This window comes from Vitis vinifera, chromosome 19 (assembly GCF_030704535.1).
Source record: "Vitis vinifera cultivar Pinot Noir 40024 chromosome 19, ASM3070453v1".
Lineage (NCBI taxonomy): Eukaryota > Viridiplantae > Streptophyta > Magnoliopsida > Vitales > Vitaceae > Vitis > Vitis vinifera.
The window spans coordinates 26,441,253-26,502,200 of record NC_081823.1 but is presented as its reverse complement, the minus strand read 5'-3'; the positions used below and the strand labels follow the sequence as shown (position 1 = coordinate 26,502,200).

Sequence of the window (60,948 nt, the reverse complement as noted above, 5' to 3'; positions counted from 1 at the left end):
TATCCGGATTCAACGGGTCTTCAACTACATCCTTAGGTGACATTGTGTTGCCGGTCCAAGCAGGCTCAGTCACTCTCAACGTATAGTTTTCAGTAGTACGGGAGTTATCACCCTTCAATGTCATTTTGGGGCGCACATGGCTCCACTACATGAAAGCTATCCCCTCTACATACCATCAAATGGTGAGTTTTCTCACCAACAATGGCCAAATCGATCTATATGGCAGCCAATTAGCCGCTCGCCAGTGCTATCAGATAGCACGTGAAGCAGGGGCCAACCAGGAGGATGCATCTCCCCCTGAACCCAGCATTACACATGACCAATAGCAATTATTAGGTTCGGCAGACAAAGATCCCCCGGCAGCAGATCCCTTACAAACAATCCAAACTTCGGAGGAAAACACTCACCTCACGAACATCAGTTCTCTCATGACACAAGAAGAAACCCAGAGCATGCAAAATATTCTCAGACGAAACCATGACATCTTCGCATGGGCACATTCTGATATGAAGGGAATTCATCCCTCTATTGCGTCTCATAGGCTTAACGTCTTTTCAACTGCCAGACCCGTCCGGCATAAAATTAGGCGTTTTCACCCGGATAGACAAAAAGTCATCCGGAATGAGATTGACAAATTACTCGAAGCCGGATTCATCAGAGAAGTTTCTTATCCGGATTGGTTGGCAAACGTAGTAGTGGTACCCAAAAAAGAAGGAAAATGGCGAGTTTGTGTAGACTATACCAATCTCAACAATGCATGTCCAAAAGACAGTTTTCCCTTGCCACGAATAGATCAAATAGTGGATTCCACTTCCGGGCAAGGAATGCTCTCCTTCTTGGATGCCTTCTCCGGATATCACCAGATTCCCATGTCCCCGGATGACGAAGAAAAGACAACATTCATAACGCCACACGGCCTCTATTGCTACAAAGTCATGCCATTCGGACTCAAAAATGCCGGTGCCACTTATCAATGATTGATGACTAAAATCTTCGAACCTCTAATAGGCCACACGGTAGAGGTATATATTGATGATATCGTGGTTAAAAGCAAAACCCGAGAGCAGCATGTCCTTCACTTACAAGAAGTTTTTCACCTCTTACGAAAGTATGACATGAAGCTAAATCCTTCCAAATGCGCCTTTGGCGTGAGTGCTGGCAAATTTCTGGGATTTATGGTCAGCCAAAGGGGCATAGAAGTCAGCCCGGATCAAGTCAAAGCAGTTATGGAAACACCCCCTCCCAGGAACAAGAAGGAGCTACAACGCCTCACAGGTAAGCTCGTCGCACTAGGGCGTTTTACAGCCCGCTTCACTGATGAATTGCGACCCTTCTTCTTGGCAATACGAAAAGCTGGAGCACACGGATTGACGGACAGTTGCCAGAACGCTTTTGAAAAGATTAAGTATTGTCTTACGCAACCGCCCATCTTGAGCAGCCCCATTCCAAAGGAGAAATTGTATATGTATCTGGCGGTATCAGAATGGGCAATCAGCGCCGTTCTATTTCGCTGCCCCTCACCCAAGGAGCAGAAGCCTATCTACTACGTCAGCAGGGCATTAGCAGACGTAGAAACCAGATATTAAAAAATGGAGCTAACAGCCTTAGCCCTTCGAAGCGCTGCCCAGAAGCTCCGCCCTTATTTCCAAGCTTATCCAGTGATCGTACTAACTGACCAGCCCCTTCGCAACATTCTGCACAAGCCAGATTTAACTGGGAGAATGCTGCAATGGGCCATTGAGTTAAGCGAATTTGGAATTGAATTCCAACCCAGATTGGCCATGAAGGGCCAAGTAATGGCTGACTTCGTGCTAGAATATTCCCGAAAACCCAGCCAACATGACGAATCAAATAAGAAAGAATGGTGGACTCTGCAAGTTGACGGAGCCTCACGCTCATCAGGCTCGGGAGTCGGGCTCCTACTACAGTCCCCAACCGGGGAACATTTGGAGCAAGCAATCCGGCTGGGATTCTCTGCCTCTAACAATGAAGCAGAATATGAAGCCATCTTGTCCGGGTTGGACCTCGCCCTTGCTCTATCCGTCTCCAAACTCTGGATCTACAATGACTCACAACTCGTGGTAAAGCATGTCCAGGAGGAATATGAGGCTAAGGACCCACGCATGGCGCGATACTTAGCTAAAGTAAGAGACACCTTGCAGCAATTCACTGAATGGGCAATCGAAAAAATTAAGCGAGCTGACAATAGGCGCGCTGACGCCTTGGCCGGCATAGCTGCCTCCCTTCCCATCAAAGAAGCCATTCTATTGCCTATACATGTGCAACTCAACCCCTCTGTCGCAGAAATTTCCACCTGCAATACCATTAAAACAAACCAAGCGGATGGCCAAGAATGGACGTATGACATCACAGAATATATCCGAACCGGCACTCTACCCGGAGATCTCAAACAGGCACGCAAAGTCCGGGTGCAAGCTGCCCGTTTCACCCTAATTGGGGGGCACCTGTACAAGCAATCCTTCACAGGACCTTACCTTCGATGCCTAGGGCAGTCAGAGGCCCAGTATGTGTTAGCTGAGTTACACGAAGGAATATGCGGGAATCATTCAGGAGGACGATCCCTGACACATAGAGCTCATTCGCAAGGATACTATTGGCCAACAATGAAGAAAGACGCGACAGCATATGTTAAAAAATGTGATAAATGTCAACGGTATGCTCCCATTCCACATATTCCATCAGCAACATTGAAAACAGTCTCAGGCCCATGGCCTTTTGCACAATGGGGCATGGATATAGTGGGACCCCTCCCAGCCGCACCTGCCCAGAAGAAATTCCTCCTTGTTGCCACTGATTACTTTAGTAAGTGGGTAGAAGCTGAAGCATATGCTAGCATCAAAGACAAAGATGTCACCAAGTTCGTATGGAAAAACATTATTTGCCGTTTTGGGATTCCCCAAGCCATCATAGCTGACAATGGTCCACAATTTGATAGCATTGCTTTCAGGAATTTCTGTTCGGAGCTGAACATCCGGAATTCATACTCCACACCGCGATATCCTCAAAGTAATGGGCAAGCAGAAGCCACAAACAAAACCCAAACAAATCAGAAACCAAGACCAAAGAACCAACAAACGCAACAAAAGGAACAACAATAGCAAAAGTACACGTACCAAATGAAGCCCTGAAGGAGAAAGGTTGCTGTCTCGATACAAAATCACCAGCAGCAAACGAATGTCGCGACACAAAATCACCGGTATAAAAGAGCTTTCGAGTTTCTTTACTCAGAGAAGCAAAGGACACAACAGAAGCGAGAAGAAGAAAGGCTCTTAGGAGAAGGCAGTAGGAAAAAATGCAAAATGAAGGTACAGTGCGCTATTTATAGGGGGACAAGCCCTCGGAAAGCCAAACGTCCAAACAAACACTATCATTGAAACGACATGCTGCCTGGGAATACCCAGAGTCGGCGGCTCATCATAAATGCCTTTTTTGGCTTCCGCACCCCCACTCGCCACGTGGCCTAGTCAGATGAAGACACCTCTTCAGTTTTCAAAAAAGCCAGTTATTTTTTAACCCGCCCATTTTTTGGGCAAAATAGGCAAGTTAAAAAGGGGGGCAATGTAGGGACCCCTCCCTCTGGGAAACACGTGGCACGCATCTCACAGTGACACGTGTCACGTGTTATTAGCCGGACCATCATCATCCGGATTCCCCTAAGGATACGCATAATGCAGTTCTCCTATCCGAACCGCCTCAAGGAAAGGCAAATGACGTTTCAACTTCTCCTATCCAAGGAAGAGCAAACGACGCTGGCAGAGCATAGGCATCCGGACAACCTTCATAATACATCCGCTCCATAATCCATCCGGATAATCAGTATGTTCCATCCGGGTATAATCGTCCGGATCATAAACTAAAGTATAGCGAGTCTTACACGCTATCACAACAACCATCCATGGCCCACGTCCCATCACCTGCAGAGTGAAAGGACGAGTTGAGGTGACAACAAGTCACTTCCCATGATCATTCAACATGATCACCTCCCACGATCTCTGACAGCAGCGTCACCTACCACGGTTTCTGACAGCCGCCAGTAGGGTGGCGATGACCATGCTGCCTCCAAGTGTCATCATGACAAACATAAAATATCTCCTCACCATTAATGAGAGGAACAGTACTCCTGACACTATATATGAACCTTCGCACGAAGAGGACGGGATCCCCTGGTAATCTCCTGATACCTAGTAAAAGGCCAACTGATTTATATCTCTCTCTGACCATGGCTAACAAAACCATCGGAGGGTGCGTCCGGACACCCTGTCCGGATGCCTTCTTGTAGGTATAACGGCTGGATCAAGAACCTTTATGGGTTGAAATCACGTGTCCATCCATCTGGCAACTACGTGGATCATCAAAGACGCGGGGTATCAACAATAATGTCAAAAATACTCGATGAACATTTAAAATTATATAAAATGAATTTATATTGTGTGATTATACTGAATTATCTACATTGCACCTTATTTTTTTCTTTAGGCTTTTAATTGTCTAATGATTTATTTTTTTAAATGATAAAAATAAATAAATAAATTAAACCCAAGTAAAATCTTGATTTGAAAAGTTTATTTTAATATATAACTTTAAATTATTTTAAAATAATTTTAGCTTGATTTTTTATTTCATATAATAAAAATATATATTGTGTGAAAATTCTAAAATATAAACAACAACAAAAAAAAATCTTAAAAACATATATTGTTCTATTTCAAATATATGCAAATTATATTTTAAAAACGCTATTATTAATATTAAATTTTAAAGAATTTTTATTAATTGCTTTCAACAACATTACTAAAATGTTATATTATTAATAAAAAAATAAAATTAAAAATGAATTTAAATTATAGAGAATATTTGTTTTTACATAAAATTTAACTTGTTCAATTATAAAATATACAAATTAAATTAAATTAAAAATTAAAAATTTTAAAAAAATATAACTAAAAGTCTATTAATATGTCTATTGCATTTTCCTTTTTCAAACTTTTTTTAATAAAAGGATAAATGAAAAAATATTAAAATTTTTTTTAAAAAAAATTAAAAGGTGAAATAAATGTAACATATATAAAAGTCAATGAATTAGATGGATGAAACCATGAATATATTCACTTTTCCTTTTTTCCTTTTAAGGGCATTTTTGTCTTTTATATTTCATATTGTTATTGTCAATTATATTAAATATGTAAACTTTAAATTCATTTTCCGCTTTAACTAATGTAAGACTATGTTTGGTTGGTCGAATATGACATGAAATAAGATAAGAGTGGGGATAAGGATATTATATCCTATTTGTTCGATAATCAGATATGATAAATTATCTCATTATTTATTTTATTCTATATTCAACCAAACATAAGATATGATAAATTGTGAGATATATTATTCATCAACTTTTTTTTCATTCATTTCACATGTGAAGATATGGGATATACATATATCATGTATCAAAAATTCATTTTTTTAATCAATTTTTCGTTTTTTAATATACTAATTTTAAAAAATAAATTTTTATTTTTTTATTATAAATTAAATTTACAATTAAAAAAGAAAAACTAAAAGAATTTATAAAATAATATTAATATATGATATATAAATTATTTTTATAATTAAATAACATAATATAAAAAATTTATTTATAAAGTTTAAATATTTTAATCATGAATATTGTTCAACATAATAAATTTTTCATTTTTTAAAATAAAAAATATTTGAATATGATATAATTTTTATTTTAAACATTAAAAATAATTTATATTTCATATTATTTTTTATTAATTTCATAAATTAAATATAAATATAATATATTGGATATGCTTTAAAATATCATTACCATAGGATATATATATAAAAGAATATCATATCTTAGGATATGTATATTTTATTATAGATATAATATAATACGATATACATATCTTATCCTATCCTATCAACTAAACGTAACCTAGATTGTAATTGAAATTATGACCAAGAACTAGCCAATCTATGGCCATACAAAGCTTTCCCATTTTTGTAATAAAAAAATCAAGGGATTAATTATATAATACTAAAATCCAGAAATAAAAATTTATTACTTTTAATTTTTATTTATTAAAATAACATAAAATTTTCTTATCAGATTTTCCCTTTTTATAATTTAATCTACTTGTCCACTAAACCGACATAATTAAATGATGGGGTGAATATATGGTGTGTGGTATCTGTCATTTTCCCTCGGCCCCGGAGGACTGTGAAATCTTTCTCTCTGCTATTCTTTTCTGCACACTTGGTAAAACGACAGGTATCCACATTCTCCGATTCACGCCGATATGCTTTCAGAATCTTTCTGGAGTCCCTGGTTTTAGTGGGAAGTTATGGGAATTTGTTTTCTCTGTATGTTCTCAATTCGTAGGATGTGTTGTTTTCGGTGATGATCGCTTGGAATTCCGAAAGTTTGGGTGTGTGTGTGTTTCTGGTTCTCCGAAATATCGGTTGTACATACCGGGCACTGATATGTTGTTTTTTTGGCGATGATGATTGCCTGAAATTTCTAAATTTCATGGTGTGTGCTCCCGATTTTCTGGAATACATGGAGGGCGGCATTTCGGAGATTCGGCCACACACCAAAACCCATCTCTCTCTCCCACCAAAACCCGACACTTGCTTTTTCTTCTCTCTCACTTGCTTCTCTCTCTCTCACATACACACACTTGCTTTTCTCTTCCCGTCTCTCTCTCACTTGCTTTTCTCTTCCTCTCTCTCTCTCGCTTTACTCTCTTTCTCTCTCAGTATGTGATTCTCTGTGTGTGATGTCATGGACAGCTAACCATACAAAATGGGTTTTGGCGGTGCAGCAATGGCCCTCTACAGCTCCAACAGTCTTCTTCTTCTTCTTCACCACAAACCCAAGAGCAGCTGCGTCACTGCACCCATATCAGGTATCTCTCTCTCTCTCTCTCTCTCTCTCTCTCTCTCTTTTTGTCTTTTCTCATTTTATATGCACATTCATGTACCTGTTTTGCTTTGTTTTATCTTCTTATTATTACGTTCTGTTTCCGTTCATGTACCTGCCCTTTTTCCTTCCAATCACAAAACCCTTTAGGGGTCTTTCCACTTCTTTTTTTTTATACTTTTTGATAGGTAAATTCTTGCCCACAGGGACTTGAACCTGAACCTCCTACAAACCCTCCCCAACCCTTGACCACCTTGGTCTTCCCACTTTTTTTTTTTGTCTATTATCATATCTTTTACCTCCCAATTTAATACTCTTTTTCTAACATATATAAATAAATCTGTTGTTCTGTTTCTGAACCACATTCATGGTCTTGGGCTTTGATATTCAATATTTTATTGATGGGTGCTGTATAATATAAAGGTTCTGGAAATCAACTTATTGATTGAAACAAACTGGAATTTTTGTCTTTTAGGGTTCTAGTGATGTCATGAAAACTCTTCAGAATCATCTGTTACTGCAAACCAATTGAAATTCCCACAATTGGGCAGCCTGAAAATTTCTTTCTATGCATCTTGGTTCATTTTTTTTTGCCCCTATGTTGCTTTCAAACTAATTTCATTTGCATTCTCTTTTTCCTAAAAAAACCTAAAAATGAATATGTTAATAAGAAATATGATACCGGGAAGGATGAGAGATGCTTCCGAGAAAAGGGGCAGGAAAGAAAAACTGGAGGAGAGAAGCCATCTGAGGAATGAATATAGGGGGAGGTAAGGGTGTGGACCTTCTAAGTGTTGAATATAGGAAGGCAGTATCCAGTTTGATGCTCAAGGGTGAGTTGCATAATAACTAATTGGTGTTATATGATTTTTATTGATTTAATCTTTACTTTTTGGGTCATCTTTTTTCATAAATGTTAAATATGTTTACAGAAATGGAAGAAATAGCAGATAGTGAAGCAATCCCTTTTCCCTCTTTTTTGCGTTTTGCTGTTTCTGGGTTGGGATAGTAACATTTAGCAATTTTCTCCATACCTTTGAAAGTGTAGTTCCAAGTTTTTGTCTAATACTTTTGAGTTCAGTTTGTGTTAGTTTTCTGTCTTCCCTATACAATTTGGTGTTGAGTAAATTACATTTGGCTATCTGGTGTTCTGTTTCTGAGCAGCTTCTCTTAGTCCTGGACTAAAGACTTGGACAGAAGGCAATCATGTTGGTCTGGTAAGACTGATCTTTCCTTCATAGCTTTTTATATTTTCCTCGCTGTCTGTATATCCAAGATTAAGTAAACCAATACACTAAACTGTATTCAGGGCTTTGAAGGGACCAAGGAAAGAATCAAGAAGATGTTTGACAAGGTTGAGCTTTCGGTATCTTCATATGACACAGCTTGGGTTGCTATGGTCCCTTCTCCATATTCCTCACAGGCCCCATACTTCCCGGAGTGTGTGAATTGGTTATTGGAAAATCAGTCTCATGATGGCTCATGGGGTCTTCCTCATCCCCATCCCATGTTAGTCAAAGATGCTCTTTCATCTACTTTGGCATCTGTCCTTGCACTCAAGCGATGGGGTGTTGGTGAAGAGCAAAGGAACAAGGGTATATATATGCTGTTCTTGATTGTTTAATCTCTTGTATTAGCTCTTTTGGCGCTTTTAATATATTCTCTTTATTTGCCTATTAAAAAAAATTGTTCAATCTCCGGTACTATCATTCAGTATGTAGATATTATCTTTTTGCAGGGCTCTGGTTTATTGCATCCAATTTTGCTTCAGTTAGCGATGAGAAACAACATTCTCCAATTGGATTCGATATAATATTTCCTGGTATGATTGAGTATGCCAAAGAATTAGATTTGAACCTCCCTTTGGGGCAAAGAGATGTAGATGCTATGCTTCAGAAGAGGGATTTGGAGCTCAAAGGGTATATTTCTGTTTCATAGTATCTTTCTGAAGTATATTGGAAAATTTTCCATGAAAGTTCCATGAATCTAATAGAATTTTTTACCTCAAACTAGGCATTCAAATCAAGTGATTTTTGAGTTAACTGGGATACCATTAGAAGACACATTTGTCTGAGAGGGGAAACACTAGTTTTGTATCTGTATTTGTTTTGACATGTTCTGTTTGTTTTCAGTTTTAGAACTAAAAAAATGTACCAGTATCTTTTCTGAGGATTCTCTGATGAATGCATGTGTATGATGCATAGAGTGAGTCATTCCTTGTACACACTTGCACTTGAACTGTGGATGGTACTTAATGCTACATAGTTAAGAACCTATGTTAGAAAAGTGGGGTGTGTGTGAGTGCCTGGCAAGAAACAGTGGAATTTGTACTAAATACACTCTTGAGGGGTTTTAGGTTGATCTATTGAGGACCAAATGAGCAAAATCTTGAGATGGTTCCAACTTTTTCCATGAAGATCAATGAACACCCTGGTGTGGAAGAGTGACTATTGAAACTGAAACTAGGGCAAAATCACAAAAGGGGTTAAAATGAACATGGGTTGGGGTGGTAGAGATATGATTCTCGAAGACTTGATGGAGGACATTGGCAGAAACAGAGTCAAATGGCAAAATTGGATTCATGCAGTCCAGCAGTTGGGGTTAAGGCTTTTTTCATTTTTTTTCATTTTTTTTTCTGTTTTAGATCGAGTATTACTTTAGGAAAATAGGGTTATTACTTGGTATCATAAAAATGATCATGTATACATCTTATAAGATCACTAGGAAATGAGCTGAGAAACAAAATATTTTCATTTCTGATGCAGTGTTAGACAAAATGAAATGGTGTAAGACCAGTAACTTATCCAGCTTTATTCCAATGTTCTTTATTTAGAAGCTTGGGAAGCAACACTAAGAGCAGAGAAGCCTACTTAGCATATATTTCGGAAGGAATGGGAAGGTTACAAGACTGGGAAATGGTTATGAAATATCAGATGAAGAATGGGTCTCTGCTCAATTCACCTTCTGCCACAGCAGCTGCTCTTTCTCACCTTCAAAATGCGGGTTGTCTGAATTACCTTCGATCTCTTTTAGAGAAGTTTGGGAATGCAGGTACCGACCTCCCTCCACATTCTTCTGTAGCATGCTGTGTATTTAAATTTCATCCTCTAACCTGTATCGGTTTTCTTCTATTGATCTCTCCAGTCCCAACAGTGTATCCTCTAGATTTATATGCTCGTTTATGTTTGGTTGACAATCTTGAAAGGTTGGGAATTGATCGGTATTTTAGGATGGAGATCAGAAGTGTATTGGATGAAACATACAGGTATGTTCCTTTAGCAGTATATGCAGTAGCCATGGTGTGAAAATATATTTCAACCTACAAAAAGGAGAAGAGTATAGCCTTATAATGTTCTCATCCGTTGGAAAACATGACATTAACCATCAAACAGATGCTGGCTGCAGAGGGAGGAAGAGATATTTGCAGACAGAGCCACCTGTGCAATCGCATTTCGGATACTACGTTTAAATGGATATGACATCTCTTCAGGTAATTTGTTGATTTAAGAGACTTGATGCAAAATCAATTCAGGGTTTTATTCCATTGATTGAAGTTTAATCAGTTCTGATCGTGGTGCAGTTCCATTAGCTCAATTTGCTGAAGACGATCAGTATTTCAAGTTTGGACAAGATTTTAAGGACTTGGGGGCTGCCCTTGAATTATTTAGGGCTTCAGAGATGATTATACACCCAGATGAAGTGGTTCTGGAGAAACAAAACTCATGGTCAAGTCATTTTCTAAGACAGGGACTATCGAACAGTTCAATTCATGCAGATAGACTCAATAAGTACATTGCCCAAGAGGTGGTTTCTTGTCAAATGTTTGGAGTTGTTTAGCCTGTCTTGACATATTTAGCATGGTTCTTCTGAAAAACATGTCTTCCATCATTTCAGGTGGAGGATGCTCTTAGGTTTCCCTACTACGCAAATTTGGATCGCATAGCAAACAGAAGAAGTATTGAGCATTATAATGTAGATGATACAAGGATATTAAAAACTGCATATCGGTATGCCACTGGGAGGTTATTTTGTTACTGAATTATTTATCAATAGCATTGTTTCTTCATTTCTTTTTGTTTCTTTTGCTAGCTCTTCACATGTCTGCAACAAAGATTTCCTAAAACTAGCAGTTGAAGACTTCAATTTCTGTCAATCAATACACCAAAACGAACTCAAACAACTTGAGAGGTGCATATCTTTCTCTACTTTCAGGGATTTAGGTTAATTGGTAACTTGTTTGTTGAAGTTTATAAATGTTTTTGATGTAAAATTCATTGTTACCTGGAGTCTTGGTCTGCCTGGCCTCCTTTTACCATTGTTGCAAGTTGACTTTGTTCTTATAGAAAACCCGTACCCAAGTAATGGAGATAGATTCCTGCATTAAGTTCTATGGAAACATTGAATACCAATAAAATAAATTTAGAGTAATGTTTCCTCCCATGTGAGCAGGTGGATTATAGAGAACAGATTAGACAAGCTAAAGTTTGCGAGGCAGAAGCTGGCCTACTGTTACTTCTCTGCTGCAGCAACCATATTCTCTCCTGAACAATCTGATGCCCGCCTTTCGTGGGCCAAAAACAGTGTTCTCACAACTGTGGTTGATGACTTCTTTGACATTGGAGGCTCTGAAGAGGAGCTCCTAAACCTTATTCAACTGGTTGAGAAGTATGCTGCCCTCTTCCCCCTTCCTTTTTATCTTTTGTTGCTCCAAGATTTCTGCAGATCATCTTAATCTTCCTGCACAAAAGTGAAAGTGTGAGGAAAAATGAACTGCAGGTGGGATATAGATGTAGCCGTGGATTGTTGTTCTGAACAAGTTGAGATCGTTTTTTCAGCACTCCACAGCACAATATCTGAGATTGGAGTCAAAGCATCAGCATGGCAAGCCCGTAACGTGACCAGCCATATAATTGATATCGTGAGATGCGATCTTAACCTTACTCATCATATGATTTTAACTTGGTCAGATAAATGTCACCTCTACAAGCACTATGAATCTTCCTGTTGTCCTTACAGGATCGGAATCTTCATTTTCCTCAAAATCGCTCTAGGATTAATTCATTTCGAGACCCTCTAAACCCTAATTTACATACTAACCTTAGATTTCATATTCATTTTTTCTGGTGTTAGACTTTAATCGTTTTGTTTCCACTAAAGATGATAGCGAGCTTGTTTGCGTGGCAGTGGCTGAAGTTGCTAAGATCTATGTTACAAGAAGCTCAGTGGGTGAGTAATAAATCAGCTCCAACAATGGATGAATACATGACAAATGCATATGTATCCTTTGCTCTGGGACCAATTGTCCTCCCGGCGCTCTATTTTGTTGGTCCTAAGCTTTCAGAGGAGGTTGTTGAGGGACCTGAGTGCCATAAACTATATAAGCTTATGAGCACCTGTGGGCGTCTTTTGAATGATATCCACAGCTTTAAGGTAGGACCTTTCCTTTTCTTACTTACTAGTTCCTCGTCTGCCATGGCCGGGTTTATAACTTAAAAGCACTAATGTCTATGTCACAGAGGGAGTCCAAGGAAGGGAAAGCGAATGCTCTAGCACTACACATGATACATGGCAATGGTGTCACTACTGAAGAACAGGCCATCAGAGAGATGAAGGGTTTAGTTAAGAGTCAGAGGAGAGAACTTCAGAGATTAGTTCTACAGGAGAAGGGTAGCACAGTACCAAGAATTTGCAAGGATTTATTTTGGAAAATGAGCAAAGTGTTGCACACATTTTATGAGAAAGACGATGGATTCACTTCACATGACATGCTCCGTGCTGTGAAATCAGTCATTTATGAACCTGTTCTTCTTGCTGAATTCTAAGTATAAGAAGTGCAGTGCCCCTTAGCTTGTGTTGTGTTTCTTTCGGTTTTTGTTCTCTGTTTTTCAAATGTTATCTCTATCCATTGTAAGGTTTGCCAAATATTTAGACGACATATCTCTACATATATAAATTACATTGAGAGAAAAAAATTATATCTTTATTTTCGTGTCTTCTCACGGAATATACAAAGCATTTGCTATTAATATAAAAGAATTTAAAAAGGAAAAATTAAGCCTATTTGATAACTATTTTTTAAAAAAATTAAAAAATAAAAGTTTTTAAAAACTGTTCTTTAATTTTTATAAAACAAAAATCTGTTTGAAAACAATTTTCAGACAAACCTAAATTATCCTATGTACAATGCATTGAAGAACAATCCCTTAAATTCACGTACAATAATCCCTTATATTACTTTAAATTATACTAAAAATAATATAATTTATAAATAAATAAATAAATATTATACATTTTCATAATTTATTTTTATGAAAAAATGAATAGAAAATTAAACAATTTTATATTTAATATTATATAGAATCAAGACATCACCAAACCCAATCCCTGTTCTAAACCCGTTTATCTTTAACTCGAACCCTTCCTATTAGGACACATAATAGATATTTGAAAAAACTCACTACATTGTCATTCCTAAGCTTAGAGAGAATAGAGCAGAGGAAAGAGCATCCAAATAATTCCCACTGAAGAAGCGAGTAAAATTTCAAGGTAATAAATATATTATCAACAAGACGAAATCTCCAAAACATGTTAAAACTAAACAAAGTATCTCAAGAAGAATTCGGATAAATATTCCTGACCAGGACTCCATCGCCCTGTGGGGCAAGTTACTTTTCTTCCACATCAAATACAAGAATACATTAAAATGAAAACGAATTATACAAGGAAGCTCTCCAAAGTGAATGCCCCAGCTCTGGTTAACTTGATTGTTGCTCATGCTATATTATCATATTTCAACCCTGAATAGACTTCAAAGTTAATTTACCAGGAGAAAAGCAGCCGAAGTGTTGCTTGATAGTTTGAGAGATCAAAAATACTTCTTTTCATGAGAAACCAGCCCATGAACTCCACCTTCAACTTGCGCTGCTCCAGTACGGACCTGTACAAGCAGAAGGAAAAACAATAAATCTTCAGGCGGAGTACAAACCAAGGGAATAGAAAGGAAAAGAGTATTGGAGGATGATCACAAACAAGAGTCCAAGCTAGAAAATGGTGCAAACCATAAGTTCAAAGGGACCACATTTTGGGTGAAATGACAGCTACAAGGGGATCTACTCACTTTCTTAAACTGGTCATAAACACCTACCTATCCATCTATCTATCTATCTATATATAAATATATCTATATATATATAAAACAGTTGAATTCATCAGCACTCGTTTGGTTTTATAGAGCAATCAAGTGGACACCAAGATGAGAAGTGAGTGCACAGAACCATAGGTTCAAGACAAGGATTGTTTGCTATCTAGATCACTAGTTCTTTTGGAAAGCTTCATCTGGAGCTGTTGGTAGAGAGAACCAAACAAGTTTTCTGCTAGAAAAAGAAAGAGCTCAAAACAATTTTCTTTTGCCATAAAAGAACTAGATGGAGGTAGAAAAACCACTAATAATACAACCTTTGGCTATCTGCAAAGCATATAGCACAGAATGCTTTATTGATACATCATGTACTGCAGGAAGATCCAGCAGATAATCCATGTAAATAGAACAGAATGGTAATGAGAAATAGTTCTTCTCACCTCAAGCCTTAACTCTGATCTTAGCAGGTCATGAGCAGATTGCAGAGAAGACGCACCAAGATCTTGGAACCCTTGCTTAACTGCTTGCATTGTGTAAGGTATAAACTTTAAAACAGAACCTTTGTCTGCAACTGCTCCAACAACACCCTGGGCAATCTTCAGCTTAGCTGTATCACCCAAGTATCGAGCATCACTCCCTTTAGTCATGGCTTCTAGGGATCCCATGCCTCTATATTTCTTAATCTTGAGACCATTCTGGCACAGGAAAAAATGTTAGCATTCATAATAATAAAAATTCTGCTTCTCAATAGAGATTGAATGAGTGACAAAGCAGCCAAGAAAATGAAATATTTTGTCAGGGCAATCAAAATAGATAACTTTTCCATACTCTAGAAGAAGCAACTAATGTGGTCAAGCTAAATGGAACATCACTGATCACTCAATTAACGAAAAAGTTCAGAAAACCTAAACACAGGTGAGTGCACTTGTGTACCTATATGTGATACATTTAGGTATCTATATAGTTCAGAACAAACAAAAGTTTATGATTGGTTGAGGAATATATTTCAGATAATTATTACTGTGTTATCCGTAGGTAGTCAAATTTTTTGTTCCAAAAAGCAGAATATTCCCTTTTCGGATATGTTCGTCCATTCTTCATTAGGTTTAGATGGACTTTGAGAACTTGTAGGTTTGAAAGCACCAAATATTAAAGCATAAACAAATTAAATGACACACATCCTTGATATGTTGTCACAATAGATATCATTTTATGTTGATATGTTCAATTAATTTATTATAATTAATATCCCTAAAATGAGTTGTCTATAAAATTTAAATTTTAAAAACAAGTCTTTTGGTTCTCTCAAACATTTTACTTACTTGCACTACATACTAATAATTTTATGACTATTGATAAATATCTAAGCACAAGGTCATATATTCAATCATATACAGAAAATCCTCATTGCAAAGGGCTAAAAATAGCATCTAATAACATGCAAAAGAAAAAGGAAAAATGAAAATCATCAATATGTTATAAATTAATAGTATTTAGAGTTTCGGTTATAACCCAAGGAACCAAGTTGAATCTTCAAGGAAATATTAGAAATTTGGGGCAATTAACTCCTAGAAGAGGTATGCCAGTACAACTGAGAGAATGGGACAACAAAGACCCGTAATGGATTCCTCAAACCAATCAATAATTTGAAACGCACATTAAACAATTTGGATTGGGGCACAAGCTCTCGAGAAAGTTTAATTCTACAATCATGCCAACCAGGTCTAAAGTCTAGCTTGCCTAGGAGTTGGTCAAAGTAGGTGTTTTTATTTAACTTCTACAAGGAGTCAGCCAAAGCAAGCAAAAGTTCATAAAAATTCTGACCCATGTATGGTGCTTGGTAATCTCTTACATTTGATCCACAAAACCATATTGATAATCCAATTCACCAATAATCAGTTAAGTAACAAACCAATCTAGACTGTACATTTCTTTTGAAAGCAACAAAGACAACAACAAATCATATTAACTCCAAACACCACAAAAGAATATTCATATTGCTCTACTTTTAACAATAAAACAAAAGTGGATCACAGTACTGTCATACCTTATTCTCGTAGGCCCCAGGAGCTTCACTGCTTCCAGCCAAGAAGCTCCCCATCATCACCGTAGATGCTCCAAGAGTCAAAGCCTTGACGATATGCCCAGAGTTTGAAATGCCACCATCAGCAATGACTGGCACACCACTTCTCTCAGCAATAGAAGATACCTTGTAAACAGCAGTGGCCTGTAAAGTTTTAAGACAAGAAAATTCTATTATGGAAGAATCGCTGCCAACCATTACCAACAGCACCGACTACATTCTTTTAGATATGGTCAACTCTCAAATGGTGAGCCCAATTAAATGAAACATTTGTTTCCTATGACAAATAAACCTATTTAATGACCACTTGATGCAACCTTTTGAACATTTTCCCTTAAAGCATAAACACCTTTAAAGCAAAGTAATAGCTTTTGGCAATAGGCCTTCCCACTAGTTATTTTCTTATGATTTGGCATTTTCCCTTTCAGCAATTGAAGAGCAATATCTTGTAAATGATCGTCTCGTTTCAAAAAATATCACCCTAAACTACATGTCCATATCTCTCCTCGGCATCACCCAAAAAAGTCCAAAAAGTGTCCTTAACATAATTAGCAGTATGGGATATGGATAAAAATCTTTCTTTACTATGAAAACATCAAATCTATGGCTATCGACCTATAAATGGATTATGGATACCGCCTTAGCAACAAAAAGCAATCTTCTTCAAGTTGCTTAACCATCTTCAGACTAGATACATCACGAATAAAAGCCTAGTTCTAGCAATACCAATCAACACTATAGATAAGAAAAACAATGTTACCTGCCCTCTTCCCACTGCACAAACCTCCTGTGTGGTGCAAATGGAGCCAGACCCCATCCCAACTCTCAACCCATCCACCCCTGCCTGAATCAAGTTTTGAGCTTGTCTTATCGTAACCACATTCCCACCAATCACATCAACTTCCGGAAACATTTTCTTGGCATACTTGGTCATCTCAATTTGATAAATTGAATTCCCTTGTGAGCTATCCAATACAATAACATTGGCACCTGCCTTCACCAAATGCTCCAACCTTTCCTTATCCGACTCTCTCGTCCCTATCGCCGCTCCCACCAAGAACTCGCCTTTTGCATCCAACGACGGCATCCCCAGTTTCGGAAAACCACGAATTCTCTCCACATCCGCCGTGGTCACCACATCCACCACTTCATCATCCCTTACCAACGGCACAAAACTGAGCTTCTTTGCAGCCAAATACCCCGCCACTTGCTCAAAATCATAGCTAGCCGGAACCGACTCCGGAGAACTCACCATATACTCACAAACCTTCACTCCCTTATCGCTCAATTTCTCCCAATCAGACCTCAACACCACTCCCAACATCTTCGACTTTGCCGTTCCCGATTCCGTCACCAAAACGTACGGCGCAGAACCGAAATCCGAAACCGAATCCACCGAATCGAACGCGGACTTCACAACTGGATCCGACACGAAAGGAACACGCCGCGACTTGGCGGAACGGACCAACGCCGCCTGCTCCGCAGCGGAGTTGTTGGAGTGGATGATTCCGACGCCGCCAACAGTGGCCATGGCCACGGCCATGGCAGATTCGGTGACGGTGTCCATCGGCGACGCCACGCAGGGTATTGAGAGGTGGACGTTGCGGCTGAGTTTGGTGCCAAGCTGGACCGCGTCGGCGGGGAAGTCAATGTAACCAGGGTGGAAGATAACGTCATCGTAAGTGTAGGAGTAGCCTTGGTTAAAGAGCTTCACCGCCGGAAAACCGTCTTCGATGGGAGCTCCGTCCATGCCTCCGACAGCACCGGAAGTTGCAGAGGGAGGAGGAAGGCTAGGGTTTTTTATGAGCGAAATACAAAAACAGTCGAGAATATATAAATGGAGGGAAGAGTCCAAATCTGGACAGCGTGTTTTCGCGACCACGGTCTTACAGTGCACCCGCGCAGCAACACCGTACGATCTGTTGACATTTTCGCGTGAGATGAGATAAAAGTAGGTGACGAGGACAAACGACTTCGAGGAAAACGACATGACGTGGAAACATGGCGGCTCACGTGGCAGTTAGGTCCATCAATTTTTTGGCTGCACCCATTAACTTAAAAATAAATAAAATTAAACCCTAATGGGGAAATATTATTCTAAAATAATTAATTATCATAATTATATATTTATAATTAAAACCCTAAATTTTATATTTGGATTAGGCAAAATGCGTGTAAGAAAAAGAAATGGGAAAGTGTGGTGGGATGTGACAAGGAAGGCACATGAAGATCAATTTTTTTATATTGGAAGGAATATAGCTTAAAAGTTTGGGATGTGATCAGGGCTGGTTGACTCAGTTCCCACTAGTCAGATCTTTAAATCTAGCTCATTCATTCATCTTTGTAAGTGTAGGCCATTCAAAATACATCGAATATGATTAAGGTCCATAGTTTTAAGAGGTGCGCTTTAAGCATGTCAATGCTTTGTACGTCTTATTGAAAATGTGTCTTGTCAATTTTACTTTTCCTTTTTAAACCCTTTTATTTTTATTTTTGAAAATTTTAATGATATATTAAAATTTATATAATTTTATTACTTTTTTTAATTGAATATTTCTTTTAAATATTTTGAATTTTAAAGTTTTTATTAATCGAATTAGATTTTAAATCATATTTTACAAAATTGATGTATATCTTAAATTGTATTTCACTTCACTCAGGCGCGTTTTATATTTTAATTTATTTCTATTTTTTTAAAATTTAAATTTATTTATTAGAGTTAGTGTTAAAAAATGAAAATTTTGGTACAACTTTTGGATAATAGTCTCATAAAAAAAATTATATTATTTTTAAATGATTGGAAAATAAAACATGCTTGGAAAAAGATTATGGCCTCGCATGCAAAAGAAAACTTTCAATAAATTTGAGTTTTTTTTTATATATATAAAAAAAAAAGATAAATAAATAAAACAAATATTATGAGATGAATTTTAAAATAAAAATAAAAATTTAAAGCCCATTTTGGAGTGATTCCAAGACATTATTTGCATTGAATTTTGTATATATATTTTTTGAACTTAATAAGGGTTTTGATATTTGATTGGTTAATTTTATTGAAAAAGCTTACAAATTGAGGGGGGAAAATAGGGATAACCAATTAAAAGGGATAAAATTCCCTCAATATTGCAAAACTAACCCCCTCCTTTCCCCTCCTCCAACTTATTAAAAGGGACAAAAATCCCTCGATATTGTAAAACTAACCCCCCACTTTTAATAGCCTCCAAAATGACCCGATTTGGACAAAAATACCCCTCAGCTACTTCAACTCTTTTTCCCTCCCATTCTAATTTTATTTCCCTCCATTCACCTCTTTTTTTATTATTTCTTCCACTTTCTCATTTTTTTTTCATTTTCTCCTGTTATTCCATTTCTCTCTTTTCAGTTCATTTCTTCAAGTCTCACACAATTTCTCTTTGGATTTCTTCAACTTAAAGCGTTTTAAGTTGTGGTTGGATAAACAGTGTACGTTTATTTTTATTTTTCCATATTTTTTTCTTTCATGTTTTATTTATTGAATATTTTCAAACATTTAATGAGATGTAGTAAATATTTAAATAAGTTTGAAATTATTATAATTTTTTTGATATCTTTTACGGCCATGAAAAAAAGGATTAAAAGAAGGAAACAATCAACTTAAAAAGTGTAGTGTGGAGAAACATTGTCTATATGGAAAAATCAAATGATGGTAAGTAATAAAACTTATGGAATTTTATGATGGTTTTGGTATTGTTTGCATATTTGTTCTTTATATAGATGTAAATATGTGTGAATAAGGTTTTGATATAATATATAAAGTTATCTTTTTTAGTTATATATCAAAACCTTACGGATATTAAGTTGAACTTGACGTGTGTTAAGTTGAACTTGACGTAAGTTAAGATTGTATATAGTTATTTTATAGTAACATTATATTATTGTTATTTTATTTAATTATACTCAATTTGAGTTGAATCATTTGCAAATTACCCTTGACATTAAATGAATTACAACATAACCAATCTTTTAGTAAATAAATATATTTTTATTGTTTAAAATAGTTTATAGTTACAATGTTTGAATTTATTTAATAACTATATACATTGTATTTCTTTAGCATTATTGGTATTATTTAAGGTAGTAAAGATGATTAATAATGTTATTTATTTGTTGTTTATTAAAAAAATAAATATGTATAATGAAATAATATGTATTTAATAATGAATGAGTTTTTTAAAATTAATACCTACTTATTGGTGCTAATGCTATGATGTAACTAAAAAATATTCTAATATTGTTTGTTGATGCCACTAATTGAATTATTTTGTTATTTTAGTGGTTGATTAAGTAGGAATAATGCTTTTATATGAAGGAGAATGGGTACGAGATGGAAATGTTTTCTATTTCGAAGGAAGCAAAGGTAAAGGCATTGAGATCCCGAAAACTATATCATATAAAGAGTTATTAGGGGTTGTCCATCATATTCTGAAGCTAGATCCAACAAATTGTTTTCTTTCAATGAAGTATGTATTCAATGCCAACATACCCACAAGTCCTAGACAACTAACTGATGATGGGGATGTGAAATTCTTTATTGGTTTAAATTGTACAAATGGTAAGCTGTCTGTTCCATTGTGCATCATAGTTGAAAAGAGAATTGATAATCACAATCAGAAATCAATTTGCAATTCTTATTTTGAATGTCATATGCCTTCTGAGATTGATAAAGAATTGAATGGGGACTCAATGTTGATGCAAAAAAGTAGACACATTCATTGTGATTCAGTTGAAACTCTTACTGTTGATGGTGAAAATGGACCAAGATTTCAAAATGAGTCACTTGAAGGGTATAAAGTTCATGATTGGAACATGAATGAGACTGCAATTAATGAGGAGGATTATAGGATGAATACTAACCCTACTAGTGATAAGCAAGTGACCCAAATTGGCTCATTCAGAACTGGTTCAACTCAGAGTGCAGAAATCTTGACCATGATTGATACAAATGATGGTTTCATACATGAAAATCCCACTATAATCGAAAATGTAGCAAATGAAAGGCAAAACATGATGCAACAACCTATAGTTAGTGGAATTAGTGATGACCATCTAGAAGAGCACCAAATATGCTCAAATAAGAAAGAATTATAAAGGAAGTTGTATATGATGGCTCTGAAAAGGAAGTTTGAGTTCAAAAAAACTAAATCCACTACTAAGTTATTGCTTGTTGAATGTTTTGATAAAGAATGCAAGTGGTGAGTTTGTGCTACCAAGTTGGGGATTTCCAATATATTTCAAATAATGAAATTCTATTCAACACACACTTGTCGGTTAGATATGATGTCTCATGACAATCGACATGCAAGTAGTTGGTTGATTGGTGAGAGTATAAAAGAAACATATCAAGGGGTTGGTTGTGAATTTTGACCAAAAGACATTGTAGCAGACATTCGAAAGCAGTATGGTGTTCAAATCAGTTATGATAAGGCGTGGAGAGCCAAAGAACTTGCTCTAGGTTCTATTAGGGGATCACCTAAGGAGTCTTATAACACTTTACCATCCTATTGCTATGTTTTAGAGCAAAAAAATCCTGGTACCATTACTGATATAATTACTGATTGTGATAATCAATTCAAATACTTTTTTATGTCGATTGGTGCATCTCTTATTGGGTTTCACACATCAATAAGGCCTGTGATTGCAGTTGATGGGACATTTTTGAAAGCAAAGTACTTAGAGACTTTATTTATTGCAGCGTGTAAAGATGGCAACAATCAGATATACCCTTTAGCCTTTGGGATTGGTGATTCAGAAAATGATGCCTCATAGGAGTGGTTTTTACAAAAATTGCATGATGCACTTGGACACATTGATGATGTGTTTGTGATATCAGATCGACATGGTAGCATTGAGAAAACAGTACATAAAGTATTTCCCCATGCGAGGCATGGTGTCTGCACTTATCACGTTGGACAAATTTTGAAGACAAAGTTCAAGAATCCTGCAATTTATAAGTTGTTCCATGATGCTGCCCATGCTTATCGTGTTTCAGAGTTTAATTTTATATTTGGGCAACTAGAGATGATTGACCCAAGAGTAGCAAGATATTTGATGGATATAGGTGTTGATCGATGGGCACGTTCATATTCTACCAGAAAAAGATATAATATCATGACGTTAGGGATCGTTGAAAGCCTTAATGCTATGTTGAAAAATGCTAGAGATCTTTCGGTTTTGCAATTGGTTGAAGAATTGAGAAACTTATTTCAAAAATGGTTTGTGACTCGTCAACAACAAGCAATGTCAATGTCAACTGAACTTACCATGTAGGCTGATGGAGAACTTCATTCGAGGTATAATATGTCAGCAACATATCTAGTGGAACCTATCAACTCCAAGGAGTGTAATGTTAACTATGCTGGCATTAGTGCTCAAGTGAATTTAGACACTCGTTCATGCACATGTCGACAATTTGATCTTGATCATATTCCATGTGCACATGCTATTACTGCTTATAGATTTTACAACATTTCATGTTACACTTTGTGCTCCAAGCATTTTACTACTAAAGCATTGTTATCTTCATATTCAGAGTGTATTTATCCAACTGGAAATGAAATAGATTGGGTAGTACCTAATCATATTCGTGACAAAGTTGTGTTACCACCTAAAACGAGACGTCCAACAGGAAGACCAAGGAAAGTAAGAATTCCTTCTGGTGGAGAGGGCAAGCACACATCTCGTTGTAGTCGATGTGGTCAATATGGACATAATCGGAAAACATGCAAACGACCAATCCCTTGATATCATGATAGCTTTGGCACTCTATGAACTTACATGGAATGAAAATTGTAATAGTGAGCTTTTTTGTTTTTTTGGTACCCATGTGAACAGAAATGTAAGTTACTTTTTTGTATAAGGTTATAGGATAAGCACATAGATGAATATTGTAATAATGATCCCCTTTTTTTTCATACCCATAGAAATGGAGATATTTGTTACTTTTATACATATATGTTATGATGAGTTATGTATAAAGTATGAATGAAAATTACATGTTTATTATCAAACTATGGACTCAACTGTTCTCACGTTTATTGATAAGGAACTTGACAATAGTTAAGTTCAGGTTTTGTCTGAAGACTGTAGACTTAACTACCTTCAAGTTTGTACATAAAACAACTTGACAATGGTTAAGTTCAGGTTTTGTCTAAAGACCGTTGACTTAACTGCCTTCAAGTTGGTACATAAAACAACTTGACAATAGTTAAGTTCAGGTTTTGTCTAAAGACTATGGACTTAACTACCTTCAAGTTTATACATAAAATAACTTGACAATAGTTAAGTTCAAGTTTTGTTTAAAGACTGTGAACTTAACTACCTTCAAGTTTGTACATAAAACAACTTGACAATAGTTAAGTTCAGGTTTTGTCTGAAGACTGTGAACTTAACTACCTTCAAGTTTGTTCATAAAACAACTTGACAATAGTTAAGTTCAGGTTTTGTCTGAAGACTGTGGACTTAACTACATTCAAGTTTGTTCCTAAAATAACTTGACAATAGTTAAGTTCAAGTTAAAATGACAACTGTAGACACAACTTACTATGAGTCTATAGAAGATCAACTTGATACCTGTTAAGTCCATATTAAATATGTTATTCTGGAATAGATTTCGACTTAATATCTGTCAAGTTTGTTCACAGTTAACTTGATAGTAGTTAAGTTCAGGTGTTCTATTAAGACTGTGGACTTAACTACCTTCAAGTTTGTACACATAACAACTTGACAACATTCAAGTTTAGTTTAAAAGGCCAATTGTATACATAACTATCGAACAACATTCATCAAAATATCCAAGTAGATATATCAACCTATCCAACTACATTTATCAAAATGTCTAACTACATATATGAAGCTATCCAATTACATATAACAAACCATCCAACTACATTATCGAAATGTGAAACATCAACATGAATTCATTACATAGGCAAGTATTTCATATAAAATAACTCTGTTGCAATCTTTTCCCGAAACCAGTCCATTCGAGCACTTGTTAATGACTTCAATAGATGGTTGTGCATTAAGTATTCAACATATTTGATAACAAACATGCCACAATCACCATTGCATGGTACACAGATAATCAATGTTAGGGTTATTATTAAGGATTAAGTGTATAAGTTATGAAAGTAAATTTAAGATCACTTACTCATTTTCCTGTTAAGGAATATCTTACAACCGTTCAATTTCCCATTCCTGGTAGTTAACTTTTGTGTCACCATGAAACCTATAATATGCTATTGCATTCAATATATGCGGCAACAATTTGGCTAATGGTTTAATGACAACTTGCAATCTTGCATTATTATTGATGCCCATCAATGAGTCATATACATATATAATCCTTCGATGAAGGTGGACAACTCCTAATACCCATTTTGAAATTGCAACCTGTTGACAATGAACTTGATAGCAGTTAAGTTCAGTTTTTTCTTAACATATATATTTATCGATGAAGGTGGACAACTCCTAATACCCATTTTGAAATTGCAACCTGTTGACAATGAACTTGATAGTAGTTAAGTTCAGTTTTTTCTTAACATATATATTTAAATAAAAATTCTAAATATTTGGATAAAATAATTTCATAAAAAATATATTCAAATACATTATAAATTCATAACAAATAACTTCATTACACAAAATTTCAAAACCTTTTGATGGTAAACTTGATAGTAGTTAAGTTTAGTTTTTTCTAATCATTCAAATATTGCTTTAAACCTTGGACTATAACCTCACTGAGAAAATTTTCAACAATTAGATTATCAATTCATGAAAAATAAATTCATAAAAAAAGGATAATCGATTAAAAATGATAAAATTAAAAAAAAAATTAAAATCAAAATTTCAAGTAGAAAATTAATGCTTACTAAATTAGTTGATTTCTTCTCATTTTCTGATGACGATGACGAGGTTTCAAAACTTGGCTTTCTTTCACTTCTCTTTTTTCCCAAAATTTTATACCTCTTCTGTTTCGTATTTTTCATCACTGGATTTTTTTCTTCCTCCATTTTCATGAACTGAATCAACACACAATATCAGAAAGATGAAAAATAGGGTTTGATTGAAAAAAAAAAAAAGAATCAAAATAAGACACTTAGGGTTTCTTTTCATTTCATGGATGAAGATTCATATGTACAGTTCGAAAAACTAAAATCAAAGAATGAAACAGTGAAACTTACTTTCTATTTTTTCTTTGTGTTGTGTTGCCTTTTTGTTCTCTTGCAATAAACAGAAAAACCCTTCGTGATTTCTTTCTCGCAGGTTAACAAATGGAACAAATGGGTTTGCAAGGTAAGGAAGAGACACAACACAAGGGAAAATTGGAGTTGGAGGGAAAATGGGCTGAAAAGATAGCTGTTGTCCGAATTAGGTCATTTTTGAGACTTAAATAAGTGAGGGGTTAGTTCTGCAATATTGAGGGATTTTTGTCCCTTTTAATCGGTTATCCCCTTATTAAAGTCTAAAAAATGACCCAATTCAAACAAAAATACCTATCGACTATCTCTTTAACCCATTTTCCCTCAAACTCCAATTTTCCCCAGTGTTGCGTTCCTTCCTTACCATGCAAACTCATTTGTTCCATTTGTTAACCTGCAAGAAAGAAATCATGAAGCAATTTTCCGTTCATTGCAAGAGAACAAAAAGGCAACACAATACAAGGAAAAACAGAAAGTAAGTTTCACTGTTTCTTTCTTTGATTTTAGTTTTTTGAACTGTACATATGAACCTTCATCCATGAAATAAGAAGAAACCCTAAGTGTCTTATTTTAGTTCCTTTTATTTTATTTTATTTTTTAAATCAAACCCTATTTTTCATATTTCTGATATTGCGTGTTGATTCAGTTTATGAAAATGGCGGAAAAAGAAAATTCGCTGATGAAAAATACAAAACAAAAGAGGTATAAAATTTTGGGAAAAAATGGAAGTGAAACAAAACAAGGTTTCAAAAGCTCGTCATCGTCATCAAAAAATGAGAAGAAATCAACTGATTCAGTAAGCATTAATTTTCTACTTGAAATTTTGGTTTTTGATTTTTTTTAAAATTTTATTCCTTTTAATCGATTATCATTTTTTTTATGAATTTATTTTTCATGAATTGATAATATAATTGAATAAAACTTTTATGGAATTGAAGTTGAAAATTTTCTCAGTGAAGTTATAATCTAAGGTTTAAAGCAATATTTGAATGATTGGAAAAAATTAAACTTAATTACTATTAAGTTCACCATCAAAAGGTTTTGAAATTTTGTGTAATGAAGTTATTTGATATGAATTTATAACGTATTTGAATATAATTTTTATGAAATTATTTTATCCAAATATTTAGAATTTTGATTTAAATATATATGATAAGGAAAAACTAAACTTAACTGTTATCAAGTTCATTGTCAACAGGTTCCAATTTCAAAATGGTTTGGTTTTGTTTCAAATTTCAATAAACATTAGAATAATGTCTGCATTTTTTTTAGCTACAACTTAGTAAAATATAATAGCTTCAATTGCATTAGTAAAATAATATCTTTAGAATATTAGCATTTGACATGACATCCTTAAATAATATGAAAATAAAGTCTATGTTAAGAAGTAATACGAAATGATAGATTTAACATAGTTGGACAAGTTTGGTAATATAATTTTACTCAATTTATATTGATATTTTTACAATTTGTTATTATCTTGCATATTGATATTCCTCTTCCTCTTCTATTTTTTATATCTAAAATACCTAAAGAGGAGTATTTTCCTAGAAAAATTGTATGTTTGTTTCACTTGGTAGCCATTGAAAATATTAAGAAGAAATTGACTGAATCATAATTGGAGATGTTTAGAATTTTAGTTATCATTTTTAATTTTTTGTAATAATGAATCTTATGATCTTGATTATTTATTTATACATGTTAACTTTATTCTATGTAGCAAAATGCTTAAGCAAGATGTATTAAGCATGGCAAGAAATGGAACTAATTCAAATTATCAGAGAATGACATTCTTATTGATTATGTCATTGGTTCGCAACCTCTTTATTCTATCAAATGGCCTGATATTGACATTGTGTATATCCCCATCAATGTTCGGGCTAGTCACTGGGTATTAGGAGTTGTCCACCTTCATCGAAGGATTATATATGCATATGACTCATTGGCGGGCATCAATAATAATGCAAGATTGCAAGTTGCCATTAAACCATTAGCCAAATTGTTGCCGCATATATTAAATGCCATAACATATTATGGGTTTCATGGTGACACAAAAGTTAACTACCAAGAATGGGAAATTGAATGAATGCAAGATATTCCTTAACAAGAACATGAGTAAGTGATCTTAAATTTACTTTCATATTTTATACACTTAATCTTTAATAATAACTCTAACATTGATTATCTATATACTATGCAGTGGTGACTATGGCATGTTTGTTATCAAATATGTTGAATACTTAATGCACAACCATCCATTGAAGTCATTAACAAGTGCTCGAATGGATTGGTTTGGGGAAAAGATGGAAGTAGAGTTATTTTATATGAAATACTTGCCTATGTAATGAATTCATGTTGATATTTCACATTTTGATAATGTAGTTGGATGGTTTGTTATATGTAGTTGGATAGCTTGATATATATACTTGGATATTTTGATGAATGTAGTTCGATAGTTATGTATACAACTGACCTTTTAAACTAAACTTGACTATTGTCAAGTTGTTTTGTGTACAAACTTGAAGGTCGTTAAGTCCACAGTCTTAATTGAACACCTGAACGTAACTACTATCAAGTTAACTGTGAACAAACTTGAAAGATATTAAGTCGAAGTCTATTCCAGAATAACATATTTAATCTGGACTTAACATGTATCAAGTTGATCTTGTATAGACTCATAGGAAGTTGTGTCTACAATTGTCCTTTTAACCTGAACTTAATTATTGTCAAGTTGTTTTATGAACAAACTTGAAGGTATTTAAGTCCACAGTCTTCAGACAAAACCTGAACTTAACTATTGTCAAGTTGTTTTATGTACAAATTTGAAGGTAGTTAAGTCTATAGTCTTCAGACAAAACCTGAACTTAACTATTGTCAAGTTATTTTATATACAAACTTGAAGGTAGTTAAGTCTACAGTCTTCAAACAAAATTATTGTCAAGTTGTTTTATGTACAAACTTGAAGGTAGTTAAGTTCACAGTCTTCAGACAAAACTTGAACTTAACTATTGTCAAGTTGTTTTATGTACAGACTTGAAGGTAGTTAAGTCTACAATCTTCAAACAAAACCTGAACTTAACTATTGTCAAGTTGTTTTATGTACAAACTTGAAGGTAATTAAGTCAATAGTATTCAAACAAAACTTGAACTTAACTATTGTCTAGTTGTTTTACGTACACACTTGAAGGTAGTTAAGTCCACAATCTTCAGACAAAACCTAAACTTAACTATTGTCAAGTTCCTTATCAATAAACGTGAGGACAGTTGAGTCCATAGTTTGAGAATAAACATGCAATTTTCATTCATACTTTATACATAACTCATCATAATATATATGTACAAAAGTAATAAATATCTCCATTTCTATAGGTATGCAAAAAAAAAAAGGATCATTATTACAGTATTCATCTATGTGCTTATCCTATCACCTTATACAAAAAAGTAACTTATATTTTCGTTCACATGGGTACCAAAAAACAAAAAAGCTCACTATTACAATTTTCATTCCATGTAATTCATAGAGTACCAAAGCTATCATGATATCAAAGGATTGGTCGTTTGCATGTTTTCCGATTATACCCATATTGACCACATCGACTACAACGAGATGTGTGCTTACCCTCTCCACCAGAAGGAATTCTTACTTTCACGGGTCTTCTTATTAGGCGTCTCGTTTTAGGTGGTAACATAACTTTGTTATGAATGTGATCAGGTAATACTTAATCTATTTCATTTCCAATTGGATAAATACACTCTGAATATGAAGATAACAATGCTTTAGTAGTAAAATATTGGGAGCATAAAGTGTAATATGAAATGTAGTAAAATCTACAAGTAGCAATAGCATGTGCACATGGAATATGATTAAGATCAAATTGTCGACATGTGCATGAATGAGTGTCTAAATTCACTTGAGCACTAATGCCAACATATTTAACATTACACTCCTTGGAGTTGATAGGTTCCATTAGATATGTTGCTGACATATTATACCTTGAATAAAATTCTCCATCAGCCCACATGGTAAGTTCAGTTGACATTAACATTGCTTGTTATTTTATATATTTATATATTATTTTAATTAATTTAAAATATCTAAAAACTATTTACATTAAATAAACTTTTTTTTTTAAAATTACATTTTTTAATAATGAATATATATGTAACTTCCAAATGTAATTTAAATTATTTAAAAAGGTTTAAACTAATAAGGTAATAATTGAACTAGTAAATAAAAAAGTAAAAGTGTTTTTATATAAATAAAACAAGTTTCTTTTAATATGTTATATAATAATAATAATAATAATAATAAAATGATTAGGAATAATCGCTTGTTAAATGCTTCATAATTTTTAGAAGCATTTTCCTCATAAAAAATGACTTTTAGATCGAGTATATTTGATAATGTTTTTCTTTGAAGTTTTTTGATGGAAGCATTTCTTTTAAATGTCCTTTAAAAAAAAAAAAATTATCTACCAAATATTTCTCTAAAAAGCATTATAGGTGATTTTTCAAAATTTAAAAATGTTTTCAAATATATAAATTTTCTTTAAAAATATTTTTAAAATTCAAAGTGCTTTTTGAAAAAGACTCTTAAAGGAATTTTAAATGTCACTTTTAATATTATAAAATATGACTTAAAATAATTCCTCAACTAAGAGGTGTTTATTTTTTGGTTGAATAGTAAAAGTCTAATAGAAAATGTCGAAATATTTGAATTTTTTTATTTAGTTAAAAACAATATATTGATATTAATCAACATAACTAAACTGAACCTAATAATAATAAATTCACTTTAATTATATTAATTGATATCAAAAAGTTATTTATAACTTCGAAAAAAAGGTTAAATATTTTAATTTTTTTTATTCAATAAAGAAATACAAACACCAGACAAAAACTTCAATTGATAAAAACATTTTTACCATGATCACTCTACAAGCGCTTGACTTATCACATTAGATGGGCGGTTGGAATTGTATAATGAATTCAACTTTGGATAAGTTTAATATGAAATTATAATGTAGTATTGAAGGCCCCTGAGTAGAGAATATATACCTCCAAAACATTCCCATGTGCAGATTTTCACTAGATAATATAAAAAATAAAATAAAATAAAATAAAATAAAATTCATGCTTAAATAATATATGTGTACCCTAATCCAAGTTATTATTAATACATTTTGTTCAGAAATGCTGCCAAGCAGCTTATACATTTGATAACGGATCCCAAATGTAGAAGAAGAATCCCTCCAAAACCCTAGCACCTAAATCACATAATTGAAAAAAAATAATCTAAGTTTAGTTGCAAAATTTATGTTTATTTGTTTGTAACTTGAAAGGAAAATGAGAAAGGGTGGTGCCTCCCAAACAGGGTCTTGTCTTCAATCATCATAAATAGATGAAATGGCACCCATCATAACCTGAGAGAAAAAGACAGGAAAATAAATTACTTCTTGGATTTCAATTTTGCTTCAAATAAAATGGGGTTCATTATCAAAACCTACTTGGATCAACGCTGACTAGCATGGCGGTTCCTCCAAAATCGCATGTGCCACCAGCCACCTTAGTCCTTTGCCAATAGCTATTGAAAGCATACGAGGCATGAGCAAATAGTGTGTCGGGCTGAAAGCATGACCCACTGGACCCAATTGAAGCGCAATCCGCTCCCGACCCACACGCATAGTTCATAGCCTCTTCGATGATCGGGTCGGGCACCGTTGGCTTCGCGACGCACCACAAGGGGAAGTTTGGGCCCTTGTGTGGAGGTGGTGGGACGGTAGGCGGAGGAAACACCACCGGCGGTTGAAATGGTGGGGTTGGAACAAACCCACCAGGCCCACCGGGCCCTCTAGGCGTAGGAACATAATGAGGTGGGCTTGGAACAAATCCGCCAGGACCACCAGGTGAAGGCCTATAATTGGGTGGGCTGGGCTCATAGAAAGGTGGGTTGGGTGAAGGTGGAGCGGGTGTAAATTCCGGGGGCCCAGGAAAGACAACGATCGGGCTAGGAACAATCTGAGGTGGATTAGGATTCGGGCTAGGAACCGTCTCAGGTGGATTAGGGTTCGGAGCGGGAAAGATCACGGGTGGATTAGGGTTTGGACCGGGAAATGCCTCTGGAGGACTAGGGTTCGGAGTATACTCAGGCGAGCCCGGGATGACACCAACTGGGCTTGGAGGTGGACCTTGGATGGGAACGACGGGTGGAAAATAGAAGGGTGGTGTGATTCCAATAGGGGTAGGAACAATAGTAGAAGGTGGTTGTGGAGTAGAAGGTGGATATATACAAAACGGAGGAGCAGTATCCGGCAACGGAATAGGACCTAGAGAATCAAAGGGTGGCAAAGAGAATGGCGAACTCACACCATAAGGTTGCGTATTCGTCTTCCTTGAATCCAACATCGACACATCGCCATCCAAACGCTTCACATTCAACTTCTTGATCAAACTGCTATGCTTGGAACCTCTCAGTGTCCGCATTGCCCTCTTCGCATCTGCTCCACATAAAATATAAAACTCGTCATCTAAAACACAGCATTTTAATGAGTCACGTACCACAGTGACTCCAACATATAAATTAGTCACGTACCACAGTGATGAGATGAAGAAATGACCAAGAAAGAGACATAGAGAGCCAAAATGCAGAGTCTGATACTGCCACCTCTTCTCTCCATCTTCTGCTCCAAACTGCAGAAACACTCAAACCCCACAAGAGAAACCGATGTGGGATTACATATATAGATGAGGGGAAGGGGATAAGAGAGCAAAGGAGAAGTGCAATGGGCACAAGACAAGTAGTGGGTCGTGGCCATAAAGATGATTCTTTAGCAAACCCACTTTACACTGTCACATTAGTTGCAGATGTGTGAGTGAAGAAATGAAAAAGGTCTCATCTCTAAGAGGGAGAGATGGTGGATTGAAGAGGGAGATGTTGTTGATACTGTATAATTTATATATTTTTCTCTCTCTTTCTTGTTCCTCCATTTTTGGGCTGTTTCTTGTTGGCATATATGCTTGCTTCACACTGGCAAAAAATGAAAAGTTTAGTTTTTTTGGCCCTTTGTGTTTGCTTGCTTTCCACTCAAAGCTCTCTCTCCCCGTATAAATTATTTGTAATTGTAATAGTAAAGATTGTCTCTCACAACCATCTTCTATTGGCTTATTTAATATTATTTTTGATCAAATTCCCAAGGTTTATTTTGGGATGGAGTTAAAAACTTGAAGTGGGCGGTTATGATTTAAACAAATGAATTGAGAATGAAAAAAAATATTTAGGTTTTGGAAAGTGTTACTTAAAAGGGAAGCAAAAGGAAACACTTTGAAAAAAAAATAGAGAAAGTAAGAATGAAGAAACATGTGAAAGGCTTTAAACTTATTCAAATTTAACCCTTTTTTATTCTTTTCTCTACTATATAAATTTTTAAATAATTTTCATTATTTAAAAATATATAAAATTTTGAATAATTTCATTATACTGTTTTTAATCATTTTTTAACATAATCAAATAAAAGAATTTGAAAATGAAATTCTTATAATTTTTATCCTTTTTCTAATAATCTTGGTTATTTAGAGTCTATTTGCTAATTGTTTTAAAAAATGGTTTTGAAAAGCAATTTTTAAGAACAACTTTTGAAAATTGTTCTTTAATATTTTGTAGAATAAAAGTTAGTTTGAAAATCTAAAATGTTTTTAACATATTTTTAATATTTTTAAATATGTTTTAAAAATAATTTTAATGTGTAATGTTTTATTTTTAATCATTTTAAATGTTTGTATAATTATTTTTTAAAACAACCTTCAGAAAACAAGTAAAAACAACTAAAAGATGTAATATAAAAAACACTTTATTTTTTATTTTTAAGAATAGAAAACAAAAACAATTTTTGATTGCTAAATGAGTTTTTTAGGTTTTTTTATTTTGGAGAAAAGAAAATTGTTTTTAAAAACAGTTGTCACACGGGGCCTTAGGCTCTATGAGCTATTGAATATTTGAAACAAAGGAGAATGGAAAGAAAATAAAGAAAAAAAGAAAACAAGAAAAGGCTTATAAAAAAAAGTTATTTGATTAAATAGGTCATTGAAACCCCAATTTTGAAAATTTCACCTTTCATCATTTTTGGGTTTCACTTTGACAAAAATACCCTCATTTTTTTCTTGTAAAAATATACCTTTATTTTAAAACATACATGTAAATACTTGAAAAAGATAAGGGCATTTATGTCAAAAATGGATTTCACTTTAAATAAAAACATAGGAGAGGTTAAATTCACAAATATAAAGATTATTTCATCCCTTTTAACCAATTAATTAAAAAAAAAAATACAAGTTTTGGGTTTTATAATTTTCTTTATGGCTTCATCCAAATGCATTCTTCAAAGAATTTATACTTACGAAAATACAATGGTTTCTAATTATTTTTTAATTTTAAATTTTTATAAATTATATTAAAAATAAAATTAACAGTATATAAAAATGAGATCTCATGGGAGGATATTCTATTAGAAATGCTGTTATCAAGAAGCACTTTACTGATGGAGTGTGGCTTGGTTACACTTTTTGTTTTTGTTTTAAAAATAAATAAAAAATAGTAATTCATATATAAAATACAAGAAGTAGTAGCAACTTACCTTAAAATGATAATTATTGTTAATAACAATTTAAAAAATTGAATTAAAATTTACTATCTCAAATTTTATAAGTGAAATAATTTTTAGAACATAAAGTAAATTAATATTTTTTGTGTAGGAGTTTTATTTTTTTTTATTTAGAAGTTAATATTATTCTTTATTTTTAAAAATAAAAAATCTAAGCAACACTTTAGCACTAGAACATAAGCAAAAGAAAAAGGTTTTTTGGAGTAATTGTTTTAAGATGTACACATGAAAAATTAAATAATTTTTTAAAGAAGCTCCTACCAAGTGTTAATACAATAATTAGTCCAAGCGTTTAAAAATTCAAAACTTTTTAGTCAATACCACTTTTGTCATTAGTGTTAGGACACATTTGTGTATTGATAATTTTGTTTTATTTTTTCATTTTGGTATAGGAATTCAAGATCCGAGGTTAATCTTCATTTAGCTGAATTTTCATAGGTAAAATTCTTTTTACCTGAATATTTTATCTTTTAAGAAAATTCTTTTATTAATTAATTTGTTTAGAAGAATTGATCTATCAAGTTTTGGGTTGTTGGAAGATCCCTTCATAGACTAAAGTAAATCCACTAGAATATTGAAGTTGTTTCCTCGCAGACATCAATCAAGGTATAGGTAAAAAAGAGTAAATCTTTTGGGTAAAATTGTCAAGTAGATTTATATACTTTGATTTTATATAGTGGATTATTAAATTAAATGTCTTAGATCTCGTGCTATTTTATCTCCACAATTAATGTAAAAGTTTTCCATGTAAAGTTGATTGTCTTACATGCAATAATGATTTTATTGTTTATTCATATTTTTATATAGGATTCAATTGATTTAAAATGACTTAAATCCTTATCATAGGTTAAATTAAGTAAAGAACTTCAACTTCCATATTAAAATTTTTTATTTTCACCCATTCACCTCTTTTGAGTATTAATCGAGACAGACAAATCGGTTTTCAAATAGCATTTCTATTAAAAATGGTTTTAGATTCTAAATGGTTCTAGTAAAAAGTGGGAAGAAAAAAAATATTTGTAACAATTTTGCATGGCACTCTAATAAATGATAAAACGTTGATAGTGCATATGTTGAATTGTGATTTTTAAGAAATTGAAAATATGATGTAGTAATGTTGGACAACAAATGAATAAAGACTCATTTGGATGTCACGAAATGAAGCTTGTGTCACCATATAGTGGTCTTTTGATTTCTTCTTATAACTTATTATTAATAAGGGAATGTTTTGTACATTTTTGTCATCTATTCAAAGCTATATATAACGGTTGTGGAGGAAGACATTCAAATATCAATACCCTTAGAGCCTATGCTAAACCTTTTCTATCATTGAAAAGGAAAAAAATATTTGTCATTAGTACACGCTTATTAATTTAAAGAGGATGACACAAGATAGAAACAAATCAAAACTCAATTATAATCTCTATACACATAGGCGGCTGAATTGCAAGCCTATGACAATATCGTAAGTGCCCTTTATTCTAACAACTAAGGGTGCAACTTGGATGAGGTAGATCGAGTTAATAGTCAACCCCAAACTCTTTCTTATAGTAAATCATATCTACTTGAAACCCTGTTCAACCCGATTTGGTGATTTGTAACTTGAGTTATCCAATTTGAGCTTAACTTGAACTTTTTTTCTCAAATTTGAAGTAAGTCTAGGTTAGAAAAAATACATGTGGGTACATAGGATGTGCAAGTTATGTGGATTGGTGAAATGAAAACTTGGGATAGAATGGGTATTATCGAGTTGTGTGCAACCTATCATATACGACGCACTCTTTCTCATGATTAAAACCAATAACTATAAATCAATTTTAAGGGTAGATTTTTAAAAGGTATTTTAGGTATTCTACACTTGTATTGTCTACTCTAATTTTTACATTAGGTAAGAGATTATTAGGATGATCTCTTTAGATATGAAAAATAGAAGACATGCTATCATTGGGAGCCATGAGATCACATTATAATTTTTTTTTGGATATTAGTTTGATAATGAGAGTGAATTACTATAAATTCTATCTGTCTAATTTTTTTTTTCTTGGTTTGATATGGATGTCAAAAACAGGATTCTCTCCCAAGGGTTAGGTTACACTAAAAACAAGAAAATAATAATAAAATAAATAAAAAAATAAAAAATTGTATAACATGTTAGCAGACTAAAAGAAAGCTTATATTTCACTATGTACATTAACAAATCACATCTTTTAATCTCGTCAACATCATCAATCTAATGCAATAATTTGGTATAATATAAATTATTTAATTTTAAGAGATAAAAAGTTAATCTCTTTAAATTTATATAAGATATACTATTGAATTATTAACTAATATCTCAAAGTTAATTAAAGTTTAAATATGACTAATTAAATCATATAGTATAAAATTTAATTATTTATTATATATAATAAAAATATAATTATCTAATTAAAATTATTAAATACTTAAATCATGTTTGATTACTCAACATACTACTCCTACCCAAGCTTGCCTAAAATTGAGTTGGGTTTGAATTAGATGGGGTTTAAGGATTCAACTTGGACATGTGGACATGACCTAACCCAATATTTAGACAAACTTGGGCAATTATTTTTAATACTCGTGTTGTCCTTAGATTAAGCATATAATTATAGTATATAGTTTTTATTTTTCTTATGCAAATTTATTTTTATTTAAATTTTTGTTATTATCTACATATTTAATTTTTTTTTTAAAAACATTAAAGATGAATTTTAAATCTTATAGTCCTTAGTCTAATCTATCTAATTTGAACTTAACTCAAGTTTAAAAAGACGGGATTAGGCTGAGTTTAGGTGAAGTACTTTAAGTTAAAGTTTAGATTAAGTTAGACTAGTATTGATGGTCTCTTAATTTGGATTGAATTCAATTTGACTATCAACTCAACTTAACCTGTCCTAATTAGATGGTTACCCTCGAGATAAGTATAAACACATAGTCACAAACTTTCGTATTGCCCCATGTTATGCGGGTTTGCTTACTTGAGTGTGGATAAATACAAGGACATTTTCTTCTATGAATCCTCCTAAGATATAGTTTTTTTTTTTGGGTATAAAAGAAAATTAAAACGTTTTGAACATTAAATTATTTTGGTACAATGATCTAACTTTAATTATACACTTAAATAACTCATATTACAGTATAAGGTAAATAAATAAGATAAAAATAAAAAAGAATAAAATAAATATCAAGCAATAAGATCACGCATAGCATACACACCAATAAAATTTCAATAATTGAGGTATCACATCCATCATATCCATCACTTACTTTTCTCCCATCACCTCTTTAATTCATTTGTCCTTGTGTCCAATACAAATGTGAAAGTTGCCAACATTATTGACTCTCATCCTCAAATGTGTCGATTGTAAAGGCCAATTCAGCGTTCAATTATTAAATGTACGGTCCATAAAAGCCATTTCATAGTGGTCGCAATAGTTTAAACATTAATATGATGTTTGGTTGGTAGGAAAATATTAGTGGGGATATAATCGCATGTTTGACCAGTAATAGGATTCATAAAACATAGGGCATGATAAGACGTAGGATATCTTATTTATTTATTTTTATTTATTTTTTTATATTTATTTTGTAAAATAATTTTTTTATTATTAATTAGATTCATGGTTAAAAAAAAAACTAAAAATATTTATAAATTAATATTAATATATGGTATGTAAATTATTTTTATATATTAAATAATATAATATAAAAAATTATTTGTAAAGTTTAAATATTTTAATAATGAAGATTGTTAAATATAAAATAAATTTTATTTTTTAAATAGAAAATATTGAAATGTAATATAAATTTATTTTAAATATTAGAAAATAATATATATTTTAATTTATTTATTTATTTATTTTATATACTAAATATAAATATAACATAACTTATCTCATTGAATATATTACCTTAATATAACATATCCATTGAATTTAATTTAATATTTATGATATCATATTCCATTGAAAATTATATATTAAAATATACACATCATATCCTATCTTATTTTATCCAACTCACCAAATGTGGTCTAAAATAATTTTTGATTGGTTGGATATACTATGGAACACGATAAGAGATGGGATAATTTTGTTTTTTTAGTTTCCAAAAATAAAGAAAATGCATATTTGATAATAATTTTAATAAAAAATTAGTGATCCATTATTTCAATTTTTTATATTACATTTTCGTTGAATAAAAATTAATATATATATATATATATATATATATATATATATATATATATATATATATATATATATATATATATATATGAGTTAATTTCATCGATACCCTTTAGTGTAAATACATAAGTCATTAATGGTTTCAACTCGTCGATTAGCTACCCTATAAAGGTATTTCATATATAAATTTTATTTAAAAATAAATAAAATTTAATTTTTATAGAATTGTTATATACTCCTATCTAATTTACCTAAATTCTCTCTAAGAAATAAATTTTATAAACATAATAAATTTATAGGGATGTTAATTGACGAAATTTGGAATCAATGATAACGAGTATATTTAGACCAAACCTCGGGGTCTCAATGAAATTAATATATAATAATCAAGCCAATGAGCCACTTGTATTTTAAAAAATGATCAAATGTAAACATTAGTGGCAAATTTTTAGGGGTTAATTAATAATGTCTTAAAACAACTTTTTTTTTTTGCAACATTTTTCTAAGTTAATACTTTTCAATAAATATTTGCAATAATTTTTCTTCATAAATATTACTCAACGGATATAATTTTTTTTTTAAACTATTAATATAGATGAAAACAATTAGAATAAATTAAAAATATTTTTCAAAAGAGTTCTTTATTGTGAAGAATTAAGGCTATTATAAACCCATTTGCGGACACAACCCGGGAATTGAAAATTTTTCATTTTTGAAGTGGGGGGACCTCTTTCTGGAGGGGGCGAGCTGCATGGACGTGTGGCAACCACCACCAACTTGCCATGGTGGTGGTTGAGAGAGAGACATCTCTGAACGAGAGATGATGGATGAGACGGGAGTAGTTAAGGTAGAGATGAGTGGAACGAGAGGGCTTCGGAGGAAAATTTGAGGGGGCTTGAGAGGGAACCAGTGGGGAACCTTAGAAAGAAACTGAAGAAGAAGCAGAGGAGTGCTCATCAATTCGGTCCAGGTATGTTTTCAACATTCTATGGTATTTTCTCATTTCATACTTTTCTATCCTAGTTCTTGTTTTTTTTTTGTAGTTCATTTGCTGATTGGTGTGGATGTTATAGGCCACTCGTTTGTTTTGTGAGACTCTGGGTATGCTTGCTCTGTTTTTCGATTTATTTTGGGTGTTTTCAACTTCTCTTGAAGGTATCCGATGCTCTATTCCTTCCCATAACTTGATGTATCAAAACCATGCCCTTGTTTCCTTTGTATTCTACTCGCTCATAGCTCTTCGACAGTTCATGGCACAAAGCTAGGCTCATACTATGTTTTTATTACATTTTCATTCTTCCATGGTTTTTTTTCCTTGTTTCTTGTTGAGGGTGGATGACGCTCCTTCAGGTGGTGAGCTCTATCGAGCTAATGGACGTGGGGATGACATAAGGATGCATGCATTATGGAAACCGGTCTTGCAACTCCGTCTACCATTCCACATCCTTCAATCACCGCACCCATGTCTTCATTCTTCATATCCTAACATACCCATCCCCATTCATACCTTCATTTTTCTTTAACACCCAATACCCACTACACTCACCACCTTTCTCATCTTCACAAACCCAATGCGCACTGAACCCATTTTCTCCACATCACGTATCCTCCATGCTCGTCTTTGAACCCACTTCTCTCTCTAAACCTTCACATACCCATTTTCTCCATTTATCTCACCCATTGCAGTAGCTCCCTTTACCATCAAACCATCACCAAACCATCATTTAAACCACCACCTGCATCATCACCCAAACCACCAACCCCCACCAGCCACCCTCACTCTCAGAGTCACCTCAGCCAATCCCTCATCCTCTTCCTCTCGCACCCAAGGCAAGCACCAAATTTGGAGATGCGTGCGCGTTTAATATGCCGACATCAGAGAGGATCAACGGCAAGTTCGCCATGTTTGGCTTGTTACAACAATGGGTGTGGAAATATGGAGGGTGTGGGAGAAGTTTGAAGCAAATGGAAACTCCATGCACATGGTAGTGAGAATGGCTGCATGGTGGGTATGATAGAGATTTGCATGGAAAGTGAGTTTGAATGACATTATTGTAATATGGGAAGTAGTCTTGTGGCATTCTTTGGTATGCTGGCAGCATAGAGAATAGGTTGGTTGCCACTTTGAACACGTGGAGAAGTCTTGCAAATGAGGATCACCACAAGCCATTTTTTTTTTTTTACTATTTCTTCATATCTTGATATTAGAATAATTTTCTAACATTTCAATTTCCGAAATTTAGTTTTTTGAAATGCCATTCTTAAAATGATTTTCCAAGATTCCGATTTTCGAAATTTAAGCTTCCGAAATTCTATTCTCAAATTTACTTTTTTTTATAAAAAAAAATAAATAAATAAATTCTCAAAATCCCAATTTTCCAAGATTTTTTTATTTATATTTATTTATTTATTTACTATTATTATTATTATTTTATTTACTTATTTATTTTTAAATTCCATTTTCAAATAATTCTTCAAAATTCCATTTTCTTAAATTTAATTTTCAAACGTCCATTTTTAAATAATTCTTCGAAATTCTGATTCTCAAACTTAATATTTAAGAATTCTACTTTTTAATAATTCTTCAAAATTCCAATTTCCTAATTCAATTCTAATTTCAAAAGTTCCAATTTTTACATTCATTTATTTATTCTTTATTATTTCCATCATTATTATTATTTTATTTATTTATTTTCCAAATTCCTTTTTTAAACAATTTCTCAAAATTCCAATTTCCAAGTTTAATTTCCAATTTCCAAAATTCCTATCTTCTCATTTATCGATTTAATCATTAATATTTTCGTTATTATTTATTTATTCATTTATTTTTTAAATTCCATATTTAAACAATTTTTTTCAAAATAATAATAATAATTATTCTCTAATGAAAATAGGGCCCCACAAGTTCAATTCTCTCATAATGCAAATGGTTTGGCAGTTAGCATTTTGACTCATTTTCCAACTAAACCTACCATTTTGCACATGGGCTACACGTTTATTTATTTAATTATTATTATTCGTTATTATTATTATTATATTTATTCATTTATTTATTTATTTTAAAATTCCATCTTTAAACAATTTTTTAAAATTCCATCTTTAAACAAATTTTCAAAATTCCGACTTCCGAATTTAAATTTTCAATTTCAAAAATCCCAATATTCACGTTCATTTATTTAATTATTATTATCGTTTTTATTATTATTCTTTTTATTTATTTTAAAATTTCATCTTTAGACAATTTTTCAAAATTCCGACTTCCGAATTTAAATTTCTAATTTCCAAAATTTCAATTTTCACATTTGTTTATTATTATTATTATTTTATTTATTTATTCATCTATTTATTTTGAAATCTAATTTCCAAAACTCCAATTCATAATTTAATTCTTCAAAATTCAATTCTCAAAATAATTTTATAAGACTCTAATTTTGAATTTAATTTTCCAAAAAAATTCCAAAATTCTGAATTTAATTTTTAAGATCTCAATTCTTAAATTTAATTTTCAGAGTTCCAATTTCTTTCAAATAATTTTCAACTTTAATTTTCAAACAAATTTCCAAAATTCCAATTTTCAAACTTATTCTTTTAGAAATTTCAGTTCTCAAATAATTTTCCAAAATCCCAATTTTCGCATTTAATTTTTAAGAAATATCATTCCCAAATAATTTTTCCAAGTTTCAATTTACATGACTCCCAGTTTCAAATTATTTTTCTAGAATTCCAATTTTCCAATTTAGTTCTTAAAACTTCGATTTTCAATTTAGTTTCAAAACTTGATTTTCAATTTAGTTTCAAAACTTGATTTTCAAAAATTTGTCTTTCGTATGGTTTTAAATCTTTTAAATTCTTTATTTGATTTGTTTATTTGCCTAATTTAATTATTTTATTTATTCATCTTTCACATAATTATTCATTTATTTATTTTATTATTTTACTTATTTTTTTCGTTTATTTATTTATTTGTCATTATTATTATTATTGTTATTATTACCATTATTTTCTTCTTTCTTTATTTTCCTTTTCTTCGTCAGAATCCTAATTCACCAAAATCTAATTTTTTTTTAATGAACGTGCTACCATTTTTCATTCAGGCATGCATCTTGTGATTTTCTTCGATTTTTAAGTATTCTCCTCATTTTTCACCGTTTTTAATAAGCACGAAGACAATTTTCATAATTCCAAGACAATGGAATTTGTGAGATTAATTCATGCAAGATCAATTGGGTTTCGGTGGGACTCGACATATGTGGTTTTCTCATTGATTGATTGATTACTATGCTTGATTGGCTTACCTCACCCTATGACATGTATAAGATTATTCTGTATTTGTGCGCTAACCTTGTCTCTTATGATAGCGCTTAGCTTGTGACTAAGGTACGCTTTGTACTTGATTGTGTTTATCAATTTATTTGTTATCATGTGTGTCTTACTTTCACACATTTGATCACAGTTCAGTATTCATGTTTAATCAATCAATTGTCATACTTGTTTCATTTTATTAGTAGATACCCATCTTTTGGGACTTAGAGGGGTGCTATGGTATTTACTGTACCTTCCCGATAAGTAACCTAACCCCCGAACCCGATTTGGTTTTTCACGGACCACATTTTTCGAAATAAGGAGTCACACTTAGGGTTTTTTTTTTTTTTTGTTTACCATTTAAAAATAAAACAAAAATAAATGGCGATTCCAAGTCATTTCCTAATCAATAAATCATTTTTTCAAATAAAAAGTGAGCTCGCTATCGAGTGGGAACGCATTGAGCTGAAATACGGGGTCCACAGCTATGTTTGTTTCTTATAAAGTACTAAGAAAAGACAAAAAAAAAATGAAAAGGAAAATAATTTTCTCATATTTGGTTTCACTATGAACAATACTAAAGAAAATCAAATATAATTAAAATTAGTTAGAAATTTAAGCAATTTGAAATTATTTAATATTAATACAATAGAAAAAAAAGTTAAATGAATTTAAAAAAACATATAAAAATATCTTTTTATTTTTTAATTTATTTTTTTGCTTTACATTTTCTTTTATTCGGCTTTTTCATTATTTTCTTTCCCTCACATTTTTCCTTAAATTTTCTGGAACCAACCATAACCTAAATATTTATTTCTAAATTTTTCTTTTTATTATAAAATTTGTAAGGCTATGTTTGGTTCTAAAAAAAATTGTGACAAAATGCAAGAGAAAGAAAATATAAAAGAAAAATAAAAACAAAGAAAAAGTGAAGGAAAATAAAAATAAATTAAAAATTTATAAATTATTTTTATTTGCTATTTCAAACTTATTTTAACTCAATATAAAAATTAAATAATTTAAAAATATGTAAAATTTTAATTAATTCATTTTCCTTTTTTTCTTTTTCTTTTTTTCCTTTTTTTGCTTTCTTTAATATTTTTCACTAACCAACGTAACCTAAATATTCAAGTTACCTGATGATTTGATCCATAGACTATGTATGGAAGAGAAATCCATTTTATTTTCACTTACCATCTTATTATTTTATTTCGGTGAAAACATCATCAATAAATTGTTGCAGTACGACAAACGAAGATCCACCGTCCATCACAGCCTCTCGAAACGTGTCACTCATCTGTTTCACCTTCCTCCTCACCTCATTATCACCGTCCATCAACCTCTTCACTCCTATCTCCAGCTTTTCACTCTTTACCAGATCTCCACCGTTCGTGTAAATCATTAACAAATCTTGACCGTCAATGTAGTCCTCATTCTCTGTGACTCCCACACCCAATCCCAATTCTCTCACTATTTTACACGCATTGAGTTTTTGCTCTGCGTACATAGGCCACACCATAATCGGTACACCACACCACAAACTCTCCAGGATGGAGTTCCACCCACCGTGTGAAATGAACCCCCCCGATTGATATGGCTCAGGATCTTCAACTGTGGGGTCCATCCACAAACTAAGCCCTTCTCCGCCGTGCGATCTAGGAAGCCATCTGGCAAGACTTCGGCCGGATTCGTATAATCTGAGGGTAGAGCGTGTTTCACCCTCGACGGCCGGCATAATGACTAGAGGAAGTTGTATCCACTGCGCTCGAGTCCATGCGCTATCTCTTGCACTTGAGCCACACCCAATGCCCCTCTGCTATCGAAACAGAGGAACACCACCGCACCGATCGGCTTATCATTGAGCCACTTGATGATACGATCATCAGTCCGGTCAGACCGGTCTATCAACGGTCCAACTGGATAAACCGGGCGGATACTGCCTATTCTAAACTAGCCCCGCCACATCGGACTCTAACTCTATGAGTGTATTTACGATAATACCCTTAGCTTCTCGAAACCTTCGGCCTAGGTAGAGCATCGGATCGTACCCATTTTCGCCTTTTTCCAGCATGGCCGTCTGCAAAACCCGCCGAGGAACTGAGTGTTATTTCCACATTAAAAATTAAGTGGGTGGCCCACTAACCTAGTATTTAGCCAATTAAAAGAATACTCAATATCTTTAAACTGTTATAAAGATATTTACCCTTGATGGAGTGGGTAAATTATAATAATTATAATATTATTATTTGAAATAAAAAACAGTTATTCGAATAACACATTCAGAACGGTTTTTGAACGTGTATTCTTGGCCCTCTTCTCCTATCAATAAGATATATATACAGAAACGCCTTCATTGTGCGGTGAGTGATTTCTTCCATCAATTACAGAAAACAATTCTGTGTATTAAGGTTTGATAAGGAGAAGAAGAGATCAAGGATTTAAGATCTATAAACTGAAGGGAAATCTCTCATGGCTGTGTGTTCTTCAAACGGTATGTAATCTATTTATTAATTAATGTTTTTTTATTATCAGAGATGAGTTTGAATTCAATGATTTGGATTATTGTGTGTTAATTTCTGTATTAAATCTCAACAAGTGGTATCAGAGCAAGGTTGAATTTAAATATTCAGAATCATTGTTTTATAAAGATTAAATTTTTGAGATTTATCTTCAATTAATTCATCTCACTAAAATGAATAAAATAAAATAAAATAATAATAATTAAACAAACGACCAGCCTCAACGCGTAGAAGGAAGATTTTTTATTTTTCCTTATAACGCTGACTGGATCAATGCGCGTGCGGGGCGCTGGTTTGGCGGACTGGTTTGGCATCAGTCCGGTGGCCGTTTTTAGGCGCCATTTCCGGCGTCATCGCACTATTTTCAGGCACCAGTCCAGGCGCCATTGAAGGCACCATCTTGCCGGTTTCAGGCTCCAGTCAAGGCGCCATTGAAGGCGCCGTTTTCAGGCACCATCTGCTGGTTACAGGCGCCATTGCCGGCGCCATTGAAGGCGCCGTTTTCAGGCGCCATCTGCTGGTTACAGGCGCCATTGCCGGCGCCATTGAAGGCGCCGTTTTCAGGCTCCATCTGCTGGTTGCAGGCACCATTGCCGGCGCTATTGAAGGCGCCATTTTCAGGCGCCATCTCCTGGTTGCAGGCACCGTTTCTCAGGCGCCATTAGAGGCGCTAGTTGCAGGCGCCATTAGAGGCGCTATTTGCAGGCGCCATTAGAGGCGCTATTTGCAGGCGCCATTAGAGGCGCTATTTGCAGGCGCTATTTTCTTGCCGTTTGCAGTGCCGTTTTAGGTGCGCTTCAGGCATCCTTTTCAGGCTCTCCAAAAGTGCCATTTTAGGCGCTAATCCAAAGATCTTGATTGATTTTATTATTTTATTTGAACCTTTGTGAAATTATTATTATATATGATGAATGCAGATTTCTTTGATTTTATGATAATTGATCATTGAATCAGATGATTATTAAAGATACTATCTCCTTGATTTTTAACTCAAATAAAAGAATTAATTTCATCTTGTGAATATTTTATCTAAAGACAATTTATAAATGTAAGGTTAACTAATTTGGATAGTTGCCAAAGTAACCTAAATTAGGGAGCCTTGTATTTATTGAATTGCATAAAAGAATAAAGGGAGACTTGTAAAATTCTTAATAATTTTCTTTATAATTAGGAGAATGAGACTAACCCAAAGGAGAGTCAATTTCTGCTAATTATTAATTAATGTTTTTATTTTGTGTTGCTTAGAAAGGTAAAATGGATACCCAAAGGTAACATATAAATGACACAAAATAGTAAAGTGTTTTAAGCTCCCTCCAAGTGAACACTGGATATGTTAAAATTTACCCAAAGGAGAATTTTAATGATATCAATAGTTCATTGCTTTTTATTTTATACTTGAGGCCTTATTGTGAGCATTGTTCTATTTTGTACAGTTCCCACTTCATTACACTCTCTTGCATCTGGAATGACTGTTTTTGATGGGTCAAACTTTTCTGAATGGTATGAAAGGGTTCAATTCTCACTGGGTGTATTGGATCTTGATTTGGCTTTAATAACTGATAAACCTCTTGAAGCTACGGATGATAGTACTCCGAAGCAGGTGGAACAATCAAAAGCCTGGGCAAAATCAAACAGACTCAGTCTGATGTTTATGAGAATGACTATTGCCAATAATATCAAGACCTCTCTCCCTCAAACCGAGTTTGCCTCGGAATTTCTGAAATCTGTTGAGGAGCGCTCCAAACGCGCTGATAAGTCCCTTGCAGGCACATTGATGGCTGAATTGACCACCATGAAATATGATGGTCAGAAAGGTATTCAGCAACATATTTTAAACATGACTGAAAAGGCTGCAAAGCTTAAGGCACTAGGCATGGGTATGGATGAGTCCTTCTTAGTACAGTTTGTCCTTAACTCACTTCCATCACAGTTTGCTCCATTCAAAATCCACTATAATACTAACAGTGATCAGTGGAACTTGAATGAGCTCACCAATAAATGTATACAAGAGGAAGTGAGATTAAGACAAGAATGACATAATCTTGCTCTTGCTGTAACTCATGGAGTCACGAAGAAGAAAGGAAAATTCAAAAAGGGAAAGAACTTTCCACCTAAGAAAAATGGACCTGGGGAAGGTAGCCAGAGTCATGATGGAAAATTCACGGTAAGTTGCTACTTTTGTGGCAAGAAAGGGCATGTGAAGAAGGACTGTATCAAGCGCAAGGCTTGGTTCGAAAAGAGAGGTATAAATCTTTCTTTTGTATGTTATGAATCTAATCTTGCTGAAGTTCCTTCAAATACTTGGTGGATTGATTCTGGAGCCACAACTCATGTGACTAATTTAATGCAGGGATTCCTTACAACCAGGAAACCAAAGGAAAGTGAAAAGTTCCTCTATATGGGAAACCGTCTCAAGGTTGAAGTGGTAGCTGTTGGTACCTATTGCTTAATATTAGAGACGGGTCATCGGATGGATCTTTTAAACACTTTTTATGTACCTTCTATCTCTAGGAATTTAGTTTCCTTGTCCAAATTAGATGCTACTGGATATTCTATTTTATTCAGTTCTGGACAATTAAGTTTGATGTTGAATTCTGTTACAGTTGGTTCTGGTATTTTATGTGATGGTTTATATAAAATTTCCTTGAATCATGAATTTGCACAAGCTTTGATAACCCTGCATTCAAATGTTGGTTCAAAACGTGGCTTAATTAATGAAAATTCTTCAATCTTGTGGCACAGAAGACTAGGGCACATCTCTAGGGAAAGAATTGAAAGATTAGTGAAGGAAGGAATTTTACAAAATCTTGACTTCACTGATTTTCATGTATGCGTGGATTGCATAAAGGGAAAGCAAACTAAACATACAAAGAAAGGTGCTACAAGAAGTAATGAGCTCCTTGAGATAATTCATACAGATATTTGTGGACCACTCTCTGTTCCATGTTTCATAGGAGAGAAATATTTTATCACCTTTATAGATGATCTATCTCGTTATGGTTATGTTTATCTAATGCATGAAAAGTCTCAGGCCATTGACATCTTCGAGATGTTCATAACAGAGGTCGAGAGACAATTAGATAAAAAGATTAAAATTGTGAGATCAGATCGAGGCGGTGAATATTATGGCAGATATGATGAATCAGGACAAAATCCTGGTCCTTTTGCCAAATTCCTTGAAAAGCGTGACATTCGTGCTCAGTACACAATGCCTAGTACGCCATAGCAGAATGGTGTTGCTGAAAGGCGTAATCGCACATTAATGGAAATGGTTAGGAGTATGATGAGTTACTCTTCTGTACCTATTTCATTGTGGGGTGAAGCCTTAAAAACCGCAATGTATATCTTGAACAGAGTTCCTAGTAAGGCAGTTCCAAAAACTCCTTTCGAGTTATGGACTGGTAGGAAACCTAGCTTGAGACATATACATATATGGGGTTGTCCAGCGGAGGCAAGAATCTATAACCCACATGAGAAAAAGCTTGATTCAAGAACGATATCTGGATATTTCATTGGCTATCAGGATAAATCGAAAGGGTACAGATTTTATTGTCCTAACCACAGTGTGAGAATAGTTGAAACCGGTAATGCCAGATTCTTAGAGAATGGCGAAATCAGTGGGAGTAATGAACCAAGAAAGGTAGATATTGAGGAGATAAGAGTGGATATCCCACCACCTTTTTTACCTCAAGAAATTATTGTCCCTCAACCTGTTCAACAAGTTGAGGATAATGAGCAACATAATAGAGATGGTTCATTACCACTAGAAAATATTGCCATTGAAAATGCTGTAGAGCCACCACAACCGGCACCTTTGAGGAGATCTCAAAGAGAAAGGAGACCTGCCATTACAGATGATTATGTGGTGTACCTACAGGAATCTGATTTTGATATTAGGATAAGGAAGGATCCGGTTTCGTTTTCACAAGCCATGGAAAGTGATGATTCTAGTAAATGGATGGAAGCTATGAATGAAGAGTTGAAATCTATGGCCCATAACGGTGTCTGGGATCTCATCGAATTGCCTAATAATTGTAAACCCGTCGGCTGTAAATGGGTCTTTAAGACAAAGCGCGACGCTAAAGGCAATATCGAACGATTTAAGGCCAGATTTGTGGCCAAAGGTTTCACTCAAAAGGAAGGTATCGATTACAAAGATACCTTCTCTCCAGTTTCCAAGAAAGATTCGCTTAGAATCATCATGGCACTTGTAGCTCATTTTGATTTAGAGTTATATCAAATGGATGTGAAAACTGCATTCTTAAATGGGAATTTGGATGAAGATATCTATATGGAACAACCTGAAGGGTTCGCAAAGAAAGGAAATGAACACCTAGTTTGCAAATTAAAGAAATCCATTTACGGTCTTAAACAAGTTTCCATACAATGGTATATTAAGTTCAATAATACCATTACATATTTCGGATTTAAAGAGAACATTGTTGATCAGTGTATATATCTGAAAGTTAGTGGGAGCAAGTTTATATTTCTGATACTGTATGTGGATGATATTTTGCTTGCTAGCAGTGATCTTGGTTTATTACGTGAAACCAAGGAATATCTCTCTAAAAACTTTCATATGGTTGATATGGGTGAGGCAAACTATGTTATTGGCATTGAGATCTTTAGGGATCGATCTCGAGGAGTGCTAGGTTTATCTCATAAATGATATATTGATCGGGTTTTAGAGAGATTTAATATGCAGTCATGTTCATCGGATATTGCACCTATATTGAAAGGTGACAAATTAAGTAAAATGCAGTGCCCAAGGAATAACATAGAAATGGAGCAAATGAAGAAAATTCCTTATGCATCAGCTGTGGGGAGTTTGATGTACGCTCAAACATGTACAAGATCGGATATCAGCTTTACTGTAGGCATGTTAGGAAGATACCAAAGTGATCCAGGATTCAAACACTGGAAAGCTGCAAAGAAGGTGATGAGGTACTTACAAGGGACAAAAGATTATATGCTCACATATAAAAGATCAGAACAATTAGAGGTTGTCGGTTACTCGGATTCTGATTATGGTGGTTGTCTCGATAGCTTAAAGTCAACTTCAGGATTTGTCTTTATGATAGCAAATGGGGCAATTTCATGGAAGAGTGAAAAACAATCAATTACTGCTTCATCCACGATGGAGGCCAAGTTTGTTGCTTGTTTTGAAGCTTCAAGTCATGCTTTATGGTTGCGGAATTTTATCTCATGGCTTGGTGTTGTCGACTCTATTGCTAAACCTTTGAGAATATACTGTGATAACACCGCAGCTGTTTTCTTCTCTAAGAATGGCAAATTTTCTAGTGGATCGAAACACATGGATTTAAAGTATTTAGTTGTTAAAGAAAGAGTCCAGAAACAACAAGTGTCAATTGAAAATATTAGGACCACACTTATGGTTGCTGATCCATTAACAAAAGGATTACCTCCAAAGGCATATTTGGAACATGTTATGAGGATGGGCCTTTTGAGTAATCCATAATATGTATGATAATGAATGGTGGTTATGTAATTGACAATTTATGCATTAAAATTGTTTCTGTTTATTCTTGTTTTCAATTATGGGTGCACGTTTTATTGTTTGATAAACAAGAATTGTCAGACAAATTACATGGGCTATTTAGCATTAAGGACTGGGTTAGTAAGGGTTATTGATGTGTGGTGCATGGAAGGAAACATGACATTATGGTCATGTGACCGCCATGACTCGCATTTATGATCTAAACTGATTCAGTATTATGGTATATGATTTTGGATGTATTGGCTAAGTTTATTGAAATCGTGATCACGTGTCAAATTTATTTTCCAGTATATATTTTATATATAAACTAAATATATTATAGTTTTCATAATCGGTTTAGTGGGCCAAGTGGGAGAATGTTATTTCCACATTAAAAATTAAGTGGGTGGCCCACTAACCTAGTATTTAGCCAATTAAAAGAATACTCAATATCTTTAAACTGTTATAAAGATATTTACCCTTGATGGAGTGGGTAAATTATAATAATTATAATATTATTATTTGAAATAAAAAACAGTTATTCAAATAACACGTTCAGAACGATTTTTTGAACGTGTATTCTTGGCCCTCTTCTCCTATCAATAAGATATATATACAGAAACTCCTTCATGTGCGGTGAGTGCTCTCTTCCATCAATTACAGAAAACAATTCTGTGTATTAATGTTTGATAAGGAGAAGAAGAGATCAAAGATTTAAGATCTATAAACTGAAGGGAAATCTCTCATGGCTGCGTGTTCTTCAAACGGTATGTAATCTATTTATTAATTAATGTTTTATTATTATCATAGATGAGTTTGAATTCAATGATCTGGATTATTGTGTGTTAATTACCATATTAAATCTCAACACTGAGTTGACCGAAATCGCTCGGTGGCAGGGAGTTCACTGACTTGAGAATCGAGATCTGGGAAACGAAGCACTTGTTCCAACATTGCTGCTCCGCTGGGGAAGTAGATATAAGAAGCGACGTCGAGCTCCGCGGCAAGGTCGATCATGGCGGAGGCTAACGGGTCCAGTACCAACCCGGCGAGCTGGGGGGAATCAGAGGCGAGCACATGGGTCAGTATCGCGTGCTTAACCTGGGGTTTCAGGCATGGTTCAAAGTCGCGATATCGGTCACTGACTCGGAGGGTCCCGAGGCGTATCGGTCTCGGTGTATCGGCCTGGTATCGGGTGATACGTAAAATAAGCTAATTAGAAAATTCAAAAAAATATAAAAATATTATGTAAATCATCAGAAAAATATATACAATTAAATAAGCTAAAAAAATTAAAAAAATAAAATTGTCTCACATTTAACATTATTTAAATAGTTATAAAAGTATCTACTCAAAGTTATTTATGATAATGCTAATAAAAAGAAAGTTATTTTATTTCAAATATAATAACATTTTTACTAACAACACATACAATACAACAATCAATTCCATGTTGAATGACGAGGGGGTTCAAAATCATCATCATCATCAGTCTTACGACGAGCATACAAATTGGGGTGGCAATTCCCGTAGTGAGGATATGATTGAAAGAGTGGTTCATAACTCAAATATGGTGGGTGAGATGATTCGCTTGATGATCCATAATCAGGAAAATATGGTTTCGAAGGCTGTTCGGGATCAACACCAGCTTGATAGTATCCAAAACCTCGATAAGCAATGCTACTGCTACTAGAAGATTGATCATATCCATATGAGTCACTAGCTCGTGTTCCAGTATTTGAATATCCCTCTGGATGCATCATTGGAAATTGATTAAAATCATTTCTACTAAAAGTACTGGAAGAGCTATCACGGTCTCTAAAGTTTTGATATGATCTATCATCTACCCCTCTGAAATATGGCCTTGATCCTATACCCAAATTTTGTAAGTGCTCATCAATACGGTGATGATTTGATCTATGATAATCATGCCCACTAGAATAATCATCATCGCTGGGAAATGTAGTTAGTCTTTCCAAATGCTTTCGTTGTTCCCATATCCCTGGTCGATATCCATGATCTGTATCTTGTGTGGCATAGTAATTTTCACCTCCTTGTGCCCATGACATGCCAGGATCTACTTGACTAACATAACCGCCCCCAGTGCTACCATCTCCCCCAATACCCTCACTAGTGCCACCAACTCCTCTATTGCCCCCACTAGTGCCACCACCCCGCCTACTGCCCCTATTATCACCATCATCACTACTAGAACTTGAAGAAATTGTTCTAGAAGCCTTACCTTTACGACGGGAATCAACATCTCTTTCTCTACCTTCTTCATTAGTAGGAAGACCTTTATCAGATGATAAAGTAGGCTCCTCTCCTTCTCGTATCCACTCATCTAATATATCATCATCATTAAAGATATGATTCAGATCAATTGGATTGTATAAATCTTCATTGCTTCGCTCTTGCATCAAATTCTTAACTCGAAGTCGCATATTGTAGTGCACATAAACTAACTTATGCAACTTTTTCATTGCCAAACGGCTGCGCAACTTTGTGTGAATCAATGACCATGTGCTCCAATTTCTTTCACAACCTGATGAAGAACAAGTTTGGCTTAAAATTTTAACAGCAATCTTTTGTAGATGTGGACCTTCGTCGCCATAGTTGTTCCACCATTCAGCTATAATAAAGAAAATGCATACTTATTAATCACTATGATATATTTAACAAAAAATGATGATAACTTCTTATTTGTAATAGACATAAATGTATTAAGTACCTGGAAGAGATTGATTTATTGCTTTCTTTGTGAGTGCACTTCCAAATTCTCCTTGGCCGTCAACAAATAATTTCACCTACATCATTAACAATTTTTTTTTTTTGTTAATGCACATTACATATACAAAATGCATTATATAAAGGTCACAAACTATTATTATACCTCATTAATAGCTTTTGCTTGTCTATCCAAATCTGGCTCTAATCTCTTGATAACCTCCTTTAATCCGACTTTAATTTCCGGATGGTCGGAGAAATGCTTTGAATATTGGAACATTGGATTTAAAAAATATGCTGCCATAAGTTAAATAATGATCAATTTATAATAATTTGTACTTAAAAAAATTAATAAAAAATATATAAAGAGTTTTTTTATTACCTGCAGCATGCAAATGTCTGTGCAATTGACATTCCCACCTTCTATCAATGACTTCCCAATACTTTTCCCATTGCTTGACCGATGCCTTGATAGCCAATTTAGCTCTATCCATTGCTTCATAAATGATTGATAGTGTGGGCTTTTTATCTTGATCAACCAATTTCAATACTTTGACGAGAGGTTCCATGATGGTTTGAACTTTTTCGGCCTTCTTCCAAAATCGATCAGTTAAGATAAGGTTGGATACCTTATCTCTTACACTTTTTCTGCTCCTATCTTTATTGAATTCACGCCACTCATTTGTTGTACACATTCTCTTCAAATCAGCCTCATAACGTATAAGACTCTCAAGTGAAATGAATTCAGTGGCAAAACGGGTTATTCCTGGCCTTAACAGATCTCTATCCTTGGTGAACACTTTCATCAAATTCACCACTTTCAAGCTATTATAAATAAATCCTGTGATCATCTTAGCCTGATCTAATGTCTCCTTAATCTGCTTCATGTTTCCAATATCTTCAAGCATTAAATCAATACAGTGGGCTGCACAAGGAGACCAAAACAAATGCTTTCGCTTCTCCATCAACAACATGCCGGCTGCTTTAAAACTTGCCTCATTATCAGTGACTACTTGAACAACATTTTCCTCCCCAACCTCCTCTACAACTTTATCCATAAGGGAAAAGATGTAGTCTGCTGTCTTAGGTATGTTGGTAGTGTCAACTGAAGAATGGTATATCATACTTCTATCACAATAAATCATGAAATTGATGATAGGCTTTCTAGTTCTAGAACTCCAACCATCACACATGATTGTGCACCCATATATAGGCCATTTAGCCTTCAATGTTGTTATGTATACCTCAAGTTCTTGCACCTCCTCTTCCAAATATGTATTTCCAATTTGGTATCCCGTGGGACCCTTGATGCCTGGACCTGCTTCTGCTATGGTATCAATCATTGATTGATAGTAAGGCCCACTGTCAGCTGCATTAAAGGGTATTGCATTAAAGAGAAAAAATTTAGAAATAGCTTTACCCACTTTCTTCACGCCTTCAGTAGAAAACAAGCTTTTTATTGATTTCTGCTTTGATGGGAACATGTAGGGATCAATTCCTTTTGGAGGTATGCTAGCTCCTTCTCTTACACTGAAGCTACGTGTCAGTCCGCGCTTAATCCTAGCATTAGAAGGTTGTGAGGAACTACCACCCTGCTGATGCTCTTGTCCACCTTCTTCAAAAATTCGACGACTTTCTTTCATTGCTTGTTTCATTTGTCTTCTTTCAAAATCAGCCATAGCAACTTCCTCAATTTCATCATCAGAATCACTCTCATCAATTTCATAGAAATTATCTCTATTTAAGGAATTCAAAAGTCGTTCTTTTTTTTTCTTTAACTGTGCTTTTTCTTTTGAAGTATTAGACATATGTTGTCTAACACTATGTGACACTTCTACCGGTACATGTGGACATCCTTCCACTTGTCCAGATATATGTGCGATGTGTTGCTTTAATCTTGTTATACCGCCATGTATAACTTTCCCACAATATTTACACTTTGTGGTTCTTCTACTACCACCAACAGGTTCTGCATGCTCCCAACCAATATCATGTTTTGAAGCCATTTTGAAATTTTAACCTAACCATGTATAAAAGGAAAACAATTTACTTTTCAAATTGAATATATATAAACACATTTATATAAAAATTATAATATTCAATTTTCCACTCACTTATATGTTTCATATTGTTGTCATATAAAAATAAATTGTACTAAAAAAGCAATAAACATGATCTCACCTAAGTTCATCATCTTTTGTTTTCCACTTATTTATATGTTTTTTAAATTAAAATCAATGTAATTGACCATGTAAATGCATACCCTTCATTCCGTATTATTAAATCATTTATGATTATTTGAAGAAAAAAATTTCAATAATGATTAATTTTGTATAGTAATTTAATTTTGCGATATAGTATTAATGTAATTGAGTAATAGGGAAATTTTTTGTCACTAATATAATCTAAATTTATTTATACTAATAGAAAATTGAGTGATATTTTTAAAGTATTCAAGACAATTTCTTGTACATTATATTTTTAAAAATTTTAAAATTCATGAAACAATTTAAAATTATTAATTATGTCTTATTTAGTTTATAAGACATATAGGAATAATATTTGAAAAGAAATAATATATTATATATAGCAACAATATTAAACCATATATAGAGAGTATATATATTAATTTGAAAAGGAATAACATATTATATATATGATATTATAATAAAATCATAGGTTAATTTTATTTTATTTTTATAAAAAAAATACTATTTTAGCATATGTTAGAAACATAAAAATATTAACATCTTTATCATTTTTTGGGTTAAAAATTAATAATAAATATTTAAACTAATAATTTTTCATAATATTTTATTTAAATTGAATAATTAATAAAGTTTAACTTTTTAAAAATGAGTCAAAATTTTCATTCCATGTACTCATTTAGAATTGAATTATCAACATAATATTATAAAAAAAAATTATTTTATATGTAATTAATTAGATTGGTTTTTTAATTTCAAAATTATTTTTAAAAATTAAAAAATTCATGAAATAATTTTAAACTATTAATTATATCTTATTTAGTATTTGAAAAGAAATAATAGATTATATATAGCAACATATTAAACCATATATAAAGATTATATATATTAATTTGAAAAGGAATAACATATTATATATATGATATTAAATAAAATTATAGGTTAATTTTATTTTATTTTTATAAAAAAAAATACTATTTTAGCATATGTTAGAAACATAAAAATATTAACATCTTTATCATTTTTTGGGTTAAAAATTAATAATAAATATTTAAACTAATAATTTTTCATAATATTTTATTTAAATTGAATAATTAATAAAGTTTAACTTTTTAAAAATGAGCAAAATTTTCATTCCATGTACTCATTTAGAATTGAATTATCAACATAATATTATAAAAAATTTTATTTTATATGTAATTAATTAGATTGGTTTTTAAATTTCAAAATTATTTTTAAAAATTAAAAAATTCATGAAATACTTTAAAATTATTAATTATATCTTATTTAGTTTATAAGATATATGGCAACAATATTTGAAAATGAATAACAAATTATATATAGCAACAATATTCAATTATATATAAAGATTACATATATTAAATTGAAAAGGAATAATATATCATATAAATTAGGAACAATATTTAAGATTTGCAAGACTAAATCCTATTAAATCAAGTAATAAAATTCTAACCTATTCTATGATTGAATTAAATTATTCAATATAAGTCTATATGAATTTGTTACCTAGGTCAAACGACTCAAACCTCCTCCTGCCCAGGCTGCCCTAACCCCCTCTGTTTCTTCTTCTTCCCCAGCAACACCACGCCTCTATCTTCTTCTTCTTCCCCAAAACAGCAACAGCCCTAAGCCCTTACACAGCAACACCACGAAGGCCCTCTTCTTCTTCTTCCCCAACTCAGCAGTCACCAACACCACGAAGATGCTGATGCTCTGATGCACTGATGCAGCCCTCTGTCTTCTTCCCCAAACCACGAAGACGCAGCCTCTCGTGGCACGATTTGCTACCTTCCACCAAGCACCGCACCAAAGATGAGGATTATAGACTCCGACAATGGTGGATTTCTTCAACCGAGCCTCTTTTTAAAGGCTTTTGAAAAATTGAAAGGGTCACGGACTCACAGGTTTGTCAAATCTTCACGGGTTTTTTTTTTATTTTCATAGGTTTCGTAGGTTTTCTTTTGTAGAGGAATCTCTGATTTCTCTGAAAAATCAAGATTTGTTGTGGGGCTTTTTGCAGAGAATCCATTGAATTTTTTCCCCGAGTTGCCCGAGTTAACTCGGAATATCGGTCGACTCATCCGAGTCCAACCGATTCAGGCCGAGTCTAGGTATCTGGTATCGGACTCGTCGCGGTCCACTTCGAGGCGGATACGACTCGGCCGAGTCTGGAGCTGGTTTCAGGAGCTGGAGAGAGAGAAGATAGTAGTCCACACCGGAGACGTCGTCGACTTGAGGAAGGTCAACTTGAGGGAGGTTGATGAAGCGGATTCCGGTGAGGGTAAAGGCGGCGGGTGGTGGTGGGGCGGTGGCAAAAAAGGCGTTGAAGGTAAGGAAGGTGACAAAGAAGGCGTGGTGGCGGCTGACTAGATGGTTGGCGAGCTGAAGCATGGATTGGAAATGGCCAATCTCAGGGATGGGGATGAAGACCAGCTCTGCTTTCATCTCCATCTTTTCTCGCTATGAGGCTCTGCACCTGCTTCCATTTCTACAGGATTCTTATTCGAGCATGAATCATGAAATGGGTTTTATTTATTTATTATTATTATTATTATTATTATTACTTTTCATTTTTATTATATATATATATATATATATATATATATATATATGGTATTATCGTACGTACTGATAACTTTTTTTGAATATAATTTTAAAAAATAGTTTTTAAAAATTATTATATGATATTTAGATTGTTATTCATGTTTGGTAAAACAAGAATTTGTTTAAAAACTTAAATACTTTTAACTTATTTTTTATTTTTAAATATATTTTAAAATTAACTTTTATATTTATAATTTTATTTTTAATTATTATACATATTTTTATAATTATTTTTTAAAATAACTCTTAAAAAATAGGTGAAAACCAAAAAAGAAAAATAATATTGTAATACACCAAACCCAATTTAAAGGTAAAATTGTAATTTATAAAAAACTAATTAATTAAGTTAATTTAATAAGGGTAAAAAAGTCTTTTCACTTTTACAAACCTAGGTACAAATTAGATTTTTTCTTATCTTTAGTATTCAGAAAATCCTTTTATTAAAGAGATCACAGAGTTAGAAGAATTGAAAGTTTAAGGTTAAAGATTTGTTTTTTAGGTAGGATTTTAACTTTTAGATTATTATTTTAAATTCGTTAATTAGTTTTGAATCGTAAAAAATTCTTTGAAAGATTTAAATCTCAATTAAGGTTAGTTTATTTGATTTTTAGATTATCATAATGAAAATTTATAAATATAGATGAAAATAAGGGAATTCTGAATATTCAAATGAATAAAAAAATAGGAAAAAAGAAAAATAAATCACACTGGAATGTTTCATAAAGAAAATATATGAATCATAGGATGTGAAGAAAGAAAAAACAAACATATAAATAATAAATAAAATAAGAGTTGCATAAAAAAAAAGTGTGTGGACGGACTGAGAAGAGGTGAAATGTTGGGAAACATTTTTCATAAATGGTGGAGTTGGTGTAGACTGTAGAGTTGTTGGAAAAACCAAAAAAAAAAAAAGGAAAATTTTGGTTCAAGTTTTAATTTAATTTAATTACATCAAGAAATAAATAGTTACTGTAAGATTATGAAGGAATATCAATTTTATAAAAATTTGAAAACTCATTAAATTAATTTATTAGTATTTAGGAAGTTGAAAATAATATTATTGATAATAATGTTGATATAGAAAATTAATTAGAATTACTAAAATTAAATAAAATATTTTTAGGATTATCAAATTTATATCTTTAGTTAAATAATTGATAATAAATGTTTGTATATGATATTATTTTAGGTGAGGAGTAAACTCTTCAGGCTAAATTCTCCAAGGTTTTTGAGTGCTTAAGGGAAATTAATGGAGATTTTGTAAGAAGAAATAATTTTCTTTTCATATTGTATTTTGAAATATGTAAAAATATTATTTTTATTTCTATGCATGGATCAAGTATATGTTTTGCATGAAAAATATGTTCGATTATTATTTTTTTTTATGAAAAAAAATAAATTGTGGAGATATGATATTTTGCCTTATTAGTTTAAATTAATGAAATGAAGTGTTTGACTTTGGTTTCTATGATCCTAATCAACATGTTATAATAGTTGATATTATATATAGTAGGCGGGTTATAATTATTGACTTTTGCTTTTGTTTACTTTAAATGGAACAAATTTGAAACTAGTTATTCATTTGTAAAGTCTCACTCAATTGGGTGTCATTTGTTATTTGATACCCAAAGTAAAGATATTTTGAATGCATTTGGTTTGGTTTTGATGAGGAATTGTTTTGGAATGGATATGACAAAGTTTTATTATATTAACATTTTGAACTTAAAAGTTTTTATGAAAATAATTATATGTTATATCTTCGATTTGTAATTGCAATTGAAAATATTTGATTCATAAAACTGCATTGATGTTTCTTATTAAATTTTAAGCTTATGTCCATTCGTTGATAATTTTTCAGGTACTCTCAATTCGGGTGAAGAGTGATGGCTAGGCCAGAGAATTTTTTTTTCTTTGTTAGGATTTTGGTGCAACTTTATTTTGGACATTGTTTAAATGTTAAAATTTAATTTTCATTTAAATTATTTGAGTTCGAAGTTATTTTGACAATAAAACTTTGATTAATGTATTAATTTTTAAAGTTGAGAATTATGGATTATAGAATTTATTTATTTTATTACTTTGAACAAGAATTTGGTAATTAATAATTTCTAATTACAAGATGAATGTTTGTGTTGTTTCCACTTTGAGCGCTTGAGGTATGAAATGATCGTCCTGCCCTTAGAGTGAGTTTTAGGGTGTGACAGATATTCTCTGATAACACTCTATTTAAAAACCAAAAAACAACAAAAAAAAAATTTATTAGCAAACATGTTTTTTTGTTGAAAAAGAGAAAATTTATTCTCGAAAATAATTCTCAATCATACCCTATGTCATCCATAAAAATAAATGGATTGGGAGCTACTTTCTATTTTTGAATCATATCCTCTCTCACATGGTTCTTGTTTATTATTTTTTGAATTGCTTTTGACATGGGCTTTTCAGAAACTTAGAGGAGAAAATAGTAAAATACAAGGGTGGTTGGCTCTTCTTTTCCTGGTGTTGTGGACCTCGTGGTTGATAGGTATTAGAACCAAACCATGATGTAATTAAACCTTTTTAAATAAAAATATAAAAAAAAAATTCAATACTGTTGTAAAATAAAAGAATAAAGAGAAGAAAATATGAGAAAATAAATAAAGTTATTCAAAGAAAAGTAGAATAGAATGTAGGAAGAGAATAAAATAGATTTTTATTAGAGGTATCTTTCTTTCATAGGGAGTCACAAAAAGATATACATCAATATGGATGATCATCCACAAGTTCCCATAATCCGATAAATTCTCATATTTTCTAACAC

General features: G+C 33.1%; 4 protein-coding genes across 9 annotated transcripts; 2 read left to right on the top strand and 2 right to left on the bottom strand.

Moving 5' to 3' along the window:
- The first annotated feature begins 6,189 nt into the window (after positions 1–6,189).
- On the top strand, positions 6,190–12,932 carry LOC100267397 (ent-kaurene synthase TSP4, chloroplastic). 5 transcript variants are annotated; one of them, XM_010646798.3, is made up of 15 exons: positions 6,190–6,298; positions 6,852–6,935; positions 8,114–8,166; positions 8,259–8,544; positions 8,688–8,868; positions 9,783–10,000; positions 10,094–10,214; positions 10,342–10,439; positions 10,530–10,753; positions 10,844–10,956; positions 11,039–11,137; positions 11,399–11,614; positions 11,726–11,867; positions 12,134–12,379; positions 12,466–12,932. In XM_010646798.3, the coding sequence occupies exons 1-15, from the start codon at positions 6,205–6,207 to the stop codon at positions 12,769–12,771; spliced, it is 2,481 nt and encodes an 826-aa protein (XP_010645100.1). In that variant the 5' UTR covers positions 6,190–6,204; the 3' UTR covers positions 12,772–12,932. The 5 variants fall into 5 exon arrangements, with proteins under 5 accessions (XP_010645100.1, XP_010645101.1, XP_010645102.1 ...); XM_010646799.3 differs by having other exon boundaries at positions 6,207–6,298; positions 6,820–6,935; XM_010646800.2 differs by having other exon boundaries at positions 6,292–6,390; positions 6,820–6,935.
- Positions 12,933–13,483: 551 nt separating this feature from the next.
- Positions 13,484–18,069, bottom strand: LOC100245095 (inosine-5'-monophosphate dehydrogenase). Of its 2 annotated transcripts, XM_002265010.5 has the most exons (4): positions 16,931–18,069; positions 16,135–16,314; positions 14,528–14,782; positions 13,484–13,886 (listed from the first exon to the last, which is right to left on the bottom strand). In XM_002265010.5, exons 1-4 carry the CDS (start codon positions 17,918–17,920, stop codon positions 13,815–13,817), a joined length of 1,497 nt encoding a protein of 498 aa, XP_002265046.1. In that variant the 5' UTR covers positions 17,921–18,069; the 3' UTR covers positions 13,484–13,814. The 2 variants fall into 2 exon arrangements, with proteins under 2 accessions (XP_002265046.1, XP_059591251.1); XM_059735268.1 differs by having other exon boundaries at positions 13,484–14,782; positions 16,931–17,992.
- A 12,456-nt stretch (positions 18,070–30,525) lies between these two features.
- Positions 30,526–32,260, bottom strand: LOC100245083 (vegetative cell wall protein gp1). Its single transcript, XM_010646803.3, has 3 exons — positions 32,002–32,260; positions 30,917–31,906; positions 30,526–30,832 (listed from the first exon to the last, which is right to left on the bottom strand). Exons 1-3 carry the CDS (start codon positions 32,222–32,224, stop codon positions 30,801–30,803), a joined length of 1,245 nt encoding a protein of 414 aa, XP_010645105.1. The 5' UTR covers positions 32,225–32,260; the 3' UTR covers positions 30,526–30,800.
- Positions 32,261–49,878: 17,618 nt separating this feature from the next.
- Positions 49,879–50,574, top strand: LOC132253384 (secreted RxLR effector protein 161-like). Its single transcript, XM_059735153.1, has one exon. The coding sequence runs from the start codon at positions 49,879–49,881 to the stop codon at positions 50,572–50,574; it is 696 nt and encodes a 231-aa protein (XP_059591136.1).
- The last annotated feature ends 10,374 nt before the right edge of the window (positions 50,575–60,948 follow it).

Bases quoted from the DNA above. Each gene is read 5' to 3' on its own strand.
- LOC132253384 (XM_059735153.1), top strand. From the start codon at position 49,879: ATGGAGCAAATGAAGAAAATTCCTTATGCATCAGCTGTGGGGAGTTTG.
- LOC100245095 (XM_059735268.1), bottom strand. From the start codon at position 17,920: ATGGACGGAGCTCCCATCGAAGACGGTTTTCCGGCGGTGAAGCTCTTT. The intron at 16,315-16,930 runs GTAACATTGTTT...AAAACTTTACAG, and splicing joins GTGCAGTGGGAAGAGGGCAG to GCCACTGCTGTTTACAAGGT. The intron at 14,783-16,134 runs GTATGACAGTAC...TTCCTGTGCCAG, and splicing joins CTGGGGCCTACGAGAATAAG to AATGGTCTCAAGATTAAGAA.
- LOC100245083 (XM_010646803.3), bottom strand. From the start codon at position 32,224: ATGGCCACGACCCACTACTTGTCTTGTGCCCATTGCACTTCTCCTTTG. The intron at 31,907-32,001 runs GTACGTGACTAA...TATGTGGAGCAG, and splicing joins TTCTTCATCTCATCACTGTG to ATGCGAAGAGGGCAATGCGG. The intron at 30,833-30,916 runs GTAGGTTTTGAT...TTTTTCTCTCAG, and splicing joins GCTAGTCAGCGTTGATCCAA to GTTATGATGGGTGCCATTTC.
- LOC100267397 (XM_010646798.3), top strand. From the start codon at position 6,205: ATGGTGTGTGGTATCTGTCATTTTCCCTCGGCCCCGGAGGACTGTGAA. The intron at 6,936-8,113 runs GTATCTCTCTCT...GTTTCTGAGCAG, and splicing joins CGTCACTGCACCCATATCAG to CTTCTCTTAGTCCTGGACTA. The intron at 8,545-8,687 runs GTATATATATGC...ATCTTTTTGCAG, and splicing joins TGAAGAGCAAAGGAACAAGG to GGCTCTGGTTTATTGCATCC.